Source organism: Malus sylvestris, chromosome 5, assembly GCF_916048215.2.
Source record: "Malus sylvestris chromosome 5, drMalSylv7.2, whole genome shotgun sequence".
NCBI lineage: Eukaryota > Viridiplantae > Streptophyta > Magnoliopsida > Rosales > Rosaceae > Malus > Malus sylvestris.
This window is the reverse complement of record NC_062264.1, coordinates 42,210,343-42,261,390: the sequence shown is the minus strand read 5'-3', so window position 1 is coordinate 42,261,390 and position 51,048 is coordinate 42,210,343. Positions and strand designations below refer to the sequence as shown.

Sequence of the window (51,048 nt, the reverse complement as noted above, 5' to 3'; positions counted from 1 at the left end):
CAAAAAATGAATTGAAACTAAGGTCATTAAGTCGACCAATTGTAGCAAGTAAATAGACAGTTCGTAATTCTTTTATCATTTCCGTTCATCTGTGCTCATATAATTCTTTAAATAAATAGACAGTTCGTAATGCTCAAATAGACGGTTCGTAATACTTTTATCATTTCAGTTCATCTGTGCTCAAATAAATAGACGGTTCGTAATAATTTTATCATTTCTGTTCATCTATGCTCATATAATTCGATGACTAAACGACCTTAGTTTTAATTGATTTTTTGCAGACATGATCTTTATAGAGTAATTTATAATATAAACGGTTCTGATCATCTACATGAAGGTTTGTGAATCAGAAACAAAGAATTTTGAGTTAGAACTCCTACTCATCCTTTGGGTAGTCATTTATTATTCAAATTTGTTATTGATTTTTTTATATCCCAAATGGTTCTTGATGGACAGTGACGTAACTCCTCATTCTGGAGGACTAAATTGATTTGCAGAAGTGAAAGTTTGGGATCAAATTGACCGATTTTAAAATTCAGAGACCAAAATGATGAGATAGGTCAAATATCAAAAATCATTTGCGATAAAAACCCTTTGTTATTCGACTCTACTTTTGTATGTGATTGTTTAGTTTACATATAGAATCGAAACAACCATATCACCATGGTAATGCACGATAACTTTTTTTTCAGCGACAATAGCAACTCTCTCGAGAAATTAAACATCAATTCATGAGATCCATCAACCACCATACAGTCAAAACTCAAATGAATAAACATGGGCCTTTTGATTTACATTGCAAGTATTATTGTGAGTGAATTTTCGGGTCCAGAAGGAATTTATAAAGAAGCCCAAGAACAAAAAACAGAGTAGACAAACAAGGGATAGTAAGCCAGAGAAACAAAAGAAAACACATTCATAGAGAAGTTAACTACTAATTTTATATATTGCAAGCCAACTAGAATTGTAGAGTTCAAACTAATAAAAGCTAACAAATATTAAGCAAATTCACTGGACCAAATCTAAGGCCGAGTACAACTAACAAGACAATTATATTGGTCCGAAAATAATAGTTGAAAATAATAGTAATTTCGAAAAGAAAAAAATCAAGATAAAAAAGCCGAAAAGAAAACTCGGGACTGTTGGTGCCAGTAGTTTTTCTCAGGTCCGGTATCATCAGCTGCAACAATATATACTTCCTAGGATAATCAAGGAGATGCTACATAACGCTTCCCCCATGTAAGTTTACCGTTAAAGCTTCTCCGGCACTAGGCTAGCTAGCTAAAGATATCTGTAAAAGAGAGTACCAGAAAGCCGCTATTAGAAATCAAGAGACCAAGTAAATGCATGCTGGAATTCAACACAAGCTGAGCCAAACTCAGATCAATACCAAAACCCGAAGCGGCATCAAATTTACTTTTAAAGCCTATGTCTTATAAGTTCTATGATTTTCCAGCAACAAATAAAAAACAAAGGCAAAATCATCCAAATAAATGGATATGCCAAGTCGATACCTTCAAATTACTTACGTGATGACAAATTTTAAGATCCTATGAAGTGAGATTTCACATGATTGTATAAGAATTCAAGAGTATACATCTCACTTGAACTATTGCCTCTATTGGACAAAAAGCAGAGGAGCTAACCGACATATTATGTAATTTCCATATGAATCTCATAGACCCACTCTAAACAAACTGTGCAGTGGTGGCAACATAACAAACAGAAAGATTCCCGCATGATACTAGGACTCGGGGAGATCCATCTTTCAGTGTCATTTAATTAGATGTCAAGTTTCACAATGAAGTCACTCAGATGTTATAGAAAACATCCCCCCGAGGTTACAACCACAGAAATAAGATGGCAAAAGCGCACTCACACATAGAGGGAGGAGGGGGTGCGAGGGATGAAACAAATTGAAAGAACACTATATAAAACTCTCATGGCTCAGCTTTACAAACTTTCACATTCATGAACAAATGTTGATAACGTATCAGGGTGAAAACAAGTGTTTGTTGGCATCATGAGATATTATATTGTAACTTTATGAGGATGTAAGAGAAGCATGCAATATCAGTTATCAAGCATGTTGGTGATGAACACGAGAACACTTCAAAGAGAGAATCATACCAAAGGACAAGAGATGCAAGAACAGGATTTTGCTGACTCACAAAAGTAAACAACAGAGACATTAAAGACCAACACACTCGACCGGACAACTATGAACAAGCTCAACCAACTCCCCATCCCTAGCCAATCCATCTTGGCCTCCATTTGATAATATGTTTGCTATCATCGATTTTCATTTTAAACAAAATCAAAACTGATATCAAAACAACTTAGTTCAAGTTCAGTTAAGCTCGGAACAAAGTTTTGAAATTCCACCAAACAATTCAGAGTTCTCAACATCTCTGAAACATCGTCCTCGCCTCCCATACATGAAGCCTATCAAAGCCATTTAACAAAAAGTATCCCTCCTAATCGCATTAAGAATACCTGGCCAGATAGGCGAAGTGTAAAATTCTCAGAATCAAACAACAGCAACAACATCCATGCTATAACCAATACAGAGGGGCAGAACAAGCATATAGTTTGCGGTAACATACGCAACAAAACAATCAGTCGCCAATCACTGCTTTTACTACATTGCCAAAGCCAATTCAAAGTTCCAAGTAAAACCCCTAATTTAAATTTCCCAATCAGGGTAAAGTTTGGATCTTTAAAATTAACAGATGCTTCAAACTCAAGGAAGAACCTTTCAAGCCACTACAGCCATTCATACATTAAACCATCAAACAAAGCACAGCAATTCACTCAATTTAACTCAAAAGATAATACAAACACAAGAAAGATGAGAGATTTGTCTCACCATTAGAGCCCGATCGCTTGCCGTGCTTAATTCGTTCGAGCTGGACCTGCGTGTCCATGATCATCCTCATCCTCTCTACCTCCAATTCATTGGCGAATTGGATCCTCTGCTTCTCCAACTCCACCATCTGCCTCAACTTCTCGGCCTCGACTCTCTGATACACCTCTCCGAACCTCTCAATCGCTCTCGCCAATCTCTTCAACCCTTCTCCTCCCCCGCCTCCAATCTCGCCTCCGCTCTCCCTCTCCCTCTCCCTCTCCACCTCAACCTCCTCATCGACCTCATCGTTATCCTCATCGTCCTCATCGTCGTCCTCGTCGTCCTCGTCCTCAGCCCCCGCGGCTGCAGCCGCAGCCACAGCCGAGTAATTCATCCTAAAGAAACCCTCGTCGAGCGCCGCAGTCGAAGCCGACCGCTTCTGCGGAAGCGCCACAGCCGTCACCACCGGAGCCGAGGACGGCGTCTTCCGGTACCCCAAAGGCAACGGAACGGCGACCGGCGGCGAAGGCGAGAGAGGCGAAGGAGACGGCTTCTTGACATTAGATCCAATGAGGGAGTCGAGCCTCTCGAAGAAAGGCCACGACGAGGTTAGGGTTCCGTTGGAGGACGAAACCCTAGCCTTCTCCACCTTGTACTTCTTCTTAATTGTATCGATTCGGTTCTTGCACTGAACGTCCGTCCGGTGGGTCTTCTTGGTGTGGCCGTGGAGGGCGTTGACGGCGTCAGCGACCTCCTGCCAGTCCTTCTGGCGGAGGTTCCCGCGGTTGAGCTCGAGGTAGCGGCGGCCCCAGGCGTCGACGAGAGTGGAGGTGGCGTCCTCGCTCCAGCAGTCTTCGCGGACGGGCATGGGGCGAGGGTTGGAGGTGGTGGCATTGGACGGCGTCGTTTGGAGGTCCGTTAGGTCGCCCATCGGGAACGGTGCGTTGAAAAAATGGGGAGTGGGTGGGAATAGAGAAAGAGAGGGTGGGTGTTGTTAGGGAGTAAAGGGGTCGCGTCGGTGGGAGGAAAGCGCCGGCCGCATGAGCCGCGAGTGTAGGAAGGAGGTCGCCGGGATGGGCGCGTGAGGCTTTCTTGTCGATATCATTAAGGCTTTAGCGGCTTCGATGGATTTACCGGCTCGGCTCGGTCCATTTCCCATCGCATTACTCTCCGCCTTGACGGATTATTATTTTTACCGTCCCACTTGACAATAACACCATCTCTCTTTAATTCCTAACAACATAATACCAATTTGGTTAGCGCTATTTTTATGCGCTTGAAAAGAATGCTTGTTCGATTTTTAAATAATTAAAAGTGCTTTCGATGAGATTGACTTCGAATTCTAAAAACATTTTAATTGATTTTGAAAAAAACATTAGATATGTATATCTTGCAGAATACAAATACTTTTTTAGGATTCTTTTAAATTTTTTATCAATAATTGATTTTAAAAATATTTTCATTAAAACCGCTTTCACTCTAAAAGCACTTATTTCCAAACGAGTCTGTACTTGTTTTGGAATGGAGAAGGTTATCAAAGAAATTAAAATATGATTATATTAATGTATGAGACAAAATTTTTAGAAAAGTCAAGAAATTAAAATATGACTATATTATATTGTACGTAAGGGACAATTTCTTCTCGAATTTGGCACCGCTTGTGGCTGCGATTGGGTCGGCGGAAAGTCTCAAAATTGAAGGGTGGCCTTCGACGATGACTCTACCTTTTCTCTCTCTCTCTCTTTCTCAGTGCGACTACGATCGCAATAAGTTACCAATATCCATCAAAATATAAAAATAAAAACTACTGAAAAGAGTTGAAAATTTTGAGTTTTAATAATAAGGACAAAATAAAAGGTAAAATAAATAGTATCAGGTTTGATTTTTTAGTGTAAAAATATAATTTTTCGTTAAAATGAACATTACCGTGAACTTTTCGTTAAAACTTCCAATATAAAAAGCCCATTCCATCCATAACATTTTATGATGAATTCCACTAGACCAGATGCTCCTCCTCTCTTTAGATATAACAATCAAACTACCATTTTCCACATGCATAATTTAGCGCTTTCTCCCAAAGCTGAAAATTTTAACAAAACAAACACGGATTGAAGATAAACAACCATTAAACATTTTGTGATAGCAGTCACTGAACTTCAAATTCCCCTCTAACGTGATCAAAGACCATCATATATGTAGCTACATATATAATGTGAGTTCAAAGGAGTGAAAATTTGGATTCCGAACAGCAACACTTAATACATAAATAAAAATCGCAAACAAGTTGAGGGAGGCAAATGGCAGGCAATGCAACTGAATCAAGAAGCCCGCTCCCCATCAATAAGCAGCTTAATTCTATCCGAGCCCAAACTAGCCTGTGTCAAAACAATGAACATCCGCGTGTTACTTTGCATTACAATGGAGTAGGTCAAGAACGACAGTCGGGGAGAAACCTCAAACTCGAGCATTACAGCTTTTAACAAAACTCACAAGGATGTTTTAAGCTAATCAATAACAACCTCACTAAATTCTGCAACGTAAGAAAATTTCGTACCAAAAACTTGTCAATCTCTTTAATTAGAGGTGTAAAGATAGAGCAAAATTTCTTGATATCACCCATCACATCACCATTGCCTTCGATCTTCTCCATGAACTTCTCTCTGTCCGTAGAAAGCTCCGGTATGACCTGTCATTATAGTGATTAATAGTTAGATTTGATCACCATAAAGAGTTCTCATTTGCCATTTCTTTCAGCGAGGAAAAATGTGAGAAAACTAAAACAATCAAGTATAACAATTAAATCATAAAGAACAACCAATGATAAAACCAGTGGATAAGTTAAGCAGACTTTTGCTGCAAGTTTTGACAATTTTCCTCTATCATTCAATACGGTAACGATATATTAAGGGGGACTTTTCTCTTAACATGGGAAAAACACAAATGCTTTCAGATTTAATAAGTGTAATAGCTTCAAGATTGATCAGATGAGTTCTGTACTTTCTACAATGCTTAAATTCTTGAACAAGAGAGAAACTTGCATAGAAGAAGTGGTGCTTTCAATGCATGGAGAACATGAAAAAACATTAAAAATGAGGGCAGCCCCAGTAGTTAAAGAAATATATGCAACTAGGCATAAGAGGCAACTTGCAGAATATAATTGTCATAATTCTATTTAAGTCGGGCATAGAAATTTAAGTCCAGCATAGACATTCAAACGACCAGTTAAGTACGAACAATGATCGAGCACCAAATAATTTAAGGGCATCAAAGACATTACTCTTTTCAATGGAAGATTTGGATTAAACCATTTCTTTCGTTCAAGCCATATTTTCAGGGTCTTGCCGTAGGAATCTTTGGATTAAACCATTTCTTTCGTTCAAGCCATATTTTCAGGGTCTTGCCGTAGGAATCTTTACAAGCCTCAATCGTAAACCACTCCGGATGCTCCAGCAAGTTACGAAACAGTTCTACCACAAAATCCATGTTTCTGATAATACATCAAGAAATAGTATCATGCATATATCACATTTCAACCATGTGCAAAGGCATAAAACAAAAAAAAAACAAAAAAACATACGAGGTTATGATTATATCGAGTACCTTGTCAGCAAAGCAAGAGAAAAGGTCTCGAATGGATACGAACTGTAATTGAACTTGGAAGGCAAGGTCTCAAATTGCACCAAACTGAACAAGTAGTTGAACTTGGAAGGATCTGATGAATATCCATACTGCAATCTCTATGCAAAGCCAAAATTGGATAGAGTGAGAACACTAGCATGCATTCAAACTTAATAAACAAAACATACGACCTGACTTCACATGCATAATAACCATAAGATGTTCTGAGCATACGGATGCCAAGAGTTTAGATTAGCATTGCCATGTCCAAGCTGGACAATGCAAAGCGTTCTAATTAAGGCAAAATTACAAAAGTAGAAAGTATGAGACTCAAAGCAGAAAATGAAAGGAAAAGGGGAAAATACATGAAAATAACATCTTACCACTACACAAGTACGGATGTCAAAAGTAACAGGATACACAGCAGTTCCAAATTCAGCTGCATCAAGCCCAGAACCAAATCATAAAGCTCATATTGTACAAATAAATAACAAATGGTCATGTAGCTTTATGCTTGCTTAACAATCGTTATAAACGCCAAGTGTCAGGTGTGTGCCTTCTTGAAAACTTAAAAATGGTTCAAAGCTTGGAGTCAAACAAACTAAATCCACTATTCACGGGATGAAATAAATGAGGGAAATGAACGAACCTAGAACAGGCAAAATCTTAATGCACGATTCCAAGAAATGCTTCGTCAGAATCTCTTTTGATTCAGACTTGACACTCTCCAATTCTTCCAAAGCAGGAGCAAACATAGTCTTCCCCATCTTTCTTTTTTTTGGGTACGTACTTGGTACCTTTGCTACAAGGCTAGCACGAAATAACTTCAAATCATCCACTCCAGCCTGTCTCAAAAGTGTAAAGTTCATGAGCAAAGATTTTAACATTTTACAGTAACAAATGATTTAATAATTCATTGCCTCCTTTTTCTATTTTAAACTTCCCCTTTCTTCGGAGAACAACGGAAGGGAGGATTTATTGGCTCCTACCAGCTGAGAAAGGATTATTAAGAGTAAGGAGACTAGTAAACTATGCAATTGAAAAAAATAACTTACCAAAAACTCGTGATTCTGTTTAAGTAGAGGAGTAAAGGAAGTGCAAAATTTCTCCATGTCTCCCATGACATCACCATTGCCTCCGATCACCTTCAACAACAAGTCTTTTTCGCGAGCATATTTGTTTCCAAGCTATCATTCCAGTGAACAATTAAGTTAAATTTTCTAACCAATAAAATTTAACTTAAGAGAGTAGTAAAACAATAAATCATAGAGTACAGCCAATGATAAGTTGCTGGGAGTTTTCCGAAATTTCCTCTATTGAAGCAGTAAGACTATACTAAGAAGAAAGGCATTTCTCGAACATGGGAAAACACAGAAATGCTTTCGTGTTTAATAAGTGTAATAGCTTCATGCTTTCATATGAGTTCTGTACTATATACTAAAAAGAAAGAAAACTAGTTTGAGTATATGGAGAACATGGAAATACACTAAAGTGTTGCCAGGCCAAGTAATTAAAAAGCAACTAGGCAAAGCCGGCAACTTGCAGAATATAATTGTCACTAGTGAAGCATAGAAATAGGACATTCAAAGGGAAAGATTAGTACGAATAATCCTAGGTCACCAAATAAATGAAGGGGAATCAAAGTCAGTACAATTTTTTCATCATGCCATTTTATCAGGGTCTTGGCATAGGCATTATAAACAGCTCGAATCGTAACCCAATCTGGAGGATGCTCACGTAAGTTCCGAAACAGCTCTACCAAAAAATCCATGTATCTGGAAATAAATCAAGAGTAGTATGAAAAATGAGATGTATCGCATTTTGACAAAGTGCAAAGGTGATTCTAAAGCCAAAAGAAAATAATCTGAGTTTATGATTCTATCGTGTACCTGGTGAGCCAAACAAGAGAAACGGAGGTACTATTGAAAAGAGTATTTGTTTTGACATCATGGTTCACCAAACTGTACAAGTATTCGAACTTGGAAGGATTGGATTGATATATTCTTTCCATTGGCTACACACATGAAAAGTGCAGAGAGTGAGTATAATAACATGCATTCAAACTCAAGAAGCAAAATATATATCATATGTATATAGATTATACCCACAAGACAAAGACAAAGACGAGTCGATTTTCTCCATAATGACAACAGCAAGCATAAGGTAGTAAAAACATGCAGCGAAAATAAAAGGAGAAAATAAATGAAAATAGCATCTCACCACTGCACAAGCAAAGATGGATGTCCTAACATGATTCAAAGGTTCTCCAAATTGAACTGGATCAAGGCGAGAACCAAAGTCAGGAAGTTGATCGATGTTATACATATAAAAAATCACATGGGTATGTAGCATGCATTAAGCTCAAAAAACCATGTGCAAGCAGCAAGCAACGAGGTTCAACACTTCAAATGAAAGTTATACACACACACACACTAAAAATTGGTGCGATCAATCTTTCAAATGAATAAAAACAATGAATAATGAATGTACGTGTAATTGGTGCAGTATGCCTGCACGCTACCAAGAAAGGCAAGGTCCGAATCTCTCCACTTGGGGACCTGACCAACTCCAACATTTCCAAAACAGGAGTGAACAAGCTCTCCCGATCCGGAGCAGGACCGCCCAACGGCAAGATAATAGTATAATTTGCCACAAAGGATTCCTGTTTCCTTATCCATGCCGAAAGGGAAACGTCTGTTTCTTTTACTTTGGTTGTCTGCGAACTCTCTTTTATTGGCCCTGCCGCTGCCGCTTTTCTCTTTGACATTTGGTTGTCTGTAAACCCAAGTGTCGATCTGTGAAGGCGGTCTCTCTATGATGATGATGAGATCTGGCTTTTTTTTAAAGGGAAAATCAAGGAGAAGCAAATTGTGGCTAGGGTTTCAACGAATATGAAGAAAACCGTGAGACTACGAGAGAGAGAGTGTGTGCATCCAATACTATTTTAGGGGATGTATTCAATTAGGATTTTGAGAGATTTTAATTATTTTAATGGATCCATGGATATTCAATCAGAATTTTAAGGAAAATCAAGGAGAAGCAAATTGTGGCTAGGGTTTCAACGAATATGAAGAAAACCGTGAGACTACGAGAGAGAGAGAGAGAGAGAGAGAGAGAGAGAGAGAGAGAGAGAGAGAGAGAGAGAGAGAGAGAGAGAGAGAGAGAGAGAGAGCATCCAATACTATTTTAGGGGTGTATTCAATTGAGATTTTGAGATATTTTAATTCTTTTAATGAATCCAGCTATATTCAATTAGAATTTTAAGTGATTATCTGAAATTCAAGGTGTATTCAATTAGAATTTTAAGATAGTTTATTAAAATCCTTAGAAATCTGGGTGTATTCGATTAGAATTTTAAATAAGTTTATAACATTACAAGTGTATTCAATTATAAATTGATTTTAAAAAATTTGAGAAAGTTGAGGAATTATAGGGAATTGGAGAGATTTCGTAGTGTATTTTAAGCATCCACAAATCTCACATCTCCCCATGAGATTTCGAGAGAATTGAATCAAAATTTTATATGGAATCTCTACAAAAACTCTATAAAAATTTATGGATTTATAAATCCATTAAAATCCCTTAAATTCTCAATTGAATACACCCCCGTTAGTGGTTCGTGAAAGGATTTGGATCCATCCGGATCCAAATGGTGAGGATTTTCACATTTTAGCCGTTCATCGTACATTGTGCGGTCAAAAATTATTTGCATTTTTTTATTTAAAACTAAACACAAATAGTACCTGACGAAAATTGATAGCACGATATACGATGAACAGTTAGGATGTGAGGATCTCTAGAATCCCCACCATTTGGATCCGGATGGAATCCTCATCCTTCGTGAAAAGCACCAAAAACTAGAGAGAAAAAATGTATTAATGTAATCCTCATTGAAAATTATGAGCTCATCCACCCTGAAGCCACCAAATGGAAAAATATTTTCATGGAGGTCCCCACCATTTGGATCCGGATGGAATCCTCATCCTTCGTGAAAAGCACCAAAAAACTAGAGAAAAAAAATGTATTAATGTAATCCTCACTGAAAATTATGAGCTCATCCACCCTGAAGCCACCAAATGGAAAAATATTTTCATGGAGGTGTATTCAATTGGAATTTTTAGAATTTTTAATAAATTTATAGATTTTTATCGAGTTTAATTGTTTTGTAGAAATTTTATGTACTTTTGATTCAATTCTCTCTAATTTCTTAATTTTTTAAAATTGATAAATTACAGTTTGCACCCTCAAGTTTGATTGCAATTACAACCTCATGCAATATTTTTAAAATATTTCAATCTCATACATAAAATTATGTTTAGTTGCAATATTATCATACATGTGTTTGTCAAATCCGTTAAATTGGTGATGACATTGCAAAGGTAGGCTCCACATGTTTGCTGACCTAAATGCCACATATGCGCGACGTGGACCTCCGAAGGTATTCCCTCTTCTTCTTTCGAGTTTTCGTTTCGTGATGGATAGTTGCTGAATTGCATTATTTGTGGCGTTGGACTTGGAAATTGCTTATCGGCTCAATTACTTGTTTCGTGTTTTTTGTGAGTGCATTATAAGTTGTTCTGTTTCAGATGTTTTGGTCAATAGGCAATCTGATTTATCGTAAGCAGGGGGTGTGAATTGAAAGGACCAAACTTTTGCGTTGTAGTTTTTCTGTGTAATGATCGACGATTGCTTGTTTATGTTCGGAAATTCAAGCACTGTGGTTGCTTTTAATTGTTGCTCTATTGTTCCTGAAGTGAAATCAGGGTTCCCTTAGCGATTCGTTCCTTGTCATCTAGATTAGAATTGTAAGAAATGCAGGTCATTTAGCATGACTTTAAAATGGGTGTATTCAATTGAGAATTTAAGAAATTTTAATGGATTTATAAATTCATAGATTTTTATAGAGTTTAATTGATTTGCAGAGATTCCACATAAAATTTTGATTCAATTCCCTCGAAATCTTATGGGAAGAGATGAGATTTGTGGATACTTAAAATATACTACGAAATCTCTTCAATTCCCTCTAATTCCTCAACTTTATCAAATTCTTTAAAATCAAATTCTAATTTAATATACTTGGATTTCTAAAGATTTTAATAAACTATCTTAAAATTCTAATTGAATACACTTTGAATTTTAGAGAATCACTTAAAATCCTGATTGAATACCCCTAGATTCATTAAAATAATTAAAATCCCTCAAAATCTCAATTGAATACACTCTCCTAAGTCTATCTTTTAACTATTTCGATTTCAAAGTTTTTCTGCATAAGGTACTAAGGTGCATTAAGAAGTGGGCATCTTTACATGCTCAAAATTCTAAAACATTTTGGCTAAATGACAAGCTAATTGTTTTAAATTCTTCAACTTTCTTTTCTTTTTTTTTGGTTTTTGTATTGCCAAAATACATATTAATAATATATATGAAATTGTGTTTTGTTAGGACCAAATCCCAAATGTGGTATCCAACAGCTATTGCTGATCTTGACAACATAGCAATGGACATTGATGTGAAGCATCGTAAGTTCCTTTGGTTTCTTTCTACAATTCATCAAATTATATACCTATTATTTTTGTATTGCTTCTCAAGCTCTCATTTAATCTAACTTTTGTGAGAATTTGATGGCATGCACAAGAATGGAACTCAGGGCACTATTCCTTGTGCTCAATCAGGTTCATGGGTTTCATGGTGCGGCCTCAGATTTTTCTTAGGAAAAACTGGGGAATAGGCAGAGCTTAATTTTCGTTTAGCAGTTGTAGTTATAACCTTGACTTCATCTAGGTAAACACACTTTTCCTCATCTAAAAGTTTTGTATTTGTTGTGTAAAACTTGAACTCCTCATGAAAATAGAAAGATGAACGCTTAGACTAAGAACCGTCTGTTGCTTCACTCTTGACTTATTGGAGATTTATATTTAGCCGTGGCTTTACATTTGTGTTTTGATGGGAAAACAGTGGCCGTATGAAGCTGATGGTATAGCTTTTGAGGTTACACCACGAACTTTGGCTCAGAATTGTGGTGTTAATGTGGTTAGAACTATGACTGCGCTGCAAGGAAAGGTTTGAATCTTTACTGCATGGCTCTGTTCTGTTTGCTATTACCATCAGTTATCTATCTGTTCTGATGCATTTTATTTAATCTTAATTACTATTTCTTTCCATAGCATGTGAATGGTGAAAATGCATGGAAATATTCAAGTTCATTGACCTTTAAAACAGCCATTGAATCCGCTTGCCTAGTTGCCAGAATCGATGACATTGTGAGCGGGCGGGATTAAGAAGAAACAGCCTCCTGGTTCCGAAGCTCCTTCAAAGCCTCAAGTTGAGACAGAAGGCGATGCTGATAATGAGCAAATGATTCCCGAGAATCGATCAGACGGGGGTTAGCGTGCTTGTCGTTTTGAATTAAGCTTTGCTTTCAAGAAGAAAGATAAGGAGCATTCTGAGTTTGATGAGGATATTTTGTAGGTTTGTATCTTTTATGATATGGAACGATGTTCCTTTTGAGCATTGTGAATGACTCTTTTTTAAGTGTTTTAATATTTACTGAAGAGGGAGAAAACAAATCATGACCAAAATCATCAAGTTTAATGTCTCCCTCATCGCGCACAATTGATTGTTGGTTGTTTAAAATTGGTGATTGGTGACAGTTGAATTTGATCAAACGGTTTAAAAATGTCTGACGTTTTGTGTTTGCATGTACATACGTACCCAAGAAAAATTGCTCATCTTAAGAGACCTAAAGTTACACCAAAAGCTTACAAATGAAAGCACACAACACATAACAAAGCCCATGTTCTTATAAACTCAAATTCTTCAATTTTGAGAAGTTGGAACCTGTAAATTTAGATTGAATCCAACAATTTGTCAAGAACGAATTTTATCTGCATCCGTTTACACCCAAACTCGAGAAATCTCTCGTTTTGGCCTCTCATACAAATGGTGACCAAAGATAGAGAAGCTCGCAAGAGATTCAGAGCAGAACACCCCGTATCAAGTCTGGTGATAGCTGTCTTCTATGACGTTGCTAAAGCAATCGAGTCCAGGCTGTGTAATGAGACATGGAAAGGAGGTTCATTTTTTGGTAGTACGGCGGCAGCGGCGGCAGACTGGAAAGACAGGGAGAGGGGATTGCTCGCTCAGATCAAGACGAGCGGCGGCGGAGGACTGAAGTGATAAGGAGGAAGACGACTCGGTGAAATTTTAATGCCTTTAGACTTTTAAAGGCAGTAGGATTTTATCAAATTAATCTTCGATTTTATTTAATTATACTTTGATATAGTATTTAACGGAGTGTAAGGACACGTGTAGTAATATTAGCTACGAGACATGTAAGGAGACACCCACTTTGGGACAACAGATCTTTAGCCCTTTACTTTTGTTCACTAGGGTATCCTTTGGTATGCAGACGAGACGAAAAGAGGCAGGACGGGACAGGACGAGATAGAATGGAGAGAGAGCAAAGATGTCCTCGGATGGAAACAAGGAGGAAGAAGAATGAGACGGAGAGGTTATAATTTTGTGTTCCACGGATATGGAACGAGTCGTTCCAGGGGTGTAGTGGCACGAAACTTCACCAAAAATTCGTCCCGTGGAACAGCGCGTTCCACCAGTTTTAGGCGCACCAAACGTGGGAATGAACGCTTTGTTCCATTCCGTTCCATCCCGTCCCACGTATCAAACGATATGTAGGATTATTAACCATAATTTCCTACAGGAATTGTTATTACCACTTCAAAAATCTTATTTAATACTTCAAACTTTCTATAATTAAAAAAAAAATACAATTGTAATGAGTATATAATGAAATTTTTAGCGTGCTAATAACAGTTATCTTTCCTAAAAATAAAAAGGTAACAAAACAAGTGTCCACTCAAATTACAGCACTTATAAAGAATCAAAATAAATCATTTTTTCATTTTTCATTTCTCGTGTCATAATAATCTTTAACGGAAACATAGCTAGAGCGAGCTTTCATCTTAAACCAATCTGCCACGTAATGATACAAAATACCTCTTATAAATGAAAGCAGATCATCAGAACCGACTCATGTCTCATGCGGTTCAGTCTAAACCAGAGAGAGAGAGAGAGAGAGAGAGAGAGAGAGAGAGAGAGAGAGAGAGAGAGAGAGAGAGAGAGACAATGGCAAAGAGTTGGGACGATATAAAGTATGCGACTTCACAGGCGAGGCTTGATGAAGACGAAGTTGTGAGGACTACTGCGTACAAGCATGGAACTCCTCTTGAAGGAGGCAAGATTGCCGAGTCGGAGCCTGTTGATTTCTTCTAAGGCAATATAATTGTTAATTAGAGTTTCTTCTAAATTTCAAACTTCATGAGATGTAATGGGAAAGAAAGTCAAGTCTTAATCAAGTTAAGATTTGGGGTTGTTAAATGTATGTCAATAGACTTGCATATGTGCTAAAGCAATGTTTGTTAGAAGTACACTACACTTATGGGATATCCTTAAATAAACCTTTGGATATCACTTCTATAAACCAATTAACAAATATTGTTTGTTGGGTTGTTCATTATAATCGTAAATAAGATTTGCCTTAGATAGAGCAAATGAACAAGAGAGATAACTCAAGGAACATGTTCTTTGAGGTATAAGATGAACTCAACAAGCTTAACAACCAAGTTCCTACATTACGAGCTCCAAGTAGATCTAAAGGATCAAGAAATCATTTAAGAAGAATGGTTTGAACTTTATGACTAAGTCATAGAGTTACACGTCCTTAATTCAAATGAATTAATGAGAAGATCATCGAGACTACATTGAGCCTATGTATGACATCGACTCAACGAAATGGTATGTTACCATTTAACTCGAATAAAGAAACCTAAAAAGTTAATTGGTAGCTAAGAGATAGGTTGACTTGAAAGAAACCTTCTTTGACGTAGTATTGGTTTCAATTCATTCAGAGATTGCTTGCCACAACTACATAATGATTCAAAGTATGGAGATAATGTAAGTTTTTCAAAACCATCATAAGGATAGTCCTAATGATTTATGTCTAAAACTTGGAATCACAATGTGTATAAGTTATAGAGATCCATCCACCATGAATCTAATCAAAATAGTGGGAGCTATTAGCATCTCATGTGGAAAGGTCAAATTGTTTGATTTCTCATAAAGATGTAAATGAATCTTTTGTTTACTAGTTTTACAAAAGATTAGTGGGAGTTAGTCATATCCCTAAATTTGTACATACATGAGATATATTAATTTTGGAAATGAAAATAAAATTATTATATACTGTTAAGATATATATATATATATATTGGGAGACATATTCTATATACTAGGGAATGGAATCTATTATGATGGATTTCAAAAGTTAATTGGATTATCTCAATCTCTATTAATAGAAAGAGAGACTAGGAAGTTGATCTCCTAACACTCCCAAAGAGAAATAACGCGTGAATGGAATCCTTTATGAATTCGCAAAAGGTGATTTTATGTATTTCATATTGTATGAAAAACACTAATAAGAGTTTTACTAAGAAAAAGTGCAAAAGATATCAGTGCAAGTCATCAGAACTATGAAAACTATCAAGTAAGTCCTTAAGTGTTTGGGAAATACTGAAGATGGATTCCTTAAGAATGAGGAAATTCAGAGTAATGAATGGAAAGTAATGAATGGAAGCGTAAAACTAATTTAGATTATGAATCTAAAATCAAATCCATCACTGGATATCTCATTACATTATGACTAAAGAGATAGTTAGATGGAAACACTAAAAGTAATGAGTGTATTCCATAACCATTGCTATATATAAACACACACACACACATATATGAATCTGACATGTACCAAAAGGATCAAGTGAATGAGATAATACAATTTCAATCACATATCTGAATTCTGTGACGCCTTTTTTTGGTTGGCCCCTGATGGTGGGACTGCCAGGGACAGGAAGAATTCATATATGGGGATCGATCGGAACATGGGGTTGCTCATCAAAGGCTAAACCATCTGTCTCTGCCACCGGCCAATGTGAAGAAAAAAGGGTCAAACCCTACTGTGATTACCTTTACAGGATGCTATTGGCAGCATCTCTATATCTAATTAATCATTCTCAAAGAGAACAACATGCCTAAAGACATGCCATATACCCACTTGTTAGCTAGTGTGCAAAGCTACATTTGCATTATCCTATATGTGGTGGAAGAAAAAGTATGTGGGGACTATCATTTCCATCCACCTCAATGTGTTTTTGATAATCTCATCATCATATCAAACAATGTATATGATAATTTTATATATTTTTTGGGAAAAAAAAACCCAAAATGAGTGTGGATGATGTCTACCCCGTCAAAAGCGTATGAGAAATTATTATCATACTAAATTTCGATAAATAATATCCATATATAAGAAATACGCATGAAAAATTATTTGTGTAATTAGAAAGTGTGGAATTATTCTTTCATTTTTCTCGACGAAAATCAAGAAATAAAGCAAATCATATTTTCCAGTGGCATAGTAGCAGTAGGACTGGTTTCTCTCAAAATAGTAGTCTCTTTCCCCAGATAAACTCCTCCTTCCAAACAAAAGAAGCAAAATAATTAATCAAAACCCATAACAATTTAGTTTCTTGATCTTCACCCGTCTCCAAAATTACAAGATTAAATCATAGCCATTGCATGAAATAATTGAACAAGAACCACACACAGATATCAACGGAGTAATTAATTACCATGAACCGATGAACTTCAAATATATATTATCTAGTCGGGTGAGAACCCACCACAATAACAGAGATCGACCCTCTCATAGAAGTTGTTTGTATATTATTTCTTCTTTCCCTATTTTTTCATATATATACAAAACAAGAAACACAAAACAAAGAAAAAGGCAGAAAATAAAGGAAATTAAAAGAGGCAGCAAAAAGAAAGAATGGGCACAAACCCTACTAAAATATATGAACCTTTAAGACAAATGATAAAACTGAGAAGAAGAAGAAGATCGAAAAAATGAAAATCCGCCAATATTACACATCACTTGGTGACTCACAAATGCTCTCTAAGTGCGGCCTCCAAACCCCAACACGTCCTCGCCGCCGATCCCGCTGCGACGAATGCTTTTCCGACAGTATTTCGCTCAAGTACCGATCATTTATCAACAGGTTGGTGATGGCGACGCTGTTGTTTGTGATGTTGTTGTTTTCGGCGTCCTTAATCCGCTTCTTCTTTGCCGACGACGATCTTGTCCTCCCCGCCTTTTCAGACGTGTTCGAAGAAGCAGGCATAGGCATGAGGAAGTAAATCTTGCCGCGTTGGAGTTCCGCGTCTGGAGGAACGATCACGATCTTGGGGACGACCCCGTCGTGATCGGACGCGGACGAGGAGGGCTTCTTGAGGACGTGCTTAGGGTACGCCTTCATGATCTCGCTGGCTCGGATTGTGCCGCTGATTTCCTCGACTCTGCCGTTAGAGTGTACGACTCGAATCACGTCCAAAGCTCCACATGGTAGAATGCAAGAGATGCAGCACCTGATGGTGTTTTTCATGGCTAGCTGCTGCTTCTGCTTTCTAGCTAGCTATGATCTTTTGTCTCTCCCTTCAAAAGTCTCTCTCATAGAGAGAGAGAGAGAGAGAGAGAGAGAGAGAGAGAGGGAGGAGGAGAAAGAAGTAGTGAATGAAAGAGAATAAGAAAGAGAGAATACGGAAGTCTCTTTAATTTAAAACCCTTTTCTATTTTTGCCTGGGTAGATAGCTCTAGCTATATGAGAGTGGGAATATCAGTCACCCTAAAAGATTGTATCAAATGAGGTTTATTATATAGTACTAGCTTTTTCTTTCGGGCGATTTATTTAGACACACAAATTAATATATTTACTCTCACATTTTCTAATATAATTAAGTAAAGTCTACATATCTATATTATAAATGTGTCAAACTTGTGTATCCAAATTATCCAAATAATTTCTTCTTTTTTTTTTGTTTCTTTTCTCATTTTCTTTAAACCTTTTGATCTGTGGGATGAGCTAGCTAGATGATGAGGGAATTTTCTGCTTATGACTTGCTTAGGATGAAATCCATGGCAGGAATAATTGCACCTCACTCTGTACTTTGCCCTTTTGGTATCCATCATTTAGGCCCCCCATCCCTCTCTTTCCTTCTCGTTCACCAAGTACAATAATTTGGGGTTGGGTTTAAAGGGTTGAAGGACCTTATGGATGGCACATGTTCGTATTGGGATCGCCAGCAAAGGGGTGCCCTAGCTCAAGTGTTTCAGTCCAGGACTGACACGTGTCACAACAAGATTGAATACCTACTTTGCTATTTTCTAATTTAGTGTGTGGAGGCTACTTGTATGTATGTGTGGGGCTGATGGAGAGGGAGTGAAACCGATCGGCTTTGTTGGGAGTGAATTGGGAATGGAGGGGGTGGGAAATGGGGCATAGGGAAAATCTTCTTTTGAGAGAGGGGATTTGTGATCTCTCAAAGTTTCAATATCCCAAGCAACATCATGTGGGTTGTGGTTTTCATTGGAAAGTGAGGTGTGATACATCACTTCTTTTAACAGTATCTCTTTGTGGTTTTAGGCTTGCAAAGTGGTTTGGCTCAAGTGTGAAAGTATTTGCCCATTTTGTAAAAAGATTTTGCTTGCATCATCTTGACATTGTAGATCTACTATCAGTGAATCTCGCATCAATCAATAATTAACAATCGTTCGTGTTATTCATATTATTGTACCAAATTGATCACAAACTTCTGGTTGATAAAAGTGGTTTCTAATATAGTCTTATATATGTTGATGTGGAAAGTATGATCAATACTTTTATATTAACTTTTTGGAGCAAACGTTAACAATTAAGTTTATTATGATTAGAAATCACTACAAATTGAGTTTAAGTTTTGATTCTAAATTGGGTAGATGTCATGAGAGAGATGCTTTCGCTCGTCTTAGTTAAGCCGACTTTAGAGATGCCACCGAAGCAAATTGAAAAGTCCAAAGATAAGATCATGACACTATTAGAATTTCCAAGATTGATTTGATATGTACAATATTATCATGGATTGACCAATTGGAATTATAACATCTCCTTGGAACCGACCTATAGATTTGACATGAGAAAATAATGTAAGCTATAGTTAAACTGTCGAAAATGCTTGATTAGTGCCAGTTAATTATGTCCCATCCACAACTTGTCCCACCCTTTAAAGTGGGCAACATGTGAGCCTGTGGTGTGGTTTGGAGAGGAGGGGCCATATGCAGGAGGTTTTAATTTTTGTATTTGGAAATTAAAAGGCGACCTCAAGCCAACCGCTTTGCGAGGGTTGATATGAGAACATTTATTGTATGTAGTCTTATTTTTATTTTGTAAAAAGATTTTTTTAACGGCTCGAACATGTGACATTTCGATCACAAAGAAACAACATTATTATTGTGCCAAGACACACCCTCTATATTTGAAAAACTAAGCTATTAAAATCACTTAAAGTTTTTTTTTTGGGACACCATCTTGTATTTCAGAGTAATAACATGACGTTACATATTACAATGTTTTACACAATATTACATGATCAATTTAAAACGTACACTTTAGCGTCTATGTTTCATGAATATTAGTAAATTAGGGTTGAGAACCCAAAAATTACATATCCACTGTATTGAGGGTGAAGCGAATATACTAAGCTCCATTTCTTTTTGCACGTGAAGGTGTTCAAATAGTGGATTAGGTAAATTTCAAATCTGCAGACTGCAGCCCACAAAGTCTACCGGAAATTTGCAAAATGAAATTAATAAATAATCTTGTTCCCTCAAAATTTTGGAACAACAACAATAATCAAGATTTATTTTATTAGGTAATGAGCGGTTAAATGAATCCTAAAACGCTAATGCGTTCGGTCTTCCGTTAAGTACTACGTATGCTTCCTTATAGCCTCTTTCAAAGTCTTCATAAATCTTCGTTTACCATTTTTTCCAATGTTTATAAATTGCAGTAAGGTTATATATGCGGATATATTACAAGGGTAATGCTAAGGAGACTAAATGTGTAAACTAAAATTTTAAACTAAATGATGCGTCACCAATAAAAAATAAGAACGTTAATTAACATTTAATAATTCAATCATCAACTTTTATATCATTTTATTTACAAAATTTAATCTAAACATTTAGTTTCTCTAGTATTAACTATATTATAATGGAGGCCAAACACATCCAAACATTATTATTGAGTCGTTCGGGAAGAGTCCAAATCCGGCCACCCGAAAATTCAACCCCATTCTAAAATTACGGGAACCTGTTTGATGCCCCACTGACAAAAATCAAGCTGTTGGAGAATTCATTCATTGTGTCAAGGTCAAGCTACCTTCTATTTTGTTGGAGAGGGCTTTGTAGCGGTTTGTGCGCTTGGTAAATAACTACGAGAAAGAAGCTCAATGGTTGTTGGAGGTGGCTTGTAACAAGGCTTTTTTTATCGACAATTGTAGAATCATTAGAGGTTGGTGCGGTAAGTTCGTCGTGATGTTTTACGGTAATTCTCCGACTTTTAAGGTTTAGTAATTGGGTGTTATTTTCTTATTGGTTGAATTTTGGGTCCTCCGTTATTGGGAAATTGTATTGTACTTTTTATGAGTTTGTAATTGTGGAGTTCTGGTGTTTTGTTTGACTTGTGTGGCGTCTTGATTCGCTCTGAGGACCACGATTGACATGTTTGTCTTATATAAATTATCGTACCACTCTTAACGAATTCTTTTTTTATCCCAAAACTGAATTGTAACCATTTATTTGCTCGCTCTCACTATTTAAGCTAATTTCCAAAACATGTTTAAACTTTCTTTCTACATAGATACTCATAAAATTCTAGATAATGCATGCACAAAACGTGTATTACAACATTCATATGCATCTACAGTTAATAACTGTTCATACACTCAAGATCAATATGATAGGGTAGGGTAAGGCTTAAGCACATCTATGGCGAGCTTCCATCATTCGGCCGACCAAAATTAACTTAGTGGGCTTAGGCTTGAAAGATTTAGGGCCTGGACCAATTTACATGCCTTGATCATCTCCAACAAATGTACAAGAAACGAGGAGGTAATTTAATGGTGGCAAGTCCTGCTTCTGGTTCACGAGGGTTGGAAGAAACAAATTGGGCCCCGTGGGCCAATAGACCTCAATAGAAGTGGGCCAAATTATTTGCGTAATTTTTCGTTAAAATAAACAGTACTGTAATTTTTCGTTAGAATTCTTAATTTTTTATTTTATTTTATATTTTTGACGAACTTTCCATTTCCCAAGAAGATGACAAGATAAAAACATGATTAAAAATAAAATTGACCACCAAATAATCCGAAGCGCTCGTCAGCCTCTGAAACCCCCCGAAATCCAAAGCCAACGGCGGAGAGAGCATCTCACTGGATTGGACTGAACAATGCCAGTTTTCAAAGCTCCGTTCAACGGATACTCCGTCAAGTTCAGCCCCTTCTACGAGTCCCGACTCGCCGTCGCCACCTCCCAAAACTTCGGCATCCTCGGCAACGGCCGCCTCCACGTCATCGACCTCTCCCCTGCCCCCGCCCCTCTGGGCCCCGGCGCACCCCGCCAACCAATCACCGAGCTCGTCTCCTACGACACCGCCGACGGCGTATACGACGTCGCATGGTCCGAGTCCCACGATTCCCTCCTAGTCGCCGCCATCGCCGATGGCTCCGTTAAGATCTACGACACCGCTCTGCCCCCGGCCTCCAACCCCCTCCGCTCCCTCCACGAGCACACCCGCGAGGTCAGCTCCGCCGATTACAACCCCACCCGCCGCGACTCCTTTCTCACCTCCTCATGGGACGACACCGTCAAGCTATGGACCGTTGACCGTCCCGCATCTGTTCGAACTTTCAAGGAACACGCATACTGCGTCTACTCCGCCGTCTGGAACCCCCGCCATGCCGATGTATTCGCCTCCGCGTCGGGCGACTGCACTCTGCGCGTTTGGGACGTGCGCGAGCCCGGATCCACCATGATCATCCCCGCGCACGAGCTCGAGATCCTGGCGTGCGATTGGAACAAGTACGACGACTGCTGCATCGCCACCGCCTCCGTGGACAAGTCGATTAAAGTCTGGGACGTGAGGAGCATGAGGGTTCCGGTCTCGGTGCTCAACGGCCACGGCTACGCGGTGAGGAAGGTGAAATTCTCGCCGCACAGGCAAAGCTTGATCATGTCATGCTCGTACGACATGTCGGTTTGCTTGTGGGATTACATGGTGGAGGATCCGCTGGTGGCGCGGTACGAGCACCACACGGAGTTCGCGGTGGGTGTGGATATGAGCGTGTTGGTGGAGGGGCTTCTGGCCAGTACTGGTTGGGACGAGCTTGTGTATGTTTGGCAGCACGGGACCGATCCCAGAGCGCCCTAAAAGGGTAGTTTTCGATATCTGATTTTCGATTTTGGCTTTGATAGTTTTCGCAATTGTGAATTTTGTGGTTGCTGCAATTCTGTTACTGAATCATCACTTGAACTTGTATAGAAGAACTAATAAACAAGACGCTTTATGTTTGCTTGATAAACTGCAGACCCATCCATCCTTAGCTGCATTGCATTCTTGATTGCGGTTATTGCTATTCTCGGATAATCGCCTGTTGTGCTTTAGTGTTCGTGATATAATCTTGTGGTTTTGTTGTGCAAGATGCAAGTGATAGACATTGCGATTGGTATCTGTGGCGGATTGCAGGTTAGATTTAACTTTGCTGTCTGATTATACCTATACCAATTCCTTATTTTTCCATCTGCCTGTCGATGATAATCGGCGTCTGTGCTTTTTTATGATTTGATGTTTCCGATTTGGTATGAATGTACATGGTTCTCACTATCTGCTTAGAGTTTGTTGCTTGCTTGAACTTGGAACATGTTCATTACTCACTATAAATGTTGAGGCATGTTAAGGGCCTCCTCAGTGGAAACAAACTAGCTAACTGTGTTCGTGCGTGTGCGATAGACGCAAAGTAAAAGTTTTAGACTTGTAGTTATGTATTGAAGAGGGTTTCAATTCTGCATTTTTTCCCTTAAAACTCGAACTCGTTTGTTGTTTAGAATTGGAATGGATTGGATAACTCATAAAGTTGGAGTAATTGAAGGTGGAGGTGAAAGATTTTCATTCAAAAGGATTTAGAAGGGGATTAGAAATGAAGGAAATCTATCCCTTGTTATCGTTACCGTTTTGGGGATTGGAATGGAGAATAGTTGGGCACAATTTTTTTTCCGTTTCTTCCTTCAGCCTCTGCCGTCTTATGTTTTTAGCACAATGTTTTATAATGTTAGGCATTAGGCACGGGAATTGACGTTAAACTATGAGATGACAGAGAGTCTATGAAAAGTCTTACTTTTGAGAGGATGTTAACTTAATTTCCATATGCGCCCTATTATTCTGTATTTTTGCTTGAACCAGCTTTTTGTTTGAGTAGGCTGTTTTCCTATCTGGTCCAAGATTGTTTGATTTGGGCTCAGAAGTTGGGCTATTGTTTGTTAACATGCCTGCTTGTTGGTTCAGGCCCAGATCGGGTGAAACCGGATTGCAAAAAAATTTGTCATCAAGAGCATTTGATTTTCCCCAAATGAAAATTAATAGAAAACAAATTAAGAATAAATCTATATACAAAGCCAGAAGGCTGTTTTGGTGTCACTGGCTTCGACAAAAATAATTTGACCAAACTGTCCCTCAGCCAAAAAAATCCAAAAGCAGCCCAATACAATATATCAAATAATGCAAGGGCAATTTGGTCATCATAAAATATAATATTATAAAATAAATATAATAAGTGGGGAGAGAAAAGAATAAAAAAATAGAAGGATGAGTGAAAGTTGATGGTGCCTACGTGAAGGGGAAAGAAAAATATAATAAAAAATAAGGAAAATCATAAATATTGTGTTCAAAACATCAAGAGGCGCGTAGCGCCGGTGATAAATTAGTACAATTTTTTTTAATTAATACCTTACAATAGGCTAGCAATAATGTAATTCAATCAGATGTTCATGAAATATTATTTTCTCTATTTTTAAATACGTTCAAAACATCTTAAGAAACGTGTAATGCCGGTTATAAAAAAGATCTTTTCCACGCAGATAATAATGTGATTCGCTGGTTATAAAAAATATATTTCCCACGCGGATAATAATGTGATCAAATTAGTTGTCAAATGATTGTTTTTTTAACAAACGATATTTGATCTAAGATTATTCATTTACTTCAAATATTTGACTTTCCTTTTATCAATTTACGCATATAAATACATTTAAAACGTGTAAATCACTCGTAACATGCCGTAATTCAAAAAATGCATTCTGCACGTGCGTGAGTGTGTGCATGAAGGCTTGTAATAATAAAAGAGAAATGCGAAGGAGATTTTCAAAAGCGGGATTCTTCATGGATTCTCTGTCACCTCATGTTTTTGCGTAATGTTTTATAATGATAGCGGAAAATTAATGTTAAACCAGGTGGGAAATGGTGTATCCATTTTAAGAGAATCTCCTTAGTATTTCTCATAATAAAAATTGTTACACATCTCGTGAAGCTAGAATGATGCCTCTAAACAAAATCCAGAGAGACTTTTGCACTAAAATTTTAGGTCAGCCCACCTCACCACGTGTTATATTCGCGATCTGATTAGCCTCATTTGCTTTTCATTATCCAGCACATGGGTACATTCAAGCATGGATAGCATCAACAGTATAGGGGCAATAATTAGATGGACAATGATTGTTTGCCCTCCCACTTCTCATGCCCTTTCATGTCCTCCTGTTTGTGTGGTTACGGTTAAGCCACATCAAAATTTTATATTACTATTCATTTTTGTCTTATTATCTCTATAAAAAAAAAAAAAACATAAAATGTTGATGTGGCTTAATCGTAACCACACAAAATAGGAGGATATAAGAGGGCACTACTATAACGTGCTGATATGGTACACCTGGTAACAACTGTCATTTTTGCTGACATGTCAAGATATGGTCCACATCCACATGTACACAACAAAGAAGATATTTTGGAGTAAACCATTCACATAAGGACACCACAACAAACAAACAAGTGACCATCACCAGAATGAGCACATGACCAAATCACTGGCCTCCAACGGCAACCATTCCCAAGGCCTAATCAAGATCCATACCTTTTTTGGTATTATTTTTAATCCATTCCTTTTTTGGTATTTTTAAGTACAACCCTAGCGAAAAATTCCACCACACCTGTATATAAAGGGTAACCCTAAACCACAGTCCCCAAACTCCCAGCACTTGATAAAAACAAAATAAATAACCAAGAAATGTCGTACCCAACGTCCCAAAATACAAGCCCTCTAAGCGAAAGTCAAGGTATGATCGACACCTACCATGTCCACGATCTTTTGCCGAACCAGTGCGGCTCGGTACTCGTCCAAACCATCGACGCACCGCTAACCCTAGTATGGTCCGTCCTCCGCCAGTTCGACAATCCGCAGGCTTACAAGCCGTTCGTTAATAGTTGCAGCATACGGGCGGGGAACGGAGGCATAGGGAGCATTCGGGAAGTCGTGATTAAGTCTGGGTTGCCGGCGAAAACCAGCACGGAGAGGCTGGACGAGCTCGACGACAACATGCACGTCATGCATTATAGCGTTATCGGTGGGGATCACAGGCTTGCAAATTACAGTTCTACCACTACGGTGCATAATGTGGAAGAAGAAAATGGAAGGAAGAATAAGACGGTTGTGATTCAGTCGTACGTGGTGGATATTCCCGCCGGAAGTAGCAAGGAGGATACTTGTTTGTTTGCTAATACGATTATAGGCTGTAATCTCAAGTCATTAGCTAAAGTTTCAGAAAAGATGGCTGCTACGTGCTGATCATTAACTAGTTAATAAGCTTAATTTTAACGATTTTTCTTGGGTTTTCCTTATGTTGTAATAAACTAATCAATAATTGATGTCCGACTTTCCAGCTCCTATGTGCTAAGTATTCCATCTTTTTTAATACTAAATCTAACTTAGATTTAGAGAAGAATAAGAGTTTGAATTCCGAAAGAAGCAAGTCAAAACGAAAAGCACTATCTACCAAATTAAAGCTCGTTTAGAAGTGATTTTAAAATGACTTAAATGCTCTTTTAGTGAAAATATTTTTTAAATCAATCCTTAATAGAAATTCAAGTGAATTCTTGAAAAACACTTCAACCGTTTCCTGCAAGAAGCATATATCTAGTGCTTTGGAGCCCAAAATCAAATGTAAAAAAACTTTCACGAATTGAAACCGTAACTTTTTGGTCACAAAAGAACAACCTTTTCGTTTGCCAAAAAATCATAAAAACAGATATTGCACCCCTCTCCTCTCTAAGTGTATTATATATACACACACGCGCGCGCACACACACACACTTATATATACTTGAAGCGAATGATGACTTTTTTTAATATTTAAACTCGAAACACAGTTAATTTAAGAGAACCTGAACGTTTCACCATTTGTTCGCCACTTGACGTTGGATGAAAATGAAATAATAACATAAAAATGGATATAACTAAAACTAATGCGTTGGACATACTTGACTCCAGCTAGCTTGATAATGGTTGATTAAAATTATGAGGCAAATCCATACACAGCGTTACCCAAAGCAATACACGGCGTTACCCAAAGGCGACCTAACAGTTCCTTGCAAGTTAGCTAAAGACTAGCAGATGTCATGACACTGACAGTAGAGAGCTTCGATTGCTCAATCGAACCACTACTACTCTGCTATTTGCCGCTATTTTAAAGCTATTTTCATGCACCTTTTTTAGCTTCTTTCCTCATCTTTTTGCATTTTTAGACTGTCTGATTAAATAAATTTAATGAAAATGTGAGGTGTATTTGCTTAGTTTTGGATTCGGGGATGCTTCGTAATAGAGGAATTTGATTAAGAAATCACTTGTTAATTTGTTGAGAGAGTTGAAGGATCTCGAGTCTGAGCCCTCTTATGATTTTTTGGTTAGGTAGAAGACCTTCGATATCCTTGCTCTCAGACTCAGAGTGACCAAGTGCCATTTGGGCATTTTGTTATGACCAGCTTTGCGTCAGCGTTGGAAATTTGTAGTTGTAGAGCCGTGTCGCTTTACGTGTGCAGAGGCACTCATCGTGGGACGACGATATTGGACAAGAATTGTTTGCCTTCCATTTTTTCATGCCATTCTATGCATTCCTGTTTTGTGTGATCACGGTTAAATCATGTTAACATTTTATATTTTTGTTTTTATAAAGATAATAAGACAAAAATGAATAATAATATATAATGTTGACGTGGCTTAACCGTGATCACACAAACAGTAAAAGATGGAATGGCATGGAAAAAGAAAAGGCACACAATTCTTGTCCCGAAGATATTTTGGGGGATGAGTGTACTTTTATGTAGCGTTTGAGATTTCTTGACACTTCGGTTGTCAAGAAGTGCTTTTAGACTATTTAGAAATAGTGTCAAAAGAACCCCTAGAAAACTACTAAATGAGTATGACATTCATTATGTCAGAGTGATCGCACGATAACATTGTCAGACAACCTAACCCAAAACTTTCTCCCAAACAGTCTTGCTCTCCCAAGTTTCTTATTTTGAGGATCAAATGCATATTAGTCATAAGGTTGCATTAGTTTATATCCAAAGACTGAAAATATTTGATAACTTAATAAAGCAAAATCAACTTAAAATCCAAGAATTAGTAGAAAACTCATTTTCTTGTGTTGTTGTAAGCCTTTAAATATTTGATATTCGATCCTCACATGTTGAGGACCTTAAGAGCACGATCCTTCTTCAAAATCACAAAATGAGATTGAGCCCAACATTTATTATGTATGGGCCTAAATGTTACCCTCATTCTGCTCCAACCTAAATTTAGTCCTTTCCCATATGGATCGCATGGTCACGTCGATGAGAGATTTTTCAGTGTGATTGGTATACATTACATATTATTATATAAATTGTGAGATATATGTGCTAAAAAGTTAATAACTTAAAAAATAAAATTTCACATCACTTTTATTAAAATACGTGATATACCATCCTGTCATAATTAAAAATTTCTCCTCATCCAGGCCATTCCAACGTCCAGCATGGATATTACCCTCCTATTTTGGTACGGTACACCTTCCCAAATATCTCGTTGTAGAAAGTTTCAACCTTTAGCTTCCAGTCGGGTGTTGCAGACAGTTGAATGGTAGGTCTCTCTCTTGCTTCCAGTCAGCCACTCTCAAGTCAAGGGAGCTGAACAGCAGACGGGTAAATATTTCAACTCCCAGACCACCAACAAAATTTGGTACTTCAACAAATTAAATTAAAAATACCAAGAAAATATCTTAATAATACGATTTCTTGTCATCCCTAGAATTAAAGCAGAATTATTAGTGTTTGTGAATTGACTGGTAGGTTGGGTCTTCAGCTGCTCTCACCATATATACATTTCAATGGAGTTGGATCCAAATCAAGCATCTTTAGTGGAAACCCAGTTGAGGAAGTCATGGGTTCCCACAAAATTCAATTGGGTTTGGCTCTTTTAATCTGGGCATCACTGGCGTGCCTTTCTTCTAGTCTCCCAAGTGAATACTCCATCGTTGGGCAAGAAATAGTGGAACACTTTCCTGCAGAGGAGAGAGTTGTGGAGCTTTTCAGGCTGTGGAAGCAGAAGCACAGGAAGGTGTATAGGCATGCTGGAGAGCATGAGAGGAGGTTTGAGCATTTCAAGAAGAATCTCAAGTTTGTGTTGGAGAAGAATGCAAAGAAGAGGGATGCAAAGAATGCCCATCGTAGTCAGAGGGTTGGGTTGAATGGGTTTGCTGACATGAGTAATGAGGAGTTCAGGAAGACTTACTTGTCTAAGAAGGTGCAAATGCCCCTTCTCAAAAGGGAGAATCTTAACCTGGTGAAGAAAATGGGGGGCAAACCAGTGAAGTCATGTGATGCTCCTTCTTCTTTCGATTGGAGGAAGAAGGGAGTTGTGACTGGTATCAAGGACCAAGGCAGTTGTGGTATGTTTCGATTTCATATATTTCATTAGGTAGTGAGTGCATTTCGATTATTTACAAGTTTATATGAATAGTTCTGAGTATTATTGTGGTAAAAGTTTGGACTTTTATGGTAAAAGTTTGGACTTTTAGAGGTCAGATATTGCAGATGTGGGTTGGGCTAGTAGTGCGATATCTGGGTTAGGTGCGTTGGTCAGCGCAGTGTCATACTGTCATCCTTTACATTCAAGTTCGAATCTCCCTCCATAAGTTAGTTGTGAAAAAGGGATCAGATATCATTTTAGGATAGATGCACACTAGATGAGCATTGGTTCTTCTATCTGGCTTTTGATTGCACATATATGCATAGTTTAGTAACTGTAAGCTTGTTGACATACATCTTTAACTCTAAAGAGGCTTCACACTTAAAGTTCATGATAACATAATTGGTTAAAAGGGGAGATTTTGGATTCAACCAATTGAATTGATGAACAATGTTTTTAAAGAAGGCCATCTTTAGTGGTCATCATTCATTGACCTTTTGGTTTCTATGCTATCAAAAGTCAATGGTCAAAATACTAAAGATGCTTTAGATGGTTAAAAAGGAGTTTGGTTGTAGTAATACATGGTAATAAAATATAATAAGATAACTTTCACTCCTTTGGAGTTGGGATATGAATTTGCAAATGTCTTGCAGAGCTGGCTTCTGCTGTTTTACTGAACAAACAAGTTTATTGGGAAATGATAGTAGATAATCTTTTTCTCTTCTTCCACTTTGGAAGAGATCGTTTATAGTGTTCGTATGAAATGACATATCATCCGCGGTGCTCCCAGATTGTAAGCGTCACGTCCTGTCTAAATTGACATTCATGCTAAGTTTTATCGATCTCTTAAAGACATCTGGTTTTTGTGTTCACAGGAAGTTGTTGGGCATTCTCTAGCACTGGAGCTGTTGAAGGAATCAATGCAATAGTCACCGGAGACCTCATTAGCCTTTCAGAACAAGAGCTTGTGGATTGTGACAGTACTAACTATGGATGTGAGGGAGGCTACATGGACTACGCCTTTGAATGGGTTATTAGCAATGGTGGTATTGATACGGAAACTGATTATCCATACACCGGTGTGGATGGTCAATGCAGCACCACCAAGGTCTGATTTTTCTATGGCTTATAATGCTTTTGTCTGGCACAAATTTTATCCACTTTTTGTAGGTTCTTATTTGTGTGCTTCCTTATACAGGAGGAAAACAAAGCTGTCACCATTGACGGATATGAAGATGTGGGAGAAACAGACGGCGATCTTTTATGTGCTTCTGTTCAGCAGCCCATTAGTGTTGGTATGGACGGTTCTGCTTGGGATTTCCAACTTTACACCGGAGTAAGTTGAATTTGTGTTCATTTTACTTGTTGCTTGGATGTCTGAAACGTTAGCAAGACACAGTAGATAAAAATGTAATGTGATTCACCATCCACTCAGGGTATCTATGACGGTGACTGCTCCTCTGATCCAGACGACATTGACCATGCGGTTCTTATAGTGGGATATGGTTCTGAAGGTGATGAAGATTACTGGATTGTAAAGAATTCATGGGGGACTAGTTGGGGGATGGATGGATACATTTACATTAGAAGGAACACTAGTTTAACATATGGGGTTTGTGCAATCAACGCCATGGCTTCATATCCTACCAAAGAGTCATCTGCACCTTCCCCAGCCTCTCCACCCCCACCTCCTACGCCGCCGTCACCACCGCCACCACCACCTCCACCACCATCACCACCACCACCACCACCATCTCCGTCACCAAGTGATTGTGGGGACTTCTCCTACTGTCCATCTGATCAAACATGCTGTTGCCTTTATGAATTTTATGGCTTCTGCCTCATCTATGGTTGCTGCGACTATCAGAATGCGGTTTGCTGCACTGGAACTGAATACTGCTGCCCGAGTGATTACCCCATTTGTGATGTCTCTGAGGGCCTCTGTCTCAAGGTACAGAAATTCTTTTCATCCTTTTATTTCATTATCTCCTCGTTCGACACTGAAAACCAACATTATGGTAGTCGTAAGAAGTTGCAGACTAGTACTTAACCTAATTTAGCAAGTTGTGAAGCATATTAAAAAAGAAACAATAAGTTGTTAAACATATATAGACTCATCTCCTTTTCTTCACAAAGTATGTACATTGAACTAATAGAATCAGCCTTTGGTTTAAGTAACAAGTGACTGATATCTCTCGTATTTTCTATACGCAGAGTTACGGAGATTACTTGGGAGTATCTGCAAAGAAGAGAAAAATGGCCCATCACAAGCTCCCATGGACTAAGGAGGAGCAAACAGAGAAGACATACCAACCTCTGCAGTGGAAGATGAACCGGTTTGCTGCAATGCGCTAAGAGCGGGAAGAGAAGTTATTGTTTTAAGTTTGAAGTTTGCTGTTAGCCTGTTACTACTGCTATTTATATTTATGTCAAACAGGAATTTGTTCATCCTGTTTTTCTGAGTATGTGCTCGTGAACATTGATTCCGTGGAACATATGCAAGGAAAACCAGAAACAGAAACATTTTGGGAAAAGTGATTTTTCTCTGCTTGATGCAATGGACACAATAAATTGATTGATTACAGTTAATGTTTAAAAACACGAAAATAGTTTGACAAATTTTTTTGTTGCTTTTATTTTTGTGCTTCCATTTTTTGGGTCAAATCAGAATGAAAGTGCATGTTACAATAGACCTCGTAATACAGACATTTTTGAAGTTTTAATAACATTTTTTTTTCCTTACAAAAGATAGGATAATTTACACAAACTCATTTAAACCATCGTAAGGAGGATTCGAACACAAGACTTTAAGCGCTAAAAAAAAATATTCTTAACCAAATGAGCTACAAGACACTTGCCACTAACATATCTCTTTTCACAAAACTTAAATTATTTACCCAAAAAAACACAAAATAATTCTTCCCGTCCATCCTCATACGAAACTCTCTTCTTTCTACACTCATTCACTCTCTCCAACCCTTAGAAAATAACACCAACTTCATCCTCTTACAGGTTCGTATCCGCGAATCGTTTGGCAAGTTCGGCAGCTACTACCGATACGTTGTTTCAAAAACCTTCGGCATACACCTCCCGAACCAACCCCACAAGAGCTTTTTGGCTAATGCTCGGCAGAAAATAACACAAGGAACCTGTGAGAGGATGAATATTGTGTGCTCTTGAAATTCTAATGTGTAACTTATATGGACCTTGTCTTCCGTCGGATGGAAACAAATGATTTAGTTAATCCTCTCCCTTCTTAAATTAATAAGAAATATTCTGAAGTTCTGAACAGATTCTTGAACGTGAATTCTGCTTAGATACAAATATAAGTTGATAATATGACACACCATATGTGCTGAAATAATTGTCAACAATAACTGCTAGACATTATTGATATAGACAATAGACTTGTAATTATTCCTCTAGCTAACCATCATTACTTTACTTTATAGCTAGCCATTATTACTTTGCTTTACTTTCCTTTTCTCCTTATTTTCCTCTTCAGTGTTTTCCTCATGTAATCATCATTTTGCTTGTCCACTTGTTAGGACTAGTTGTGTAGTTTTTTACCCTCTATAAGAGAGGACTTCCCTCTTGTAAACAAATAACAATGAAGTTTATTACAATTTCTGAGATGATATCAGAGCAGTCGATCATGACTGACTCTTGAACCTCAAAAATAGAAAAAAAAGCTTCCACCATATCATATCTCAATCATCATATCAGTTTTATTTTTATTTCAACTTCATTGATCTTAATCCTATGCAATGGCTAGTGATGATGAAGTATCAGACCTACCAATTCAGTCCTTCACACCAGGTGAATCAAACTCCACCACACAAGTGGTCACCATTCAAAATGATAATTCCAATTTCTCTGTAGGAATTAAACTTGATGAGAACAACTATACTTTATGGCATCAAGTCATAGAGATGAAAATTGCTGGTCGAGAAAAACATGGGCATCTTTCCGATGGTACCAAGCAGCCTGCAGTCACATACCCAATGTATAACAAGTGGCGAGCTGAAAATTACTAAATCAAAAGTTGGCTATTTGATACTATAACACCCAATCAGATGAAACGGTTCATCTGTTATGACACAGCCATGCAGGTATGGGATGCCATTAAAAAGACTTACTTAGATGGCTCTGATGAAGCTAAAATTTATGATCTTCATAAAAGGTCATTTACCATGAAGCAAAATGGAGCTCTTCTTGCTAACTATTACAGCAATCTCACCGAGATTTTTCAAGAACTTGATCAACTTAGTCCTACTAACATGAAGGACCCAGATGATATTATCAAGGCAGCAATAAATTGAGCGACTTCGAGTCTATATTTTTCTTGCAGGATTAGACAACAAGTTTGATCAAATTCGTGGTGAGATTTTGAGGATGAAGCCCAAACTTGGTCTTTAAGGAGCATACTCTCATGTCAAACGTGAAAGCAATCGACAAGGAACCATGTCAGAAAGTGCCAATATGCCTAAAGCTACTGTGCTCTTTACCACAAATTCTTGATCTCCACAAGGACCTCGACTTCAAAACATAAACTGCTCAATAGCTAATCGATTTAGTAATCGACCACCTATGCAATGCACCAAATGCGGATTGAAAAATCATACTATTCAAGGCTGTTATGAGATTATTGGATATCCAGAAGGATGGGTTCACAAAGGACGAAAAAAGGAATCCAGCAGAGCATCATTCACCACCTCTGAGTCTTCTCAAGATGTTAGCTTATCTGACCAGGTCCCAAAAACCTTGAACACCTCAGGTATATCTAATTCTACATCCGCTAATACTTGTAATAGATCGTGGATTATTGATATAGGTGCCACATATCACATGACATCTGATGCTAACATTCTTCACTCACTAAAAGCAGCCAACCAGACATTCATTACAAGTGCCAATGGTTCAATCTCTTCGGTTACCGGAGAAGGCTCTCTTTCACTAACTTCCTCACTCAATCTTGATCAAGTCCTAGTTGTACCATCTTTAGATTACGATCTTTTATCTGTTTCTCAAATAATTGACTCCCTTAATTGTTATGTTTCTTTTTTGCCACTATATTGTCTTTCTGCTCACTAGGGCCGTGATTGGTTGTGGTACTAGAAGGGGGTAACTATATTATTTGGACTTAATGGAAGAATGCAACAATAGATTGAGTCAAGTGCATCATGTAAGCAGAGATGAATCAACCCGAATGAAGAAGATTTGGTTATGGCACAGGCGATTAGGACAACCATCATTTGGTTATCTTAAACTTTTATTCCCTGAACTTTTTCCCCAATTTAAAGAATCCGATTTCCATTGTGAAATTTGTATTTTGGCCAAAAGTCATCGTGTTTCATATCCATTAAGATTAAATAAAAGTTATGTGCCATTCATGGTCGTTCATTTTGATGTTTGGGGTCCTGCCATAATTCTTACCACTTATGGATTTAGATGGTTTGTGACATTTATAGATGACTGTACTAGAATAACCTGGGTGTTTCCAATGAAGCACAAGAGTGAAGTTCCTACCAAGTTCAATATTTTTCATCAATATGTTGCAACTCAGTTTGACAAGAAAATTCAGACACTCAGGTTTGATAATGGAGGAGAATATGTCAATCATGCTTTGCATAACTATTTGCAAGAGCATGGTATTGTTCATCAAACCACATGTGCCTATACATCACAACAAAACGGTGTAGCAGAGAGGAAGAATCGACATCTCTTAGAAGTGGTTTATGCATCTTTATATGGTGTCAACATGCATCATAAGTTTTGGGGGGAGGCACTGTGTTCTGCAACATATCTCATAAATCGAACACCATCCAGTACTCTCCAATATCAAACACCATTCCAAACACTTAACCACCTTATCACCATTCCATTTATCCCAAACTTAGAACCACGAGTCTTTGGGTGCGTGGCTTATGTATAGGTTTATCCACATCAACGGGGGAAGTTTGATCCATGTGCCCTCCGGTGTGTATTCTTGGGTTATTTTGATACAAAAAAGGGATACAAATGTTTTCATCCTCCTACCTAAACTCTATACATCACTGCAGATGTCCAGTTTCAAGAAGGAGAAACATATTTTTCAAAAGGAGACATTGAGTATCCCCTTCAGGAGGAGAATAATATGTTTGAAGAGGATACCCAAGACATTAGCAACATTAAAATTGTTGCATAAATTTTGAAAACTGAGATAAATGTTGATAAGTCGGCAGACGACTGTAATCAAACAATACATGCAGAAATAGAATCATTGACTCCAACATCAGACACATAAGTACATCCAGCAATGTTAAGTCCAGATGGATTGGGATTGCCTTCTTCGACAATACCATATGATCAATCAGCCCCTGAACACAATCAACAAGTAACTGATCAATCTAATTCTATTGAGATCGTACCTGAGTCAAGTCAAATTGAGTCCACTAATTATCAACTTCCCCCTCGAAAATCTCGAAGGATTCCTAAACAGTTATATGATCCTGATCCTAGAGCCAAGGTTAAATACCCAATTGCTAACCATGTGTCCCTCCATAGGCTATCTACATCATGTGAGGCATTTGTAAATCAATTATCCACTGTGTTTATACCATATTTAGGGCCTCGTATTTAGACCTCGTATAAATACTCGGATGACTTAAATGTAATTATATGATAAAGGAATGGGCAAATATGTAATAGGTGAGGAGTCCTTATTCTATAAAAGGACCCCTCACCCTCACAATTAGAGGAGGCTCATTCTCACCCTCAGATGCCATTTCTGAAGCTTCTCTCAACGCTCTCACTCTTAGAGCTCTCTCTCTCCCTCACTTCTCAGAGAAATATAATACAATCAGTGTGGACGTAGCCCAAACCTTGGGGTGAACCACGATAACTCTTATGTCATTTACATTACTTGCAGATTCACGGTCGGATTTACGTTGTTCCAAGACCATCCGGTTTTGTGCATCAACATTTGGCGCCGTCTGTGGGAATCGACACGAAAAGCTACGTCGGTCCTCTCTCAATTTTTCACTTCCGCCGTGGATCTGCAAAACCCAAGAGACACCGACCCCCACCCTCATCTTCTTTCTTCTCTACTTTGTCTCAGAAGGGTCCAAGTCTCAATTGGCCCAAAACCAAGACCCATCCACACCAAAGCACACACTCTGAGCATTGTCCTTCAAACTTCACCAGTCTTCCTTTCTTCAAAGTGTTATCTTTCAACATCGGCAAACCTTCAAATCTGCACAGTAGCTACTTTGTATGGCTCTGCGTTACCTCTTCGCGACTGTCACCAACCATACTCACCTGATGTTGAAGTCCAACGACGGTTTTTTAGCACCGTTCAATCACAAACTCTGCTTTGCACTTGCTCGCTCCTTCAGGGATCACCATCTTCTTCTGCACCACCGCCATGTGGTGGCATTAGCATTTACATGGGTGCCCACAAGGATGACTGGATCATCACACTCACCCAGGTTATTTAGAATTTCTGCAGCAGCTTCTGCCTTACCTTGGTCTCCGGACAAGTAGACGCAGCCTGCTTCCCCCACGACTCCACACCGGTAGATCCTGAAATTTTTCCCGAAGTAAATCAGAGGATATTTTCCAGTCTGGCTCTTGAGATTCTCATCGCCGAGGAGCTCAAAAAGCAGGGACTAGATGAGGCAAGTTTCATGATGGACGCGAATCTGATTAAGGAGCTTCAGCATAATCAAAGTTGCTATCCCCGAAATGAAGAGATGGGAGGACCATAGACCCAGCAAGAAGTGATCTCCTCGACCACAACTCCAAACTCGCCATTGACAGTTGCTGCTCCGGCGTCTTCCACCTCGCCTCTCCCTGCATCGTCGATCAAATCTATGACCCGGAGAAGGAGCTTCTGGACTCGGCGATCAAAGGAATGCTCAACGTTGGGTCAGCAGTGTGGTGCTGACGTCATCCATGTCCCTCCAACGACGACCCATCATCTGGTCCGTACGTCCTGGCGTCACTAGATGTTCCAGGAAAATGTTTTCTTTCGCTTCAAAAATTGAAGTTTCTCGGGACAGTGACGGAATTGGAAAAACCTAAGTGGTTAAACTAGAAGAACAACCGACCTGCGATAAGGGTTTGGATTTGGATAGAAGATTGAGCGTTTTCGGTCAGAGAAACTGGAAATTAAATAGTAGCTTATCTTCCTCCGCACTCGCGGCTCCTGGAATTCATCAAGACGCTCAAGCTCTCAGCACATTTTTATGTGTCCAGATGATATTATGACGGGTCAAAAGAGGTCTGCAAGCGGTGCTCATGACGAGTCAAAAGAGGTCTGCAAACAAGGTCAAATGTTCAGACAATCAACTGCTGTTCAAACCACTTGAAATGAAAAGCTGTCCATCAACAGAAAAGAAAAAGCAATGTCTGGAGAAAGCAAAATAAAAAATAAGATGCAGTGGGAGCAAAAGTAGAAAAGAAAAAGGAAAATGAGGAAATGGTCTAAAGAAGTTTGTGGAGATGGCATGCGCCAATTGCACACCAGTGAAGCAATCCAGCCATCATGTCACTAAGAAGCCAAAAAAGTAGAAAAGAAAAAGAAAAATGGAGGCTCTCCTCGAGAGCACATGGGGACAACGCAAAAGAAAAAGAAAAAAGGAGATTTTACTAAAGCCAAAGAAGATGCTCACACTTTCATCATGCATGTTCCTATTTTCTGAGAAAGCTACGGAAAGACCTAGAAGGAAGATAAAGGTTTCCTTACATTAAAGTGATGTAATTTATTTTTCTTATCTTTCGAAGACATCTGTATAAACCCCATCAAAGGGTAAAAAAAAAAAAAAAAAAAAAAAAAAAAAAACAATCGGCAAAGCCCAAAATAAATAGGCTGGAATGTTGTGTGGAGAGCAAAGGCCCATAAGCCCAAAATAGCACCAACCAGGTGATCAAAAGTACGCCCAGTACTCCACAATTATTCGGCAACCTGCCGCTATTACCACCAACCAGATGATGAAATGTACAACTCGTACTCTAATATCATTTGGAAACTAGCCATTCATGCCACCAACCAGGTGATGAAATGTACAACCCGTACTCTCCTTCATACCACCAACCAGGTGATCAAAAGTACGCCAAGTACTCCAAATTATACATGAGCATTACTCATGTCATTCATACATAAACATTCATGAGCATCACTCATGATAATCATATATAAACATTCATAACCATCATTCATGTCAACATTCATGAGCATCACTCATGTTAACATTCATGAGCATCACTCATGACAACATCCATGAGCATCACTCATGTCAATCAACATAAACATTCATGAGCATCACTCATGTCAATCAGCTTCAATAGCTTCATTTACAGAGCTCTAGCTTTAAAACTTTATTTACAAAAGTTCCAGTTTCGAAAGCTTCATTTACAGAGCTCTAGCTTCAAAGCTTCACTTGCAAAGCTTCACTTACAAAGCTTCAGTGCAGGGTATACAAATACCACATCCGAACAACCGCCACTTCGGCCCATACATGGATTCAATTTGAAGTCTCCAGCCAACAGACTCTATTGACCGAAGACTTGGGGGACTACATTATGTACCATATATTGGGCCTCAACTGGGCCTCATAAAAAATACTTGGGGGACTTAGCCCATTATTTATGTATTAAGGAGCGAGCCCTTATTCTATAAAAGGGACTCCCCCACTTTCATTAGAGAGCACCCATTATTCATGTACTGAGGAGCAAGCCCTTATTTTATAAAAGGGACTTCCTCACCTTCATTAGAGAGCAACTCCGCCAGCTGAGCAACCGCCTCGCCGCGAGCATCACTCCTAACCCATCACTTATGTATTGAGGAGCGAACCTTTATTCTATAAAAGGGCCTCCCTCACCATCATTAGAAAGCATCAACTCTAGCCCATCATTCATGTATTGAGGAACGAGCCCTTATTCTATAAAAGGGATTCCCTCACCTTCAACGCCACAAGCTGAGCCAACCAAGGCAACATAAGCCACAAGCCGAGCAGTCTCGCAGCGTGTGCTACTTCTAGTTGAGCGTCATTTCAGATTGAGCACTGCCTCATATCGAGCATCAGTTCAAGACAGTATCTAGTTACTTCGGCCCACACATGGACTGAATTTCAAGTCTCCAGCCAAAAGACTCTCTTGACTGAAGACTTGGGGGACTACTGTTTATACCATATTTAGGGCCTCCGTATTTAGACCTCGTATAAATACTCGGAGGACTCAAATGTAATTATGCAATAAGGGAAGGGGCAAATATGTAATAAGTGAGGAGTCCTTATTCTATAAAAGGACTCCTCATCTTCACAATTGGGGAGAGGCCAATTCCTAGGCCTGAGATCCCCTCTCTCACCCTCAGAAGCCTCATCATATCCCCTAAGCTCTAAGCTCTCTCTCCCTCTTCCACATAGAAATATAATACAATCAGTGTGGACGTAGCCCAAACCTTGGGGTGAACCACGATAACTCTTGTGTCATTTACATTTCATGCAGATTCACGGTCGGATTTACGTTGTACCAAGACCATCCGGTTTTGTGCATCAACACACTGTATCTATTCCTTGTAGTGTAGAGGATGCTATGAAAGATCCTAGGTGGACTCGTGCATTGAATGAAGAAATGGAGGCATTTCAGAAAAATTCCACTTGGGAGTTAACTAACCTACCTAAGGGGAAGAAATCAGTTGGTTGCATGTGGATATACACAGTAAAATTTAATGCAGATGACATTATTGAGCGATACAAAGCAAGATTAGTGGCAAAAGGCTACACGCAAACATATGACATTGACTACGGAGAAACTTTTGCCTTTGTAGCTAAGATAAGCACTATTCCTGTACTCTTATCCCTAACAGCAAACCTTGACTGGCCTTTGCAACAATTCGATGTCAAAAATGCTTTCTTGCGTGGAGATTTAGAAGAAGAAGTTTATATGGAGCTTCCCCCAGGATGCAAGCTGGATCCCAATCAGACCAACAACGTTTGTAAACTAAAAAAGTCGTTGTATGGTTTAAACGCATCATTACTTTGCTTTGCTTTCCTTTTCTCCTTATTTTCCTCTTCGGTGTTTTCCTCATATAATCATCATTTGGCTTGTCCACTTGTTAGGACTAGTTGTGTAGTTTTTGACCCTTTATAAGAGAGGACTTCCCTCTTGTAAACAAATAACAATGAAGTTTATTACAATTTCTGAGAATAATATGCATCAATTTAAGTACACAAGTATTGGTCGAGCTACTTGAACTGACCTAGAAGAGGTACTTCATCCGTTATCTTTTTATTCCCCATTTCTCTCAGCTGGGCAAGATGCACAGCCCGTGCCTTCTTTTCAAGATGGCGGCGCCAACTTTCTTGAAGCGAAGAAGCTGCAAGATGCTGCTTCTGAGAGGGCGGAGTGAACTTGAAAAAATGCAACCAGTTTTTGGAGACTATAGTTTTCAAGTCGTAAGCCCTTAGAACAAAGGCTTCAACATATGTGTGGGACTTGACAAACCTGGTCGAGATCGGTAAGGTAGTGAGGTAGCTAACTTCCGATACCCAGTTTAGAAGTTCTTCCCCGTAGAAATCACCTTTCTTAAGACAACGAGTGCTTCCATTATTATTACTAGATCCGTAGCTCCATACAATGCCTTGCGTGACGAATAACATCTTATCAAGCGGTTTCCCCTCTTTAACAATGTAGGTATCCTCAGTAAACATCACTGGCTGAAGGCTTTGAGAAATTTCTTTCAGCACTTTTTCATCCAGGGTTTGAAACATTGGCACCTACAGTAAGATATATTAAGAAAAAATAAAGCGAATAAATACGACAAAATAGCTATCAAGGAACACAAGGGAAATTCTACGGTACCCCTTGAAAACATTGAAGGGTATTAGTAGGGTACTAGTTAACGACACGAGGCTACTAAAGTGATGCTTCCATATTGCATGTATCCAGAACATACTTAATTCAGAGAATTGGAGTAATTAACTTACTTTTTTTAGAATAGACCAGCTTAAGTATAGTTTGATTAATCTTCTATCTTCCACGGAAACAATAGAGATGATACTCTTCATATTAACATCGATGTTTTCTTCTCCTTCTAGATGTATTTGTAGCCTTTGTATCATCACCTTCTTCAAATGCTTTGGGATGCCAATGCCATTTTCAGATAACCAGCGGTGGATCTCTAACTTTTTCAATTCCATCTGCCGTAGAACTTTCCTCTTGGCTGATGATTTAGTTACCCTATGCGTCCATATCTATTACACAGTGAGGTCATCAGTTCATTAAATCCTGAAATATCAAAACCAGGAATGAGGGCTAGGGTTCAAAGATGTTATTGGTCACCAACCTGCTGCAAAGTTCCACTGAGGTAAAATATGAATAGTACCAAGGCAAATAAAGAAATAAAAACGGCAAACAGATTTTCCATTGCGTAGTTACTGGTCTCGAGGTTTGATCCGAGAGAACTGCATGCAAAAATCACATAGAAGAAATAATATCTGAAGTATAATTAAATTCAATGATCGCAGAGCCTAGAAGTAAGAAAATCTTCAATAACTTCTTGTGCATCGATAACGGAAATTCCTCCATGTACAAACCTTAGATTTCGAAGGCCCCACCAGAAACAATGCAAAATCTTTCTGGGAAAGTCTGTTGACTCCACCACACCAGATTGAAGAGCATCAAGAAATATCCCAAAATCGAAAACCTTTGCATCTGACGGATTTATAGGGCATAAATCATTTAGGGTTGTGAGATTTTGGAACAAACGATCATTGCAATAAAAAGTACTACGTTTACATCCATTTTGATCACTTTGACAAGCAAGTTGCCAACAAGTTGACTCTCGTTGCATAGCTAAAAAGTACCAAAAAGCTCCAAGTACCTAAAGGACCAATGAGTAGTACTTGAGTTAATGATTGTACAAGACTTGAGCTGTTTTTGTTTTGAAAAGATTCATATATGTGAACGAAACTTACATGACTAGTAAGGATGTAAAGGAAGAGACTGAATCCACCTTTGAAAAATATCCATATTCTAGTCTCGGTTGTAGGAGTCTTGTTGAATTCTTTACATGCTACGTAGATGCGAAAAACCCGTGGGACATATTGTAACAGAGCAAAAGTAGTCATAAATTCCTTAGCAAGCAAAGAACTTGAGCCCCTCGTTTTCGGAAACAATATAAATGTTAAAACCTGGCATAACATTGATAACCATCAAATCTAATCATAATCTGGAATTGAATTAACTAACATATTGGTAAGTCCAAATTTCACATAGATGTGTGTGTGTACTCAGAGTGATCCCTTTTGTGAGTCTGTGAGTATGTTATATCATAAAGGATGAATGTTGCAAGAAAATCTCAGACGGAGTCCGAAATACCATGTTAGGAGCGGCTATTTAGACTCAATATGTAATACAGAGTTGTCGTACCTGAGGTGCAGGAAGAATGGCCAAAATGTCCATTATAATGTATGATTTCCAAGCCCACTTACCCAACATTGCCAAAGGATTACTGACTAATATCCTTCGTTTTGCCAAAATCACGATCCAAATTTGAAGGATAATGTCAATTACATACATGAAATCTGTAAGTAATCGTGATACAAGAGCTATAGTCTTCAACTTTTTATCCAACTCGAAGCACTTCATATTCTTATTGACGAAAGGAATATAGAAGAATAAAGGATCCACCGAGACTCCAAACGCACATGATATTACAAATATCTTCTTCCAGGTTACGAGGAATGTTAGCCCACGTACATCTAGAAATTTTGGATTAATTGGTAGTTCTTTATGTGCTCCATAATATCCTTCATTTGTCTCATGTTCGTACTGTTGTTTAGTACTGGAAAAAAAAAACGCTATAAATACATATAATTTCTATGTAAACTAAATTTAAGATTTCTTTCAACTAAGTTGAGACAAATACTGCTACTTGGTAGATGAAAGGCTTAATTGGAGATACGACCCTAGTATTTGATGCCACATTTACGTAAAAAGGGAAAAAAGAAATAGAAAACTATATTTTAATCCTGAATAAGATGAAGTTTAGACAAATGTTTTATACAAGATTCAAAATTGATTTTAGTCCTTGGACTCTATTTAATGTCAGCATATGTATTCAATGTCTCTTTTTTTATTTATAATTTTATGAATTTAAATTTTATGAAAATATTATAAATTTTAATTCTCATTATGGTAAGCTTCTTATATAGGAAAATAGGGTAAATTACATTTACCCCCTCAGGTTTGGGATCAATTTCAATTCCTTACAACATCTTTAAAACATTTCAATTTCAAACATTTACTTATCATTTTATTTCAATTTCATACATCCGTTAGAAAATCTGTTAAGTAAACCGTTAAGTGATGATGTGGCAAATATAGGATCCACATTTGTGCTGACGTAGCTGTCACATTTGTGCCACGTGGCAAAAATAATAATTTTTATGCATTTAAAATATAATAATATTTACCCTATTTATAAAATAAAAAAAACTACCAAACAAACCCAGAAAATCCCCCAACCCACTTCTCCATCTCCTCCCTCTTCACCTCCCCTCGACACACCTTCAGCTTCGAGGCCCCAACCGAGACGTTCTAGAAGACGATGATGTCGGAGATCGCGAGATCATGCGAATCATTGAAGAGGTGTGTGGTCAATCAGTGCTCTGGATGCTGGAGAAAGGTCGGGTTGACCTGATTCCGGTGCCGGTGCGGCGAACTCTTCTGCTCCGAGCACCAATACTTTGATCCCAAACCTGAGGAGGTAAAATGTAATTTACCCAAGAAAATATTTTTGTATAGATTTCTCGGTACACTTATATTTTTGCATATTTTCTTATCTGCAACTAATTCATTACAATATATTTAGGTACGAAGATTTGGGTACACTGGGTTAGTATAATATGTTTAGGTACCGACATTTCGGTTCACTAGTTTAGTATCATATAGTTAGGTACGGAATTTTCGGTACACTTATATATTTACATATTTTCTTATGTGTCACTAATTCACTACAATATATTTAGGTACGGACATTTCGATACACTAATTTAGTAAAATATATTATGATATAGACGTTTAGGTACACTAATTAGAGAAAATTAAATAAAATTAATGAATTAAAATGTGTATAATAAAAAATGTTAAATTTTAATATAATAACATTAAATAAGTTATCTATTAAATATAAAAACAAAAATATAATATGAATTTGAATTAAGTACACACATTAAGAGACTAAAATAAATATTAAATCTAACATCAGATTTTTATTAAATTTTAATCTTCTTGAAGTATTAAAGTTCAAAAACCCGAAAAGAAATACATAGAAGCTAAGCTCACAACTTACCTTTTCGAGTTCTCCACATCAAACGTTACATTATGCTTAGCCATCACTCAGTACCGGGGGCTTTATAGCTGCGATACCCTGGATGGTTGCTTGCATGCCCTTTTACACGCCTTCTACATAACACAGAGAGAGAGAGAGAGAGAGAGAGAGAGAGGTGGAATTTGGACAAAGTGAAGAGTTGCAGAAACTGAATAATCTTGCTAGCATTGTGGAAATTACCAAGTGATGATCTCGAGACCGAAAAATTAAGACTTTTCTCTTCCACAAACGAAGACAAAGTTGTTTGAATTGACTATAAATGGAGACTCTTCTCTTGAGAGAGAGAGAGAGAGAGAGAGAGAGAGAGAGAGGCGGAATTTGGACAAAGTGAAGAGTTGCAGAAACTGAATAATCTTGCTAGCATTGTGGAAATTACCAAGTAATGATCTCGAGACCGAAAAATTATTAAGACTTTTCTCTTCCACAAACGAAGACAAAGTTGTTCGAATTGACTATAAATGGAGACTCTTCTCTTCCACATAAATTAAGACTTTTTTCTTGCCGCACGATGCACGATGAACAAATATGATTGGAGAATCTCAGGAATCCTCACAAAGAGGATCCGACGAGAATCCTCTCTCGTTAATAAAAGGGGTTACGTAGTAGTGGTAAAGCAAATCACAGTAAAAAATTGGTGATAGCTTTCACACTATTGAGAACACGAATCTCACGTTAGAAAATACTAGAAAATGTGTCTGCGCTTCGCTGCGGGGTTAAATGCATCTGTTGTGAGCATGAATAATTTCCACAGAAAGTGGGCAAAATGGTGGTAGGAGCAAAATCACGTTATCAATGTAGCAATTCAGATAACATATATTTGAGCTGAGTGAATCCAACAAAATCACCAATCAACATACACATCGTATCAGTAATAAAAAATTGAAATTTTTTCTATTTTTTCAAATATTCAATAAATTAAACCACACAATTAAAAAATATATGACGCGACCCTACCACGACAATAATTGATTTGTCTTCACTGAAGAGGGGTTGATCACCAGAAGCAGGGTCAATAATGACCAGCCTCTAATGAGCGAAGAAACAAAGCAGGGTCAATAATGACCAGCCTCTAATGAGCAAAGAAACAATCTCCATGCTGGCATAGGCCACTCCAATCAGGTCCACGAGGCTTCAATCTATCAAATCCATTCATGCAGATTGATTACCTGATTGGTATTGAAAAGGAAACAAAACCCCCCAAATTTTTAAAATTTAGAGTAGGATGGATCGCTTACCTTTAGTAAAGTGGAGGAACGTTGGTGGTGCGGATGGACTGGTGGTCCAGCGCGATTCGCTGGATTCGAGAGCTAGAAAAGGCTCTCCACTGCATTTTCCCTGCATGCAATCATCAAATTGTAGTTCGTTGCAATTGATTTCTACTGAATTTTCCCTGCATTCAATCAAGAAAGAGGCCGCACTACTCTCGTCTTAAACACAAACCTCTTTATCAATTATCACAAATAAGCCATTGTAAAATCTATTTCCACATCACAGTAAAAATAAAGTGCAGGAAGTAAAGTTCATATTTTTTGCAGAGGTATTTTAACAACAATTCTGCAAGTGGTTGATTGGCCAGGTGGGGAGGGTATTTCTCTTAGCCTCGCTGCATCCCAGGTTCAAAGTTCTAACCATCCATCCCCCTTCCCCTTGGTGTAGTTTACAGTATAAATAGCACGTTTTAAGAACTAAAAACATCAATTCTGATCATCCCTGCCAGTTTAAGCACACTAAGGGCCAAATTGCATATGTTCTGCCTTTGGCCACCCAACCCCAGCACATTCTTATACAAAAACCGAGATTAAGTTCCTAACGGAAACATTACCTGTTTTAGCTTTTTCCATAGCTGGCTGTCCAACGACACGCATCATGACAATTCCCCCACCAATACCAACCAAAGGTAATTTACACTGACCCACTGTCTTCTTGTTCTCCAAAATCTTGCCAAAACTCATCAGTTTCACTTCATTCGCCGTCTTCGGCATCATAGTCTTGCCTACCAAACAATCAAAAGGGCAATCCAAGAAAATCAAAACAAAGCTGCAAACACAGTAGAATCATATGAAAAAAGGAGCCAAATTACAAATTTGTGACTGAATCCACAACTTCTAGCAAAATTCTGATTTCCCAAATCAAAATTATGTTGGGATTTCATTTAATTATTAATAAATTTAGCTCAAGATTCAATTCAACAGATTCTACAAAATTTGCTAAAATTCCGATTGCCAAGAACTCAAATTTCAAACCCAGATTGACATAAACACCAAAATCAACACAGAAATTCCAAATTTTGCTAACCCAATTAAATCGAAAAAACAAAATTACATGGAAATTAAGTTGTAAGAACGGGACTTGCCCATGGAATGTACATCCATTGCAGACCGAAAGAAGATAAACTCTTTCACCAACTAAAGAGGACAAACTTTTTCTCACTTTGAGTTTGAATTTTAGGCCACTTCCCTATCCCCTTGGTGTAGATAATATCGTTTGTTAAAAAAAAAAAATCTCAACTTTGTTATTTACAATATACCTCCATCGTGTGCTGAAAGGTGCCAAATTCTATCACCAAGGAGGAACTAACATTTCCTAATGCTTAGGCTTGGGTGGTATGTCTGAGCATTTGTGTAACCCATATATACATACATACATACATACACACACACACACACACGAACACATGTTAAAACACACACACACATATAGAGATACTTTGAATGCGGTCTCTAATCCTTAACATTTTTTTATTAAAACCTTAATAGTATTCAAAATTTGATCAAGGTCCATTGACTTTGTACACCTCATTATATTACTATTAATATATTTATTTTTATAGTTTTGACATTATTTGTTTGATATTTTATGATATTTATAATCCTATAAATTTAAAATCCCTCATTATAATACTATTAGAAACTGTTACAATAAAAAAAATTGAAACATTTTGATTGAATAAATGGATAAAAACTATGTAAAAATAAGAAATAATAAATGGCAAAAGAATGTATCCATAGTGTTAAAAAAATTGGTACATTTCACATATAACAAAGTGGTACATTAATAAAGAAGAATGGGTACATTATAAATAAATTAGGGTACAGATAAAAGATTAAAAATTATGAGTACAACTGAATTTTTAAAAAATATAGGCGCTAAAAGAAATTAATACATGGGTACAAAATAAAACTAAAAAGAAAATACTACAAATTTAAAAAAAAATGTTGCAAATTAAAAGTGGGTACAAACTAAAAATATAAATATATGATACAAAGTTTAGGCATAAAACATAAGTATACCATATGTAATTTTTCTATCATTGATTAAATATACAATATCACATGACGGAATACATATGGATACAAACACAAATAAAACTTTAAAAAATATGGGCACAAAAAGAAACTAATAAATGGGTACAAATTAAAAATGAAAAGAAAATTGGTACAAATTAAAAAATATTTGCAAATTAAAAATAGGTACAAACTAAAAAAAATATATATGATAAAAACAATTTAGCCATAAATATAAATACACTAATTGTAACATTTTTAACACTAAAGGAATATATTTAAAAATAAAAAATATTTTATTATTCAAATAATTAATGATGTTATTATGACACACCCCGACCCGGAATGTCCACTAGGACTCCAAATCAAGCTGTGCTGGCCGACACCTGGAAGGTAACGAAGTCATAAAGTGTGATGATGTGGAAAATTGTGAATAAATTTAAACCTAAGAGTGCCTAAATACCAGAGTGCACTGGTGAGCAGAAATGAACCCACTTCACATGTGATGTTAGAGCATAAGCAAGTATAGAAAAATGATATAAGAATCGTACCCTTGAAATAGTCTCCGATCCTAAGAATCGTCGCGAGTTTTTGGTGATATTAAAACTCAGCTAATAATACCTGGATGGTGAAGACAAGACAAGGTTGAGTGGCCATGTAAGTAAAATACTAATAGAAAACATATAACACATGTAATCCCTCGTTAGAACACCTGTATAATTTCCAGAGAAATCATAATGTACCACAACACAGCATCTAATCAATAATATCAAATAATCATGCGATTAATAACTCATAATAGTACACAAGTCAGAGTCACCTCTAGTGACCTATATGACATATTCATATCTCCTCACATATCTCATCAATCATGGCTAGCAAGTAAGTCGGAGTCACTTCTAGTGACCTATACGACATATTCATATCTCATCACATATCTCATCGATCATGCTAGATCATGGCTAGCATATAAGTTGGAGTCACCTCTAGTGACTTATACGACATATTCATATCTCATCACATATCTCATCGATCATAGCTAGCATATAAGTCGGAGTCACCTCTAGTGACCTATATGACATATTCATATCTCATCACACATCTCATCAATCATGACTAGCATATAAGTCGGAGTCATCTTTAGTGACCTATTCGACATATTCATATCCCATCACATATCTCATCAATCATGTTTAGCATATAAGTCGGAGTCACCTCTAGTGACCCATTCGACATATTCATATCTTATCACATATCTCATCAATCATAGCTAGCATATAAGTCGGAGTCACCTCTAGTGACATATTCGACATATTCATATCTTATCACATATCTCATCAATCATGGCTAGCATATAAGTCGGAGTCACCTCTAGTGACCTATTCGACATATTCATATCTTATCACATATCTCATCAATCCAACTACTATCGTATGGTTACTTGAATTTACCTAAACTTACCTGAACTTACATGTGTGTCATGTGTTCACCTTTACACTTCAGAGCGTTCAAAACACCACGATTATATATATATATATATATATATATATATATATAATCGTATATATCAAGCGTTTTCTGGGAAAAACATTTTTAAAGCATAAATCATTTAATTGCATTTTCTGGGAAAAACATCAAGTGTATACATATATACCTAAAACCAAAAGCACACACACATTGCTCAAAACTTTAAACAAGGCTATGGTCATGATTATTTAATCTCATTTCTTATATGGCTGCATCTAACGTCTCGTTAGACTACCTACGTACCCTAAGCAGGGATCAAGTCATTCGTAGTTCACAATAATCATTTATAGTGATACGCATATGGATAGATCACGATGAAATCTAACTCAACCATCTAATAGTATTTTATAACATACAAATATATATATGTCATGGCATAAATTTCTTAGTTTATTTAAAAGCATTTATAGAATTATCAATCATGAAACATATGATGAGCAAGGAAAGATTCACTCACTCGGAGTCCATGCTACAACTTCTTAGTACAAACATCGAGGTGCCACAAACGATCGGCGCATATGATCAATTATCAAACCATATCTCAGAATTCTTGTTGATACAATACCTAACTTACATCGCACATAAGTCTACGCAATTCGGTCCAGAAGATCTACAAATCAGATCTCTGATTCGTAACTTCCAAGGATCCACATTATACTTCTACAATAACATACTAAAATTTCATTACGATCCAACGGTCATATCTTCGCCAATTGCCCAAAACCAAGTGGCGGTTAACATTTATTTTATAAACTTACAAATCCAATTCGGGAAGATCCGTAGTCGGATTTCCGATCTGTAAGTTCCTATAATCCTCAAATATTACGTAGTATAACATATTAATGTTTGGTGACAATCCAACGGTCGGATCGTCGATTCATATTTTGACCTATTCACGAATCGAAATGAAACTAAGTCCAAAAATCAAATTATGACATACGGATATCAAATATGAATCCAGGGTATCTAATAGTACTTAAAAATACATCATCGGCCCACTAGCCATGCGCCGCCGCGGGTGGCGGTCGGTCACCCCAACTCACCGGAAAAATTCAACTATTTTTAAAAATTCTCAAAAATTACAGAATTGAAGGTCTCAAAGAGTAGAGTAAACTTTATACCTGTGGCCAAGTCCAATTTGTCCTAGAAAGGCTCCAATTTTTCTAAAACCGTACGAAACCCTAGAATTGAGTGTGATTCAATTCAACCTCCAAACTTGCTTTGACACCTCTACCATTGCCTGGGCTTTGTTCATGGGTTCTAGGGAAGTCTAATGGTAGTGGTAATTGGGTTTCAAGCAATGTTCCTCACGGCACCCACCTTCGGTTTTTGAATAAATTACCAACAAATTCCTTCTAATTTTGAATGGAAATGGAAGAGGGAAGACTAGGAAGTTGTTTCTA

At 37.7% G+C, this 51,048-nt stretch overlaps 7 protein-coding genes and 1 pseudogene across 8 annotated transcripts; 4 read left to right on the top strand and 4 right to left on the bottom strand.

The window, feature by feature from the left end:
- Positions 1-919: 919 nt before the first annotated feature.
- On the bottom strand, positions 920-4,082 carry LOC126624099 (trihelix transcription factor ENAP1-like; annotated as a pseudogene).
- A 1,005-nt stretch (positions 4,083-5,087) lies between these two features.
- LOC126624097 (uncharacterized) lies at positions 5,088-9,632 on the bottom strand. Of its 2 annotated transcripts, XM_050293116.1 has the most exons (12): positions 8,957-9,632; positions 8,687-8,742; positions 8,356-8,480; positions 8,118-8,241; positions 7,522-7,653; positions 7,116-7,311; positions 6,850-6,905; positions 6,449-6,585; positions 6,250-6,335; positions 6,126-6,199; positions 5,403-5,534; positions 5,088-5,223 (listed from the first exon to the last, which is right to left on the bottom strand). In XM_050293116.1, exons 1-12 carry the CDS (start codon positions 9,231-9,233, stop codon positions 5,167-5,169), a joined length of 1,452 nt encoding a protein of 483 aa, XP_050149073.1. In that variant the 5' UTR covers positions 9,234-9,632; the 3' UTR covers positions 5,088-5,166. The 2 variants fall into 2 exon arrangements, 1 of the variants encoding a protein (XP_050149073.1); XR_007623983.1 differs by lacking the exon at positions 5,088-5,223 and having other exon boundaries at positions 5,447-5,534; positions 6,126-6,335; positions 8,070-8,241.
- Positions 9,633-14,542: 4,910 nt separating this feature from the next.
- LOC126620756 (SEED MATURATION PROTEIN 1-like) lies at positions 14,543-14,902 on the top strand. The gene has a single exon (XM_050289031.1). It carries the CDS (start codon positions 14,609-14,611, stop codon positions 14,753-14,755), a length of 147 nt encoding a protein of 48 aa, XP_050144988.1. The 5' UTR covers positions 14,543-14,608; the 3' UTR covers positions 14,756-14,902.
- A 2,338-nt stretch (positions 14,903-17,240) lies between these two features.
- Positions 17,241-18,287, bottom strand: LOC126621232 (uncharacterized). The gene has a single exon (XM_050289635.1). It carries the CDS (start codon positions 17,977-17,979, stop codon positions 17,461-17,463), a length of 519 nt encoding a protein of 172 aa, XP_050145592.1. The 5' UTR covers positions 17,980-18,287; the 3' UTR covers positions 17,241-17,460.
- A 3,463-nt stretch (positions 18,288-21,750) lies between these two features.
- On the top strand, positions 21,751-23,292 carry LOC126623917 (peroxisome biogenesis protein 7-like). Its single transcript, XM_050292891.1, has 2 exons — positions 21,751-22,843; positions 22,997-23,292. Exon 1 carries the CDS (start codon positions 21,859-21,861, stop codon positions 22,837-22,839), a length of 981 nt encoding a protein of 326 aa, XP_050148848.1. The 5' UTR covers positions 21,751-21,858; the 3' UTR covers positions 22,840-22,843; positions 22,997-23,292.
- Positions 23,293-23,444: 152 nt separating this feature from the next.
- On the top strand, positions 23,445-26,400 carry LOC126623918 (abscisic acid receptor PYL12-like). The gene has a single exon (XM_050292892.1). It carries the CDS (start codon positions 25,742-25,744, stop codon positions 26,297-26,299), a length of 558 nt encoding a protein of 185 aa, XP_050148849.1. The 5' UTR covers positions 23,445-25,741; the 3' UTR covers positions 26,300-26,400.
- A 2,482-nt stretch (positions 26,401-28,882) lies between these two features.
- On the top strand, positions 28,883-32,042 carry LOC126621946 (low-temperature-induced cysteine proteinase-like). The gene is made up of 5 exons (XM_050290580.1): positions 28,883-29,438; positions 30,334-30,566; positions 30,657-30,794; positions 30,894-31,409; positions 31,673-32,042. The coding sequence occupies exons 1-5, from the start codon at positions 28,931-28,933 to the stop codon at positions 31,811-31,813; spliced, it is 1,536 nt and encodes a 511-aa protein (XP_050146537.1). The 5' UTR covers positions 28,883-28,930; the 3' UTR covers positions 31,814-32,042.
- Positions 32,043-40,566: 8,524 nt separating this feature from the next.
- Positions 40,567-45,105, bottom strand: LOC126621944 (cyclic nucleotide-gated ion channel 1-like). The gene is made up of 7 exons (XM_050290576.1): positions 44,796-45,105; positions 42,872-43,286; positions 42,418-42,633; positions 42,037-42,323; positions 41,787-41,904; positions 41,428-41,694; positions 40,567-41,217 (listed from the first exon to the last, which is right to left on the bottom strand). Exons 1-7 carry the CDS (start codon positions 44,837-44,839, stop codon positions 40,687-40,689), a joined length of 1,878 nt encoding a protein of 625 aa, XP_050146533.1. The 5' UTR covers positions 44,840-45,105; the 3' UTR covers positions 40,567-40,686.
- Between the last annotated feature and the right edge of the window lie 5,943 nt (positions 45,106-51,048).

Bases quoted from the DNA above. Each gene is read 5' to 3' on its own strand.
- LOC126624097 (XM_050293116.1), bottom strand. From the start codon at position 9,233: ATGTCAAAGAGAAAAGCGGCAGCGGCAGGGCCAATAAAAGAGAGTTCG. The intron at 8,242-8,355 runs GTACACGATAGA...ATTTATTTCCAG, and splicing joins TCTCTTGTTTGGCTCACCAG to ATACATGGATTTTTTGGTAG. The intron at 6,586-6,849 runs GTAAGATGTTAT...GGCTTTGCATAG, and splicing joins ACATCCGTACTTGTGTAGTG to AGATTGCAGTATGGATATTC.
- LOC126620756 (XM_050289031.1), top strand. From the start codon at position 14,609: ATGGCAAAGAGTTGGGACGATATAAAGTATGCGACTTCACAGGCGAGG.
- LOC126621232 (XM_050289635.1), bottom strand. From the start codon at position 17,979: ATGAAAAACACCATCAGGTGCTGCATCTCTTGCATTCTACCATGTGGA.
- LOC126623917 (XM_050292891.1), top strand. From the start codon at position 21,859: ATGCCAGTTTTCAAAGCTCCGTTCAACGGATACTCCGTCAAGTTCAGC.
- LOC126623918 (XM_050292892.1), top strand. From the start codon at position 25,742: ATGTCGTACCCAACGTCCCAAAATACAAGCCCTCTAAGCGAAAGTCAA.
- LOC126621946 (XM_050290580.1), top strand. From the start codon at position 28,931: ATGGGTTCCCACAAAATTCAATTGGGTTTGGCTCTTTTAATCTGGGCA. The intron at 29,439-30,333 runs GTATGTTTCGAT...TTGTGTTCACAG, and splicing joins CAAGGACCAAGGCAGTTGTG to GAAGTTGTTGGGCATTCTCT. The intron at 31,410-31,672 runs GTACAGAAATTC...TTCTATACGCAG, and splicing joins CTGAGGGCCTCTGTCTCAAG to AGTTACGGAGATTACTTGGG.
- LOC126621944 (XM_050290576.1), bottom strand. From the start codon at position 44,839: ATGGCTAAGCATAATGTAACGTTTGATGTGGAGAACTCGAAAAG. The intron at 41,905-42,036 runs GTTTGTACATGG...TTTTGCATGCAG, and splicing joins TGGGGCCTTCGAAATCTAAG to TTCTCTCGGATCAAACCTCG. The intron at 41,218-41,427 runs GTAAGTTAATTA...ATCTTACTGTAG, and splicing joins GCTGGTCTATTCTAAAAAAA to GTGCCAATGTTTCAAACCCT.